Source organism: Pan troglodytes, chromosome 14, assembly GCF_028858775.2.
Source record: "Pan troglodytes isolate AG18354 chromosome 14, NHGRI_mPanTro3-v2.0_pri, whole genome shotgun sequence".
Classification (NCBI taxonomy): domain Eukaryota; kingdom Metazoa; phylum Chordata; class Mammalia; order Primates; family Hominidae; genus Pan; species Pan troglodytes.
In genome coordinates this window covers 113848102-113920190 of record NC_072412.2, presented here as the reverse complement: position 1 = coordinate 113920190, position 72089 = coordinate 113848102, and the positions used below count along the sequence as shown (strand labels likewise).

Here is a 72089-nt window from a genome sequence, read left to right as displayed (position 1 = left end):
TAATATTCTGTATTACTGTAATGGTGGATGCAGAACTTTATGCACTTGTCAAATCTCATAGAACTGTACAACACAAAGTGATTCTTAATGCAAACTATGGACTTGAGTTAACAAATCAACGTTTTTCAATAAACATAAAAATGTTCATTAATTGTAGCAGATGTACCAAACTAATGCAAGATTTCATCAATAGGGGAAACGGTGGGGTTAGGAAACAGGGAGTATGTGGAAACCCTGTGCTTTCTGCTCAATTTTTCTATAAATCACAAACTTCTCTAAAAAACTAAAGTTGACTAGTTTTAAGAAATTAATTTTTAAAAATTAAATTAGATAATAGATGAAATTGCGTTAGAGCAGTGACTGACACATAAATAGCCTAAAAACATTAACAGAAGGAGACAAGTATGTGCTATGTGTAGGTGTCAGGATACATCAATAAAAACAATAGTCAAAGGGCAGGTGTATCTCATTGTACATCAGTCAAGGATGTGCATATTTTGAGCTGAAGATAAAAAAGTGTTCATAATCTAGAAAAGGATTAGGAAGTCAAGACATTGAAGAACCAGAAAAAATTATGTCAGACCGAGGAAAAATCCCAGTAACCGTTTCCTGGGAAATCCAGGCTAATTTGAGGAGGAGCTGTTTAAAGTCAAAAATGGAAAGAAATTCTTAGAAAGACTGAACCAATTTAGGGTAGACCTTGTCCTCTAACCTCCCTCTCTACAGCCGCTATCTGCCATCATCCCTTCTCTTTGCCCCCAAGGTCTGGAGATTGTAAGCGTGTCAAAGTCCTCAGGTACACAACTGATTTGGAACTGAACTGGAACCATGGGTTCCAACAAATAGGAAAAAGTAGAAGCTGCCATGTCGTAAACTTTCATTAGGCACGGCATATGGTTTGAAGAAACACTTAAAGTATCTGTTTGGTCTCTTAATATTCTTTCAGTTCATGGTTTTATAAATTTTGGTGTTTGTCTATCATCAATTTAATTGCGTTTAAGAATAACCCAGACTGTACACTTTAGTTGTTCAAGTGCTTCCCTCTAGTGGTGATACGCATGTACATCACTGTAAAGGAAGGAATAGGCTACATTGTCTAACCTGAATATTTTGTGGGTTTGTTTCCAAATTAATGCGGCATGTACAGTTAAATAGTTTCATGACTAAAAAAAAAAAAATCTGAATTTCAAAGTAATCTCTTGGGAATTTGGCAAATACTATCTGGCCAGGTGATCATGTACCCTGACTTGATGAAATATGTAAGATATTATTTTCCAAAAGACATATAACCGCCTTCTAACCATAAGAAAAATATCAGATAAACCCAAACTGAGAGTCATTCTATAAAACACCCAATACTCCTTAAGGCTGTCAAGGTATGAAAAACAAGGAAAGACTAGAAACTGTCAGAGACCAGGGGATGTTAAGGAGACATGTCTGTTAATGCAATGAGGTACAGGTGACTAGACTCAGGACCAGAAAAAGAACATAAGTGGAAAGACTATTAAAATCCAAATAGAGTATGGCATTTAGTTAATAACAATGTATCATTGTTTCTTAGCTGTGACAAATATTTTGTGAGTAATGTATTAAAAATAGGAGAAACTGGGTGAGGAATTATAGGTACTATCAGTAAAATTTTGTAATTTTTGTAAATCTAAATACATTCTAAGATTGAAAAGATATTAAAATTGACATGTTCTCTCAAAGAGCACATCAAAACTTTTCTCAACCTACTTTTCTTTTCTTTTCTTTCTTTCTCCCTCTCTCCCTCTCTCCCTCTCTCCCTCTCTCCCTCTCTCCTTCTCTCTTTCTGTCTTCCTTTCTTTCTTTTGCATATTCCTTTAAGTCCTCTCTTCCCAGGATTCTAATATCAAGTTCGTAATATTTTTAACTAAATTCTGTAACTTCTTGCACAACTTTGTAAATATATTAAAATCATTTAATTTTACATTTAAAATAGGAAAATTTTACAGTATGTGTATTGTATCTCAAGAAAGTCTTAAAATTGGTACATTCTATCAATTGATTCTAATTTCATCTTCTCATGTTACTGCTCTTTAAATATTGAAACTATTCCCTTCCTTCTTTTTTCTCTTTATTTGAGAGGGGGATGTCCTTCCTTTTGTAGAGAAATTTTTAAGTCTTTACATTTCATTATTTGAACAGTTTCTGTATTTTTCACTGTCAGGTCATTATCTCATAGACACGTCCCAGAGTCTGAAAACACTTCCACATTTGTGACCCATTCTGAATGCAATATATCAATTGATTCTAAAGTGAAAGACTTATTATCAGTTTCAAATGTTATTTCTAACATAAGAGAACAACATTTTCCCTTCTTAATAATACAGTGCTAGAAATTGAAGGAGAAACATAATACAGTAGGTTGAGCATAACCTTTAGGCTCAAAGTCAAAACATTTACTTGCTATATTATTTCAGAAAAAGTAAGAGTCTTGATATGGTTTGGATCTGTGTCCTCACCAAATCTTGTGTCAAATTTGAACCTCTAATATTGGAAGTGCGGCATGGTAGGAGGTGACTGGATCAGGAGATGTTTCTCATAAATGTTTCAGCACCATCCCCTTGATGCTGTGCTCATGATAGTAAGTTTTCAGAAGAGATCTGGTTGTTTAAAAGTGTGTAGCACCACCGCCCCTTCCCAACACTTGCTTCTGCCATGGAAGATGCCTGCTCCTTATTTACCTTCTGCTTTGAATAAAAGTGCCCTGAGGCCCCCCCAGAAGCAGACGCCACGATGCTTCCTGTACAGCCTGCAGAACCATGAGCCAATTAAACCTCTTTTCTTTATAAATTACTCAGTATCATGTATTTCTTTTTTTTTTTTAATGACAGGGTCTCGCTCTGTCACCCAGGCTGGTGTGCGGTGGTGCAATCTCAGCTCACTGCAAGCCCCACTTCCCGGGTTCACACCATTCTCCTGCCTCAGCCTCCTGAGTAGCTGGGACTACAGGCCCCTGCCACCACGCCCAGCTAAGTTTTTGTATTTTTAGTAGAGATGGGGTTTCACTGTGTTAGCCAAGATGGTCTCCATCTCCTGACCTCGTGATCCACCCACCTTGGCCTCCCAAAGTGCTGGGATTACAGGCGTGAGCCACCGCGCCCGGCCTCATGTATTTCTCCATAGCAATGCAAGAATGGACTAGTACAAGTTTAGATCAAATTTACCTTTAAAAATAACTTAGAAAAAAAAAGCTGGATTCTAGGTTTTGAAATCATATTTTTTTAAATCAGGGTTTTATGTACTACTCTCTACTATTGGTCATGTCTTCTATTCATCTACCTTAAATGATTATTTACCTTTTCAGATAAATAAATGCTAAGGGAATTCATTACCACCAGACCTGCCTTACAAGTGGCCCTTGCAGGAGTGCTAACCATGGAAATAAAGACTGATAGGAGCCATCATAAAAACACACTTAAGTACATCGACACTATAAAGTAACTACACAATCAATTCTACATACCAACCAGCTGACAACACAATGACAGGATCAAATGCACACACATCAATATTCACTGTGAATGTAAACATGCTAAACACCTCATTTAAAAGGCACAGAGTGGCAATTGGATAAAGAAGCAAGACCTAACTGTATGCTGTCTTCAAGATGCCCATTCCACATGCAATGACACCCATAGGCTCAAAGTATGGGTTGGGGAAAGATCTATCAACCAAATGGAAAACAACAACAACAAAAAAGAGCAGGGGTTGCTATTCTTATTTCAAACCAAAAAGGCTTCAAACCAACAACTATCAGAAAGGACAAAGAGGGGCATTACATAATGATAAAGAGTTCAATTCAAGAAGAAGACTTAACTATCCTAAGTATATATGCATCCAACACTGGAGCACCCAGATTCACAAAACAATTCATAGAGACCTATGAAGAAACTTAGATAACCACACAATAATAGTGGGAAACTTCAACAGCCCACTGATAATATTAGGTGGATGTTCAAGGCAGAAAATTAATAAAAATATTCAGGATCTAAACATTTGAGCAAATTGTCCTAGTAGACATCTACAGAGCACTACACCAAACAAAACAGAATATACATTCTTCTTATCTGCACATGGCACATACTCTAAAATTGACCTCATGCTCTACCATAAAGCAATCCTCAACAAATTAAAAACAAAAAATCAAATCATACCGGCCACACTTTCAAACCACAGTGCAACATAAATAGATACTTCTCAAAAGAAGACATACATGCGGCCAAAAGGCATATGAAAAAAAGTTGGACATCACTGATCAAGAAATACAAATCAAATCGACAATGGGATACCATCTCACACCAGTCAGAATGGCTAACATTAAAAAGTCAAGAAATAACAGATGCCCTTAAAAGAGACAGGAATTGCTCACTCGGGGAGCTCAGTTGTTGGAGACGTGAGTTTTGCCAAAGCTCCCGGCTGAATAAAGCCCTTCCTTCTTTAACTTGGTGTCTGAGGGGTTTTGTCTGAGGCTTGTCCTGCTGCGATACCATCTCATACCAGTCAGAAAGGCTATTACTAAAAAGTCAAAAAACAATAGATGCTGGTGAGATTGAGGAGAAAAGGGATGCTTATACACTGCTAGTAAGAATGTAAATTAATTCAGCTACTGTGTAAAGCAGTTTGGAGATTTCTCAAAGAACTTAACACAGAACTACCATTCCACCCAGCAATTCCATCACTAGATATACACCCAAAGGAATATAAATCATTCTACCATAAAGACACATGCACACATATGTTCATTACAGCACTATTCGCAATAGCAAAGACATGAAATCAACCTAGATGACCATCCACAGTAGATTAAATAAAGAAAATATGGGGGCCAGGCACGGTGGCTCACGCACGTAATGCCAGCACTTTGGGAGGCTGAGATGGGTGCATCACGAGGTCAGGAGCTTGAGACCAGCCTGGCCAACATGGTGAAACCCCATCTCTACTAAAAATACAAAAAATTAGCTGGGCGTGGTGGCGGGTACCTGTAATCCCACCTACTCAATAGGCTGAGGCAGGAGAATTGCTTGAACCCGGGAGGCAGAGGTTGCAGTGAGCCAAGATCGCGCCACTGCACTCCAGCCCTGGCAACAGTGTGAGACTCCATTTCAAAAAAACAAAAAAAACTAAGAAAAGAAAAGAAAAAAAAGGAAATATGGTACATACACACCATGGAATTCTACACAGCCATAAAAAATGAAATCATGTCCTTTGCAGCAACATAGATGAAGCTGGGGGCCATTATCCTAAGCAAACTAATGCAAGAACAAAAAACTATGTATTCCATGTTCTCGCTTATTTGTGGGAGCTAAACATTGAGTACACGTGGACACAAAGAAGGGAACAGTAGACATTAGGGCTTACTTGAACGTGGATGTAGGGAAGAGGGTAAGGATTGAAAAAATACCTATTGGGTGCTATGCTCATTACCTGGGTGATGAAATAATCCATACCCCAAACCTGTGCGACATGAAATTTCCCCATGCAATAAACCTGCATATGTAGCCACTGAACCTAAAAGTTGGAAAGAAAAAAACAGATAACCATTATCTGCAATATATTCAACAGAAGTGTCATAAATATTTTAAAAGTTAATGATGTAAAAAAAACTTCCGAAAAATAGATTATTCTGCCATTCATTAAATTATTTAAATATTGCAGAATTTATCACTGATTTGATGAAAATCTATAATTTTTTTTTTAAAAAAGACGATTTAACAGATAGCCCGGGACCCTGATCTCAAACATGCAACCTGTTTTCCATCGATGTAATCAATAAACCACTCTGCTCATTGTCTTCTTATAAACTAAAATTTACTGCCTATCTATAAAGAATTATTTACAACATATTGCCTTAATTTGTAGTTATAATATGTGGACAAAATTACCATAAACTATCCATATGTAAAGTCCTTATGCCTGCATTGTTTTTCTAATTCTTTAATTTGTAAAAATAACAAGAAGAGTCTACTTTGGAAACACAAGCGGTGGCATTTGCTGAGGCATTTAGTAATGGGCATGAGATTATCTAGGATGGCTTGCAAACATGGCTTAACAAATGGGTGATGCAACTTTTTGAAGGCAAGAGCCTTCTTTTGTTTATCACTGCACCAACTGTGGTTATTGAAATAGAATGTGTTGGCAATGGAGCAGGTAATCAGCAGTGTTTGTTGGCCCCTCTTCCTGCAGAAAAGTCAACAAGTGTAATTCATCTTAAGAAATGTAGGGTCCCTTTCACCACACTTTTGCAGAGGTGAGCTATCAAGTACCATCCTGGAGTTAATACTCAAGCAATCACTACAATTCCAATTAGTCAGTGTCATAAATGAAAATGACTACAGCCTCTCAAACTCATGAGTGGTTGGAACTTACCTCTTTGTCTTGTATCCACTCAGATAATGTAGGTTAAATGGAACTTACTTGGAACTAGCTTTCCTTTCCTAGAACGTGGCGAGATGGGGCTTTGAGTGTACAAACCACATCTTAGTTATGTACATGAGACACAGATTTTAAATACGAAGATAAGTTGTCACCTCTGGCGATGTCCACTCTGAAACTGGGTGATGACATTCCAGAGGGGTAGAGGGGATTCCTCATTAGGCGGTTTGTTATTTTAGAAACATCTTATTCACTTTCGCTGTGATTTTTGGACTCTTATCTAGAAGCATTGTCAATTCTGGGGCTTATGCTTGAAAAAAAATTAAAACAATTTGTCTTAATTTCCAAGACAGTCAGATTGCCATGTATTATGCAATAGTCTTATCTGAAATGCAAATACAATCGTGGCTGTGTTTTTATTCTCACAAACTCTCTACACCATCCTTCCTTATGTGGTGCTTTCCATACAGTGTCTCCTGTTCCATGGGCAAGCGGGAGCCTCCACCATATACTCCCTCCCTTGGAAAAGCCCCTGTGAGGGTTCACCAGCTTCTTATCATTGTAAAGGGAGGCTGTGGGGTGGGGGGTGTGAGTGTCCTGAGGGGTGAAGACCAAACAACCCTATCTTCCCTACTCGTCCCCAGCTAACACCTCCAGGGTGGTCCCATATGGACACGCCCAGGCCCCAGAAATGATCTTCCTCCTGCACATTTTCTTCCTCATCCATCTCCCTTTTATTCTGTTTTCTTGCTGCTGCCACCCGATTCCTGAATCCTGGCTCCCTTTCACTCCTGCAAGGTTAAATTTAGGGCAGCCTTCTGCTCTCATGCTGAAGTCTTTGCCCCAGTTGTCTACATCTTGGAAATATGTAGCCTCTGGGGTGGGATATAGTCAGAGCTGTTTTGTTTCTCATTCGCACTGCTGGGTGTCATTCTATGGCCTGATGAATGAAGCAGAGCGGTGTTCTAAATTCCAGGGTGCTGCTCTGCCTTCTCTCTCTCTCTCTCTCTCTCATTTTTTTCCCTGTCTACCCAAGATATCTTAAAACAAAACAACAATACAAGACAACAAAACCAGATATTCCTCAGTTTCCGGCCAATTTAGCTTCCACATTGGTTTTCATTGCTAAAATGAAACCAGACAGTACACTTCTCTTTCCTTCTTTTGAATTCAAATTCAAATTCCTCCTGTTATGTCTGTGTATGTGGGTATAGGCATGTGTATCTTTTAAGCAAAAGTATTTAGCACATATAATATGCAAGGTACTATTCTGAGTGTTTTTACATGTGCATTTTTTTCACAAATTCAGTGTTACTAATGTTATAAAATTAGGAGGCAAATTAGGATTTGAATGCTAGACCTTTGGCACAAGACATGAGGCTCTTAACTTATCCTCTACTCCTTCTCTCTAACATCTTCTAATAGAACTGCTACCTAATTTTCAGGGCCCAGCACTAAATAAAAGTGTAGGTGCCCGTATTACTCTGTTTTCACACTTCTGATGAAGACATAACCGAGACTGGGCAATTTACAAAAGAAAGAAGTTTAATACACTCACAGTTCCGCATGGCTGGGGAGGCCTCACAATCATGACGGAAGGTGAAAGGCATGTCTCACATGCGGCAGATAAGAGAATAGAGCTCATGCGGGGAAACTCCCCTTTTTAAAACCACCAGATCTCATGAGATTCATTCACTATCAGGAGAACAGCCCAGGAGAGACCTGCCACCATAATTCAATCACCTCCCCCTGGGTTCCTCCCACAAAATGTGGGAATTGTGGAAGTTACATTTCAAGATGAAATTTGGGTGGGGACACAGCCAAACCATATCAGCACCCTTGCTCAAAAATGATTAAGATTTCCAAGATGGCAACAGTGGAGCATTAAGGTAAGCACAGAGGCTTTCTGAGTGTGGGTCCTTGGGCACAGGTGGCATGCCAAGAAGCCAGCTGTTTCTTCAAACATTCCTTTCTAATTGTACATTTTGTTTGTATGTGTGTGGCTACAGTGGAAGTCAGGATGAGTTTCACTGTAATTTGGCTCATTCAGGCAGCAGGGCATGGGCAGATAAAGCTGTCCCTGAGGAGGAGGGGTATAGTCTGGCCAGGAGAACACAGTGCCCAAGGGCACTAAGAACAAAGCTCAGATCAGCAGTATCTGATATGGAAGATAATGTCAAGGTTGTCAAAGAAGAGCATGGCAATGGGCTATCTAAGGGGAAATTAATACACGGGCTCTATGCCCTGGCTGCGTTTGTTTTATGGGACTCATAGGAGGTTGAATGAGTATGGCACGATAAAATTAATTCTGGAAAGTATCAGTCAAGATGGGCTCAATTACACTGCAGAAACAAACATGCCTATAATGTCAGTGACTTTGGACAATAGAAATTTATTTGTTGTTCACATTGCCTTTCCATCATGACTCTCACAGAGCAAGTGGCCGGGTGAGGGAGTTCTCTGCTCAATATAGTTTCTGAGGGATCTAGGCTGACGGAACAACATACACTGTTTTGAAATTTTTTGATCATGGATCAGAGAGAAAGAAGTATTCTATAGGGCTCAATTCACAACGGGTTAGTCAGAAATAGTCACATGGCCACATTCAGTGACAAGGCTGTGCCATTCTACCATGTTCCCAGGAGTGATGAGAACTGGAATGAATTAAATATTCACACGAGGACACAAGTACAAGAATGCGTATAGGAGTATTGATTGTAAAAGGAAAAAAGAAACAATCCCAGTATCCATGGCCAAATACTGTTTGCCCAACAGATGGCTAACAGGCATCTCCAAATTAAACCTGCTAGAACAATCTATGTTTTTTTCTTCTCCAATTCTTACCCTCCCCATCTCAGTGAATAATGCCTTTTCAGTTGATGAGTCCAAAAACTTGAGAGTGAATCTCACACCTCATGTTAGAAGATAGATTCTTTTACCTTCAAAATGCATACAGAACCTGACCACCTCTCACAACTGATCTCTGTGGCCCTAGTGTAAGGCAGGTCTCTAATGAGGTTGCACCCTCATCCTCAAGCGTATTAGTCTGTTCTCAAGCTGCCAATAAAGACGCACCCGAGACTGGGTAATTTATAAAGGAAAGAGGTTTAATGGATTCAGCATTCAGCATGGCTGAGAAGGCCTCAGGAAACTTATAATCATGGCGGAAGGGGAAGAAAATACGTCCTTCTTCACATGGCACCAGCAAGGAGAAGTGCCAAGCAAAAGGGGGAAAGCCCTTTAAAAACCAACAGATCTCGTGAGAACTCACTCACTATCACGAGAACAGCATGAGGATAACCAGCCCCATGATTCAAGTATCTCCCACCAAGTCTTTCCCACGACACATGAGGATTGTGGGAACTACAGTTCAGGATGAGATTTGGGTTGGGGACACAGCCAAATCATATAATCAAGTATTTGTATATAGGCCACTTTCCCATCTGGGTGTTTCCTGGCCTCATGCCAATTGCAGTCTGCTCCCCGACCGTGCCCTCCCCGCCCTCTTTCATGCAATTTAACAGCACTAACAGGCTGAGTGAAACTTCCCTTATGATTTTTTCTTTTAACTTGGCTTCAGGCCTCCTGGTTTTTACTCTTTCTTAATTGTAATTTCTTTTTAGTCTCCCTTGCTTGTTCCTCCTCATCTCATGGACTCCTGAATGTTGACATTCAGAATCCATTCTTTCACTGTCTTCTCTGCTCTTTGGACTTATACCCCTGGTGATCTCATACAGGGTTTCTAGTCCTAACTTCGTAGACAGCATGTCCGTTTCAGTCTTCACCTTTCGACTAGAATTTAATATGTTCAAAATTGAACTCCCTTCCTGCCCACTCTGAAGCTGCTTCTTCTAGTCTTCCTCATCCTGTTAGGGGATATTCATCATCATTCATGTTGCTCTGGCTAAAACTTGGGAGTTATCCTTCATGCCTCTCTTTTTATCTTCCTGCTCCCATGTTCAGAGAATAAACAAATATTGTGGGCTACACTTTTAAAGATATACAGAATATGACCTTTTTCAATATTCTCAGTGTCAACATCTGTGTTCGATTATTAGACCTGCCATAACAAAGTGTCACAAACTGGGTGGTTGAAAACAAGTACTTCTCACTGTTCTGGAAGCTAGAAGTCTGAGGTCAAGGTGTCAGGAGGTCTTTGCTTACTCAGAAAGATCTAGGTGAGAATCTTTCCTTGCCTCTTTTAGCATTTGGTGGTTGCCGGCAATCCTTGGTGTTTCTTGGCTGGTAAAAGCACCCCTCTCATCTCTGCCTTAATACTCACATGGCCTTCTCCCTGTGTGCATGTCTCTGTTTCTTCTCCTCCTGTTATGAAAACAACGGCCATTAGATTTAGGGGCCCACCCTACTCCAGTATGACTTCACTTAAGTTACATCTTAACTACATCTGCAAAGGCCTTATTTCCAAATAAGGTCACCTTTACAGGTACCAGGAGTTGGGACTTGAGCAAATATTTGGGGAAAATGTAGAAGTGGTAATAATCACCCAGTGATAATTATCTTTTCCTGGTTGCAAATTTTATTAGATTTAAAAAATTTCTTTACTCCCGCTTTGTTGAAAGTGTTTACCATAAGTAAATATTAAATTGTACTTTTTGCCTCCTGGATCTACTGAAGTGATCATGTGATATTATCCTTGAATATTTCATTCAACACAGAACACACAATTCGGCCACTCTAGTCAAAGCTACCATGATTCCTTGCCTGGATTATGGCTACAGACCCCTGTTAGTCTCCTGCTTTCACCCATTCTCCCGTGCAGACTAAACAGTACAGAATCCAAAGTGGTTCTTTTACAAGTAAGTCAGATCACATCACTTCTCTGCTCAGAAATTTCTAGGGTTTCTTTTCTCACTCAGACTAAAAGCAATTCCCTCCCAATGCACAGCAAGTTCTTGCAGGCTCAGTGCCCTCCCCTCCTTACCTCTATAGCTTCATCTTCTACTTTCTCCATGGATCACTGTTGTCCAGGCATCCTGGGACCACTGTCCTCGACAAACACACTGAAGGGATTTTGCTTTCCATTTCCTCCCTCTCAAATACTCTTCCCCATAAATCTTACTGTATTAGTCCATTTTCACACTGCTGATAAAGACATACCCAAGACTGGGCAATTTACAAAAGAAAGGGGTTTAATTAGACTTACAGTTCCACATGGCTGAGGAAGCCTCACAATCATGGCAGAAGGCAAAGAGGAGCAAGTTACGTCTTACATGGATGGCAGCAGGCAAAGAGAGAGAGAGAGTGTGCAGAGGAACTCCTCTTTTTAAAATAATCAGGTCTCGAGAGACTAATTCACTATCACAAGAACAGCATGGGAAAGACCCACCCCCCCCCCATTGATTCAATTATCTCTCATTCAATTATCTACCACAACACATGGGAATTCAAGATGAGATTTGGGTGGGGACACAGCAAAACCATATCACTTACATTACCCTCTCCATGCCCTTCTTCAGTGAGGCCTTCCCTGACTGAAGGCTGTATGGCATAGTGCTGAGGTTGAAGGACTTACAAATAAAGGACCTGAGTTCACATCTTGCCTTGCCATTTACAGCAAACAGGCAATTTATGTAGACTCTTTTTCTTGTTCTCTAAAATAATTTACATAATATAGAAGTAGTCTACCCCTTGAATATTTGAGAAAATTTTCCCATCTTGGCCTGACCATTTTTTTGTGTGTAAATTGTAAACTACTTCAACATCTCTAACGGATTCATTTTTGTCTCTTTTATACTGATCAGTTTTGTCAATTTATATTTATCTAGGAATTTGTCTCTCATCTAATTTGCTGAAGTTTATTGACAAAACGTTTTTTTTTCATTTTTCTCTTTGGCACCTATACTTTTCTCCCCATATTCAATTCTAATATTGTTTATGCTGGCTTGCTGTATTTTTGTTTGAAAATATTGATAATGAAATATTTCACAAGGAACTTTGAGGTTTAAATATGATAAAATAAAAATACTTTATTTTTATGATAAAAGTATCATTACATTTGTTTATCTCTATATTTATATTTATTTACCTCTATATAAATTTTTTGGTCTTATTGACCTTTTTAATTACCTGCCTTTTCCAGTTTCTGAATTTCTGCTCTTATCCTTAATTGCTTTCTTCTATTCCTTTGGCTTAGGTTTTTTTGTTTATTTTGTTTTTACCTTGCTTTTGTTTTGTCTTGCTTTTGTTTTTTTCTTGCTGTTGGTGCTTAGTTCATAACTTTCAGTCATTTTTCTTATATAATATAAGCATTTAAGTTTATAAACTCTATGTATGCACTGATTTTCCTACGCCCCAGGGTTTCTTGTGAAGTATTTTGTCATCTAGTTGTAAACATTTTCTAATTTCCATGTGCTTTCTGTTTAAGCCATAAATTATTTAGAAGTAATTTCTCTCCACTTTAATTTCCATGTGCATATTTTCCTTACTTTTTAATCACCAATTTCTTTTACTAATGATGCTGTAGAGGAACTGTAATTGTTATAAAGCCAACTATTTAAAATGTGCTGAATCTTGCTTTATAACTTAGCATGTGGTCAGTCTTCAAAGGGTCTGTGCATTAGTTGCTGTATTAATGTTAGTGTCTTGACTTTTACCCTTGTGCTGTAAGATGTTAACACTAGGAATATAAGTGAAGAATATAAGGGGTTTCATTGCACTTTTCTTTCCCATATTTTTAAAAGTCTGAAATTACTTCAAAACAAAAAGTCAAAAAGTTTTAAAAACATGTAAAGTGATTAACTCAATGGTAAAAAATTTCCTCCCTTCTCTTATATCTATAATCCCACCTGCTGTCTTCATCACCATCATCAAACCTCAAATGGTGAGGATTATGAATTCTCCACTGCACCTTTGATGTGGTTTGGCTGTGTCCCCACCCAAATCCCATCTTGAATTGTAGCTCCCAGAATTCCCATGTGTTGTGGGAGGGACCTGGTGGGAGATAATTGAATCATGGGGACCATTTCCCCCATATTGTCCTGTGGTAGTGATAAGTCTCATGAGATCTGATGGTTTTATAAGGGGTTTCCTCCACCACTTGGCTCTCATTCACTCTTTGCCTGCCACCATGTAAGATGTGCCTTTTGCCTTCTACTGTGATTGTGAGGCCTCCCCAGCTATGTGGATCTGTGAGTCCATTAAACCTTTTTTCTTTATAAATTACCCAATCTTGAGTAAGCCTTTATCAGCAGTGTGAAAACAGACTAATACAACCTTCTAATTACAGCAGAGTGGGGGTCGGGCCCAAGATGTAATGAGGTTGCTGCCAAAAAGATTGCCCTCAATGATGCCTTTCGTGATCCCTACAAGATGCTTGTCCTGGTGGAATTTCACCACCTCATAGTCAGCTCCTTAGGAGAAGAATGCTTGGCCTGCTGTTAGCTTTTCTCAGTTATACATCTACTTAATATTATAAGTAATATATAAATACTTGATATTATACCAATAATATATACTTAATATTGTACTAAAAATCTCACAAAATATACTGTACTGTTGGATAAATTCAACTCTAAAGGTAATAACATAACTGATGTCGGCTTCTAAATAGTTTAAAATTAGGTAGTTAGATACAGATGTGAACAGATTCTTTTTCAGATATGGAAAATACTCACATTTCCAAACTATCATATCCTAACACAAATTAATTTATTATGTTTCACCTGATTTTAAAAATAACATTTAATTATACAGCGAGAATTCAAAAGGTGGGTGTTGCTAAACAAACTCAGTCAGACAATGAGGCAAAAGGCAATGAATGTTTTTATTTGTTAATCCACATTAGCAGCAACACCAGAAAAATCATTAACCACCCCACCTGGCATTGAAACTGACTCCACTTATCGCTTCTTCTTTTTAAATTATAATGTAAAAATGAATTGCAAAATATATTTTATTTGAACTTACTGAAGTCGAAATCATAGGAACCAGATATTTAAATAAAGTTTAAATCTAAAGTTTATATTTTAAACATAAAATTTAAATCGTTTGTTTTGAAAAGTATATCCTTGAAAAGTATTTTGATATAGATGGGAAGATTTTCATAGACTGATATCTATTTTTCCACCTACTGTTTAATGAAGTAAACTGTTGAATGATGTAAACTGTTAAATGAAGTAAACAGTTAAAACTAATGACATAAAAGACAAGCAAAGCGAAGGAAACATGTTATAAAAGATAAGTGTTACAGCATTCTTAAGTATGGTACTTTATAAATGAAAACCGGGATGCTGTCTTCTGAGATATCAACATATTTATAAGGAGCACATGCTATGTGACATACTTCAGGATGCCAAGAATTTTAATTAAAACTCAACCTCTATAAAGTGAATATAAAGCTAATAAGAGGAATATTTTTAAAGGTTGGGATATGTAAACTACAATAGCAGCAGTTTGAAACAGAAGAGCAAGAAATAAAGGGAAATTACATTACATTAGTACGAATGTATTCAGTAACTTCTGTTGGAGATTATGTGTTATATATGCACAATTCTAGTTATTTTTCAATCAATGCTTTATATGCATAAATTGAAATTACCTGATATTAAAAGTTTCTGAAATTCACTATAGAAAATACACAAGAGCATAAACAAATGAGGATATTCTCTCTCTCCCGTGAAAAAAATGTGTGGGTAATATATTACATTATAGATAGAAATTGCATACTTGAAATAACCATAAAAGACTTAAATAGTACATGGATACTATTTGCAGCCAAATTGTTTCATATTTAAATTTAAACTTTTCGTTATTTTTTCATGTATCTAATGCAAGATTTCTAAAATTTTCATTTTTTACTTTTTATAATGTTAACTGAAAAGGAGGGAGTGCATTTAACATAAAAACAGAAGATGAATCCTGAGATTTCTCATAAATGTCTTAATGTCCTAGAGATGTGGGCACTTGTTCCATAGTAAATTATGGATGCCACATTTTACAAAATCCTTACTGCCCCTTTGAATTGCGTCCTTCCTCCAAGATAAGAAGCTATGACTCAATTGTTCAACATGGAATTATAATGAAAAGCCTTTCTAGTTCTATCTTTCCCTAAATGGGCTCTATTTCTTGTAATTCACATGACACTCTTTGGCTGTGGCTGTCTGTTAAATTTCCTGTTTTGGACTAGTTTCAGCAAACCAAAACAAATAGCTCACAGAAAAGGCAATGGTAACTACTTTTTTTTTTTTTTTTTTTGGTATTTTCAGTTAGATTCTTTCTTCTTAGTGGTACAGAGAAAGGGAGGAAAATAGCTACAGACATGGTGTAAGTAGGTCACAGCAGTTTCAATGCACCAAAAAATGTGACATCTCCATCCAGTGATATTTGTGCATTTTCTCTTGGTATTGCAAGTTGGAGTTCATCTCCTTCTTCCAGTTTTGCAATGCCTGGGAAAAATGATTTACAAGAACTATAAGTGATTATACAACAGAAAAGAAAAGAATCTTAAATAAAACGATTTTGTTCTGTAAAAAAAAAAAAATGTTAACATAGGCATTCACACTTCAAAATACACCAACGGACTTCTAAACCATTGCAATTATCTTAGCCTAAAAAAAAATTTAGAAGAAATAAGCAAAAGGAGTTACAACAGATATGTATGCATTTATCACCTACTCATTAAAAAATGGACTTCCCCAAAAGAAGCCCAATATATAACTTTTTAAACAATTAGGTGAATCATGGAACATCCCTTGATAGAATATTAAATTATTAGTGATGAGTTTTGTTTAATTTTGTTGACAAGGAAAGTTTTTATAATAATGTTAAATAAAAATGTGAAAAATTACACACACATATATACACTAGATATTCCTAATTATAGTTTTAAACATACAAATGAAAAGCATAAATATTAAAAACTGAAGAAAACACCATTTCTTAACATACCACGTTCATTAATATAGTTTTTCTTGAGAGTCCAGACTATGGATTTAAGCATTATCTGGATTACTTTTCACAACCTCTTATATTTTGTTTTCTTAGACAACCATGTTTGTCTTTATAATCAAAAACAATAATGTAATTAACTCTTCAAAAATGACCAATAAATCTGTGTGCAACTAATTTACAAGGACAAATGCATCTGTGAATTAGTAATACAAAATACATTCAGGGACTACACTCAATGTATCAGGTAATTCTTTACCCCACTTCAGAACAAAAATATGAAGAAGAAAGAGGAGGAAATGGGGGAAGAGAAGAAATAAAGAAACTAACAAACAATAAAACTGTCATCTGAATTGTCAATACTTGTGGCTATTTTTAGAATAGTTTCATTGTTTCATTAGCATAGTGAAAATGTACCTACATAAACACATGTATGTTCATGTCTATTCTAACCTAAAGCCCAAAGCATGCAAATTTGCTCAGGCAGCAGCCAGGGGGAGTTTATTTATTGAACATTTACTATGTACCAGCCACCCTTCTAGACAAACACACAGTAGTGATCAAGGATGACAGAATTTCCATCCCCACTGGGTATGCTTTTTTGTAATGGGCAAAGACAGAATACAAGCAAAAGAAAGTTTTTCAGGACTTATTAAAGGTTATGTGTACACTTTCTAGAATTGACAAAGCATTTGAGGACTACCTTAAGTAGTAAGAATAAAAAGATTGAGATTTATTTGTTGAACAGACTAGTCATTTTCATAGAGATTGGAAATGACCTAACATTTTGACAAAGACCATAGCTCACAAAGCATTAAGTAATATTAACTCTAAGGATTAGGTGGGTGTGAACAACTATAGAGTCCATTTAACATTTTAACACTACGTTATCGGCTACTTCAATTCTTCCAGGTTACAGCAATCAGGTATAATTTTTCTAATAAACATTTTATTAATACAATAAAAAATAAGATTCAGCTTTAGGTACATAAGTGGTTCTTTGGTATTATGTTGGGTTTCTTAAGTTGGCCATTTACATCTTTTCAGGTTGCTATGGAAACATTTTATGTACTTATATATACTCTAATGTGTGGTTTTAAATGGCTTTAAATAAATTTGCCCTAAAACAGATTAAAATTGCAAACCTGAAACTTACTAGAGGATGGTACTCATATACAACAGTAAGCTACTAGTAATGAAAAATATTTTTAAAGTCCGGTGAATTATTCTTAAAAAGTAAGACACCTTAAGAAATCTAGCAGAGTCCTCTAATAGCAAGTAAGTGTTAGAGGAGCAGATGGTTAGAAAAACGTTTTAAAGAATTACTTGTAAAATTTTTAGTACTAATAAATATAAATAAATAACAGATTGGAGTAGTCTCACCATTTTTAAATATTTTGCAACTCCAAACTACTAGTCAGCACTGGGTGAAGGGAAACATCTCTTTATGAAAATTAGGGAATTCTAATTTTATAAACTTCCTCATCTCCCCACCAATGGTATCTGTGGCTGCAGATCCAGAATGACATCATTTCCATTATTAGAAACTATTTTCCTTAGTTTCTAACTGACTTATTGGGCATTTGTTTGTAAATGCCTTCGAAATACAGTTTTTCAAAATGCATAGCCAGCCTCCGTTCCTGTGTGTCACACGGTCATTCACGGTAACCATCTGGAACTGAAGCCATTCCTCAGGGTTCTGGATTTTTACAAAATCAACAGAGAAAATAAATGTGTTTAAGGTAAATATTTTTCTTCAAAACCAGCCTGGATTAATTTTAAATCACCCTTGAAAAATAAAATGAAGGAAATGTTGGCAATTACAGCTGAAACAGACCTAAGGTTTACAAGACCTGCCGTGCTCTCTGCCTCTCACTGCTCCTGGGTGCAAAGGTAGGTTTGCGCCTACACTTTCACATTCCTAAGTCACCTGTCTGGTGTCCACTGACACAAGATGTCACCTGTATTTAGAAAGAAGCCATTGTACAACTTTCCCTTACCCTCAAGCCTGGCCAGGGGCATTTCTTCCACAGCATGCAAGAAGAGTTTTGGTTGCTCCCGGTGCGGAGCCAGACTGGCTGGTTTAAACCAAGTCTAAAAATTAGCTGTGTAACCTGGGACAAGTTATGTTACTTCTCTGTGCCTAGATCCTAACTCCCTTAAATGCGAAGATTAAATAAGCAAGCCTATATAACATGCAGAAAAGAGTGCCTGGCAAGTGGTAATCACTCTATCCTTGTCAGATATTATTATTGTTGTTATTAAGTGTTGAAGAAAATACATTAGAATTTTTTCTCAATGTAGAAGTTACTATGTAGAAGTACTATGTACCATGTACTATGTACAAGGTAGAAGTTGCTATGAAATTACTACCCTTTCTAAATGTATATAAAAATGGTAAAACTATTAGTAATAATTCCATCTTTCTCCATTAAAACAGACTAACTTATTATTCAAGATTTAAAAAACACAATATATTGAGGAATGCCTTCCTGTCTATTTGTATTTTAGGGCACCATCCTTTCATTTTTGCATTTTGCAGCTCAGATTTTTCGTCAAAGTCTCTTCATTTCACAATTAGCAGGGTGGGAGAACTATTATTTACCAGCTGAATAGCAGGAATTATTGGGTAGTGTTTCAGGCATATTTTGAATACATCGAAACAAAGTCACCAGACTCAATTCATCCCCAAAGACATGGACCTTCTTCCTCTGAATTAGATGTCCCATGGCGTAGGTCTTATCAGTATATAAAACCTGAGAAACAAACCAAAAAACTGTGTCAGAAATGAACACAAAATGGGAGGCTTTGAACAGTAAAACCATGACTAGGGTTTCAACCTACCTGACCATATATAAAAAAGTAACCAGTTTCTTTGACCAATATTTTATTCTCTTTTTCTTCTAGGGCACTTCCCCTTTTAAAGCTGAGAAGCCATGGAACAAATGTGTAAGATCCTGCAATGAAGAGAATCATTTATAAGGAAAGAAACCAAGAAAAGCAGTTTTCACCTCCATTTAGTTGTTAAGCTACCTCTGAAACTTAGAAGATAATTCCATCCTAAAAAAAAAAAAGAAAGAAAGAAAGAAAAAAAAAGGAAAAAGGAATACAAGTCACATTACTGCACTGGATTCTTTGCCATCACTTATATGTTAACCTGGGTTAATATATCACATACAAGAACCTGAGAGCTAACCCTTTATATGAATGTCTGGGTTTTCCCTTTATTGGTCTATATTTCGGCTATTTCATAATAAAGGCTGATCTGGATAAGAGAGTTTGAAGCAAAGAGTGGACAAAATTTCTCTGAATAACACACTAGTAGAGATTTTCCTTTGATTCCCAGAGAGGAAAGAGTATCTGAAGAGTTTGGCAAAAGGTTTCCAGAGGAAGAAATCTCTCCATTCCTTGGCCCAAATGTGGCAACAGAAGGGAGCCTACGGAAGAAAGAAGAAAGTGACTAAGACACAACCTTTACTGAGAACGGTCAAGGAACTTTGTAACAACCATCTATGATATTTGAGTTTCAATGGCTTCTGTTCAGTTCAGTGATCATTCTCCTCCATTACCCATCAAAAGTCACTTGGGGAGTGACAAGGAGACCACTGTGCTCAAGGGTGAGATGAAAGGGACAGAGAGAAGACAGTAGCCATCAGTGAGTAGGCACATGGGGGACAACATTGCTGAGCCAGAATCTGTAGGTGCGTTCAGACATCAAAACCCATTAAGAGAGCACAGACATTCCTTTCCTGTGAATTCATACTTTACATTCCCTGGATTTCTCATGGGTGTGTCGAATAAAGGGTGAGCCCTAAGGCTGGAGATTGGGAAATTTGGGGAGTATAAATTAAATGATGTAAAATGAATAAAAAGGAGATTGAGGGACTGTAATATAAGGATAAAATAGTAAGATAGAGCTATAGAAGTTAGTCTAAAATCATACTTTAAATGTCCCTATATAATTGGTAATGGTGAACCATACCTGTGTCCAAATTTCATCCTGATCATAGCAAAAATGAAAACAAAATTGATAATAAAATTCAGAGTCCACAACAGACAATAGGCTAGAAGCCCAAGAAGATAACAATATTTCTAGAATTGAGATTAAAGAATATTTTTTCCCGTGGGTTTTCATGAGGGGCACAGGATGATGTGGTAGCTAACAGTGTGTTCACATTCTGTAAATACAACTGCCAAGTGCACATGCCTTCTTCACATAGTGTTTCCAAGGCAAACCAAACATATTTAAACTTTTTCCAAATAAAATGCTTTTTTGATCTTATGTTTTAATTGACAGATAAAATTGTACATATTTGTCATGTACAACATGATGTCTTGAAATATATAGGCATTGTGCAATGACTGAGTCAAGTAAATTAAAATATATGTTACCTCGTACAGTTGTCATTTTTGTGGTGAGAACACAATATCTACTCATTTAGCATTTTTCAAAAATACATTTTCATTAACTGTAGTCACCATGTTGTACACGAGATCTCTTGAACGTATTCCTCCAGTCTAACTGAAATTTCGTAATCTTTGACCAACGTCTTTTTACCCCCACCCCCACCACCCCAGCCACTGGTCAACACCATTCTACTCTCTACTTCTTTGAATTTGACTTTTTTTAGATCCCACATATATGTCAGATCATGTAGTATTTGTCTTTCTGTGCTTATTTCACTTGTTATAATGTCCTCCAAGTTCATCCATGTTACTGCAAACAACAGGGTTTCCTTATTTTTATGCTGAATAGTATTCCACTGTGTATATATTGCACATTTTCCTCATCCATTCATCTGCAGATGGACACTTAGGTTGATTTAATATCTTGGCTATTGTGAATAATTCTGCAATAAACATTGAAGTACAGTTATCTCTTCTATGGTCACACCACTCCGAATGCACCCTATCTTGTCTGACCTCAGGAGCTAAGCAGAGTTGGGCATGGTTAGTACTTGGATGAGAGATATCTCTTTGACACACTGATTTCATTTTCTTTGGATATATACTTGGTAGTGGGATTGCTGGATCATATGGTATTTTATTTTTAATTTTTAAAGAAACTTTTATACTATTTTTCATAATGGCTACACTAATTTATATTCCCATTCCAAATAAGATTATTGAGGGAAGAATATAAAATAAGAACCACATATTTCTCATTGTTTCTAAGGAGTAAGAATCCTAGGTGATAACAAGGCAAATTACATTGTAAATTCAAGTTGAAATAAATAACATTTCCTTAGTCAGATCTTTGAGTTCCTATTACCATAGACAGAGGGAGGAAAGATGTCAGGGAGAGTGGGGAGGAAGGATGGAGGATCTATGGGTGGATCAAGAAACTTCCCAGGTCTTCTTCAGCACATGTTCTTGTCGGCCTGTGCTTCTTGCTCACTCCCAGGAGCCACCTCTGTCACTGTCTCTCACCAAGGGTGAATGTGCCTTGATGTGGGCAGGTCTAATAGGCTTTTCCCAAAGAACGGAATATTTTCCTTAAAAGAAAAGCCCTCTTGTATAGTAATAGTTAACACAAGATCACCTCAATGACAAATTACAAATGCAAAATCATCATCGCCTCTTTTACGATATAATTTCAGTGAAAAGATTATAATAAAATAGTTTTTAATTTTGTTTAAATGACAAAATGTATGCAAAGCACTTTTTGGAGTGCTGAAAAATAAGGAAGAGTTAATACAGTTACTGTCATTATTGTAAAACACAAACTGATGACTTCACCAAGGCAGTTGCTTTCATAGTTTAATGATATTCATTTGATGCTTGGAGTGAAGAGAGCTTTTAAAAAAATAATATACTTGAGAGATACTAAATTTTCTGAGCTAAAGGGCCATTTATGTTTGGTTCCCTGTCATTTTCCCAGGGCTTAACATCATGACTGACCCACAGTAGACATGCAGCAAATATTTATTAAATTAATGAATTCAAATTTTAACATAATATAATTCAAAATAGCAACGTACTGTAAAAATTAATCACAGGTATTCAATTGTTTTTTTGAAAGCATTTTACTACCAAGTTACTGAAATTCCTGGTAATGAAATACCCTCCATCATAGAGGTAGTATATTCTCTTAAATTTAAGTAAAATACAAATTTCTAAAACCACTTGTTTACATTCTGGCTAGAGATATTTGTTTACTAAAATTTTATAATAATTTAGATTGATTTGTTAGATTTTTTTACATTAAATTTATATGTGTAAAATTAAAGACCCACTTCTTAGTAAATGTCACTGGTGCATTGTCAGCCTAGAAAATAAAACAAATATGTAGTAGGTCTCTATTCTTACTGTCTCTTAACATTTTATTTAGGCATTTTATCATCTCTTTCTGGCAATAATCTTATTAAAGTGATAGAGAACATGTTTACTTATTTTTATATTGTCTTTATTCCTCCAACATCCACACACACACATATGCACATCCACATACCTACCTGGGCTGTCTACAAACGGGAGGTAAAGACTAAGTTTAACTGCAGACAGCCTAGTGAAAGGTTGAAGAAATACCCCAGTTCAGAGGCTGTTTGTAAATACCAGGAGAGATTTTTATTTTTATTTTTTGACTTCTAATGTTTAACGAAATCTCTGTCAGGATGAGGATTAGCGATAAAATCATCTCTATCAGGCCAACAAAAGAGATAATAGAAGAAGGACTCCTGTGTCCACACAGGACAAGGAATAGAGTCTAGGCAAACAAAAAAAAAAAGTATTTTGGAAAAATTACTAAACAAGTGAACAACTGCAGTCCACATCCATTAACAGAAAACCCTGAGGATGGGAGTAATTTTGATTTCCAGATTTGCTACATTGTAACATCCTAACTGCCTAACTGTTCACTTTTCAAGAAGAAACTTCAAGGCATACAAAGAAAGAGAAAATTATGAACTACTCAGCGGACCAAAAGAATAAAGTCATTATTACAAGATTAATACTCAATAGCGAATCACTTTTCTACCAGTGATCTAACACTTTTCTGCCAGTAATAAACAAGTGGAATTTGAAATTAAAAACATAATGGCATTGAGATGATTACCTCAAAAAATGAAATACTGAGGAATAATCCAACAAAATATGTAAAAGATTTAAAGAACTAAATAAATGGAGAGCTATTCCATGTGTATGAATAGGAAGACTCAATATTGTCAAGATGTCAGTTCTTCCTGTAGATTCAATGCAATGTTTTGTTTGTTTTTTGTTTGTTTGTTTGTTTGTTTGTTTTTCCCAAGTCTTGCTCTGTCGCCCAGGCTGGAGACAGGGGCACCATCTTGGCTTACTGCAACCTCCGCCTCCGGGGTTCGAGTGATTCTCCTGCCTCAGCCTCCCAAGTAGCTGGGACTACAGGCACGTGCCACTACGCCAGGCTAAGTTTTGTATTTTTAGTAGAGAGGGGTTTCACCATATTGGCCAGGCTGGTCTCAAACTCCCGACCTTGTGATCCTGCCTTGGCCTCCCAAAGTGCTGGGATTACAGGCATGAGCCACCGTGCCCAGGTGACTCAATGCAATCTTAATCAAAATCAAAGCAAGTTGAATATCAACAAACTGAGTCTAAAGAATATATAGAGAAGCAAAAGACACAGAAATGCCAACATAATATTAAAGGATAAGAACAAAGTGGGAGAACTAACACTACTCTACTTCAAGACTTACTATAATTGATTTTAATAAGATTTGGAATCTTTTTGTCTTTACCCTCCTTGAAGTTTACTGAACTTTTTAGATATGTAAATTTATGACTTTCTTCAACATTGGAAAGAGTTTGGCCATTATTTCTCCAAATATTCTTTATTCAGATTTTAACTCTCTTCTCCTTCTGTGACTGTCATAATGCATATGTTCATCAGTTTAATGTATCCTGGGGGTCTCTTATAATCTGTCCACTTTTTGTTATTCTTTTTTAACTTCATTTTTAGAGCCATTTTAGATTCACAGAAAAACTGAGAGGAAGGTACAGTGATATCTCATAGACCTCATACTCCCTACAGATCCTCTCCCATTATCAAAATCCCCCACCAGAGTGATACATTTATTACAATTGATAAACCTACACTGATATATCATGGAGGAAACTTAAATTGCTATTACTGAAAAAAATAAGTGAAAATAAAAATGTTACATACTGTGCAATTCCAACTACATGGCACTCTGGAACAAAGTTAAAACTATAGAGACATTTAAAAAATGCCATTTCCAGGGGATAGGCAGTGGAAAGGGAAAGGTAGTTGGAGTGAAGCACAGAGAATTTTTAGGACAGTGAAAATACTCTAATACTACAATGGTGGATACATGCCATTATGCATTTGTGCTAACCTATAGAAAGTAAAACATTAAGGTGAACCCTAATGTAAACTGTGGACTCTGGATGATAATGATATATTAGTGTAGGTTTATCAGTTGTAACAAATGTATCACTCTGGTGGGGGATTTTGATAATGGGGGAGGATATGCATCAGTAGGGAATATGAGGTCTATGAGATATCTCTGTACCTTCCTTTCAATTTTTCTGTGAATCTAAAATGGCTCTAAAAATAAAGTTAAAAGAAAAAAGAAAAAAGAAAAGTGAACAGATTATAAGAGACCCCCAGGATACATTAAGCAGATGAACATATGCATTATGAGAGTTACAGAAGGAGAAGAGAGAGAAAATTTGAAAAAAGAATATTTGGAGAAATAATGGCCAAAGTCTTTCCAACGTTGAAGAAAGTCATGAATGTACACATCTAAGAAAATTCAGTAAACTCCAAGAAGGGTAAACACAAAAGATTCCTATCAAGACTTCTTAAAATCAAGCTATTAAAAGATAATGACAAGGAGGAGATCTTGAAAGCAGAAAGAGAGGCAATTCATCAAATATAAAATATGCTGAATAAGATTAATAGCTGATTTGTCATCAAAAACCATGGAGGCCAGAAGGCAGGGGAATTACATATTTAAAGTACTGAATGAAAAACACTGTCTACCATGTATTCTATATGTGGGAAAATATCCTTAAAATGTGAAGAAAAATTAAGATGTTCTCAAATAAAGAAAAACTGAGAGAGTTCATTGGTAGCAGACTTACCCTGTGAGAAATGCTAAAGGAGATAGAAATAAAAAAAAAAAAGCACTAAGTGAGAACTGAAAGACATATGAAGAAATAAAGAATACAAGTAAAGGTACATACATAGGCAAATATAAAAGCCATTGTAAGTGTATTTTTAGTTTTTAACTTCTCCTTTTGTTTCCTATACTATTTAAAAGGCAAATACATAAAATAATAATTATTAATTTATGTTAAGGGCTTACAATGCATAAGTGTATATTTTGTGACAATAACAACATAAGAGAGAAGCTAAGTTGTTATCAATTCAAACCACATTGTTATAAATTTAGGATGTTTATTGTAATCACCAGAATAACAACTATGATAATGACTTTTAAAAATGCACAAAAAGAAATTAAGAGAAAAACAAAATGGTGCACTTATAAAAGTCTATTAAAAACAAAATAAAGAGGTAATAAAGGAATTGAGGAACAAAACTTATAAAAGAACAAACAGCAACATAAGTAATTCTTTCCTTATCAGTAATCACTTTAAATATAAATGAGCTAAATTTAAATTCGGCAATTAAAATACAGAGATTGGTAAAATAAATTTTTTAAAAGCCTAAACTCATGATCTAATTATATTCTGCCTACCAGAGACTCACTTCAGATTCAAAAACACAAACAGGTTTTTGTGTTTCAAGGTTTCAAGATTAAAGGATGACAAATATGCTTCCTTGCAAATAGCAGCCAAAGATAACAGGGATGGCTAATACTGATATCAGAATAAATACATGTTAAGCCAAAAATTTTTATGAAACAAAGAGAGTATTAAATATTGATAATAGAGTCAATTTATCAAGAATACCTAAAAATTATAAACATCACGCAACAGAACCTCAAGATATAAGCAGATATTGGCTGAACCGAAAGGAGAAATAGACATTTCTATGGTAACAGCTGAAGATTTCAGTATCTCACCTGAAATAATAGCTAGACCATCTAGGTAAGAGATCAATAAGGCAATAGTGAACTTGAACAACACTGTACACTAACTGAACCTAACAGACATATAGAAAACACTCCACCTAAAATCAGCAGAATACATATTTTCAAATGCACATGAACAGTGACCAAGATAGACCATGTTATGCAACAAAATAATTCTCATTAAATTTTAAAATATTTGAATTCCACAAATATCTTGTATTTTAAAAAGATATGTTTTTCATCCTTTGACCTTGAAACCTGTTTATGTTTTTCAATCTGAAATGGCTCTCTATTAAGCATTCATTTTAGCTACCTTCAATAACATAAGGAAAATTGGAACTCACAAATAAGTGAAAATTGAACAAATTCTTAAATAACAAATTGATCTATGAATAAATCCTAGAAGAAAATAGAAAATACTTCGAGATGATTGAAAATAAAAACACAGCATAGCAATATTCACAGGAAGCAGTGAAAGTAGCACTCAGAAAGAAATGTACAACTGTAAACGCCTATGTTAAAAAAGATCTCAACATAATATCCTAAGTTCAGCTTAAGGAAATAGAAATAGAAGAAGAAACTAAGCCCAAAATTGACAGAAGGAAGAAAATAATAAAGATCAGATAATATAATAAAGAAGGTAATAATAAAGAAGGTAGATGGAATAAAGAGTACAAAAAGGGCTGGGTGTGGTGGCTCACACCTGCAATCCCAGCACTTTGAGAGGCCAAGGCGGGTGAATCATTTGAGGTAAGGAGTTGGAGACAGGTCTGACCAACATGGTGAAATCCAGTCTCTACTAAAAATAAAATAAATAAATAAATAAATAAATAAAAATAGCTAGGCTTGGTGGCACATGCCTGTAGTCCCAGCTACTTGGGAGGCTGAGGCAGGAGAATCGCCTGAACCTGGGAGGCAAAGGTTGCAGTGAGCCGAGATCGCACCATTGCACTCCAGGCTGGGTGACAGAGACTCCATCTCAAAAAAAAAAAAAAAAAAAAAGAACAGAAAAAGACGAAACAATAACACTGAAAACTGGTTTTTTGAAAAATATGAACAAAAATGACAATCATTGAGCTACATTGACCAATAAAAGAGAAAATACTTCAATTAATAAAATCATTAAAGAAAATGGAGGTATTATTAATGGCCTATTGGAAATAAAATGTTTATACCTTTTTATTATTTATAATAATTGTACTCCAACATATTAGATAATGTAGACAAATGGGACAAATTCCTAGAAACACACAAACTACCAAAACTGACTCAAAAATAAATAAAAAACCTAAACAGACCTATGACCAGTATAGAGTTTGAAGTAATCCAAGTCTTCCCTCAAAATTCATAACTAGATGGTTTTACTGGTGAATTTTACCAGATATTTAAAGAAAAATTAACATCAATCTTCTCAAACTCTTCCAAAAAACAGTAAAAGAGAAGGGAACCATTCCTAACTTGTTCTGTATGTCTAGAGTTACACTGATACCAATGCCACACAAAGACACCACAAAAAACTACAGGCCAGAATCAACCATGAATATAAACGTAATAATCCTCAAGATTATCCTAACATCAGAAACAAGACTATGCCTGCATTTACCACTGCTATTCAACATATGCTGGAAATTAAAAAAAAAAAAATCCAAATGCAAGGAGAGTAGTAAAACGATCTCTATTTGCAGATATCATAATTCTATATATAGAAAATTTCCAGCCAGGCATGGTGGCTCACGCCTGTAATACTAACACTTTGGGAGGCTAAGGCAGGAAGATCTCTTGAGGTCAGAAGTTCGAGAACAGTCTGGTCAACATGGTGAAACCCTGTTTCTACTGAAAATACAAAAATTAGCTGGGTGTGGTGGCAGGCGCCTGTAATCCCAGCTACTCGGGAGGCTGAGGTGGGAGAATCACTTGAACCCAGGAGGCAGATGTTGCTGTGAGTTAAGATCATGCCATTACACTCCAGCCTGGGCAACAGAGTGAAACTCCATCTCAAAAAAAAAAAAAAAAAAATTCCATGAATTTACAAAAAAATCTACTAAAACTAATCAATGAATTCAGTTAAGTTGCAGGGTACAAGATCAACACTCAAAAATCTGTTGTGTTTCAATATACCAGGAATGAATAATCTAAAAATGAAATTTTAAAAAAGAATTCCATTTACAGTAGCATCCGTTATGGATTGAATATTTCTGTCACCCAAAATTGATATGTTGAAATTCTAACTTCCAATGTGATGGTATTAGGGGGTGGTGCCTTTGGGAAATAACTAGGCTGTGGTAGCACAGCCTTCATGATGGGTTAATGTCCTTATAAGAAAAGACACAAGAACTTGCTTTTGTCTCTGTTCTCAGCCATGTGAAAACACAAGGAAAAGACCACCATTCAGAAACCAAATCTGTTGGCACCTTAATCTTGAATTTTCCAGCCTCCAGAAGTGTGAGAAATACATTTTTATTGTTTAAGCCACTCAGTCTAGTGTAATATGTTATAGCAAACTGAACTGACTAAACAGCATTCAAAAGAACATAACACCTAGAAGTAAATTTACCCAAGGACATAAAACACTTTAACACTGAACACTACAAAATATTGCTATAAGAAATGATAGGACATATAAATAAAAGAGAAGATATCTTGTGTTCATGGATTGATAGATTTAGTTTAAGCAGCAATACTCAGTATTACGTACAGATTCAGTCTAATCCATATACAAATTTCAGTGACCTTTTGTTCTCCAAAATGAAAAAGCCAGCCTTACAATTCATTTGTTATTGCAAAAGAGTATCAAATAGCCAAAACAATCTTAAAAATAAATAACAAGATTGAAGGATTCACTATCCTAAATTTCAAAATTTACTATAACATAACAGTAATCCAAATAGTATAGTGGTCCAGCATAAGGCGAGGTGTATAAAGAAACAAAATAAATTTGAGAGTACAGAAATAAACCCATACATCTATGTACAACTGATTTTTAACAAGTGTGCCAAGACCGTTCAATGTGGAAGAAATCATCTTCTTCAACAAATGATGTTGGGACAACTAGATATCCTCATGCTAAAAGATGATTTTGGACCTCTGCTTCACACCATATACAAAAATGAATTAAAATAGATTAATTACCTAAATATAAGACATAAAACTACAAGACTCTTAGAAGAAAACATATGGTTGAATCATGATGTTGAATTTGGCAATGAGTTCTTCAATGATGACACTAAAATCACAAGAAACAAAAAATAAAGATAAATTTTACTTCATTTATCTGATGTACAACACTCTTGCGCCTCAAATGACATTCTCAAGAAAGTAAAAAGATAATCCACAAAAGAGGAGAAAATACTTGCAAATCAGATATTTGATAAGGGTCTTGTATCCATAATACATAAGGAAGTTTTACAACTCAACAACAAAAAGACAAACAACCCAATTAAAAAACATGGACAAGGTACTTGAATAGACATTTTTCCAAAGAAGACACCAAAAAGGACATGAAAAGATGCTCAACATCATCAGTCATAAGGAAAATGCAAATAAATAACAGAGATATGGCTTCACACCCAGTAGGAAGGTAATAATAATAAAAACATTGAAAATAAGATGTGTCAGTGAGGATGTGGAAAAATCAGAATACTCGTACATTGCTGGGGGGAATGCAAAATGTTGCAGCACTGTAGAGGACAGGTTGATGTTTTCTCAGCAATTCTACTCATCGATTCATCGATGTATACTCCAAATAATTGAAAAGAGGCACTCAGGAAGTACTTTATGCAAATGTTCACAGGATCACTACTCACAATAGCCAAAAGGTGGAAACAAACCAAATGCCCATTAATGAAATTATGGCTTACTTATAATAGAATGATATACATTCATACAGAGGCATGAAGTATGAATACATGCTAGAATGTGGGTGAACCTCAAAACATTATGCTAAGTGAAAGAAGCCAGGCACTAAAAGTCACGTATTGTGTGACTGCCTTTATATAAACCATCTAAAATAGGTGAATCCACAGAGACATAAAGCAGATTGCTGGTACAGGGGCATGGGGAGACAGAGAAATGGTAACCGATTGCTTAATGGATACAGGATTTTCTCTGGGGCTGAAGAAAATATTTTGGAGCTAGAGACAGTTGGTGGTTGGAAAATATTGTGAATACTACATTACAATGAATTGTGCATTTAATTTTATGTTATATGAATTTAATTTCAATAAAAAGATTATAACTGAAAAGGTAGCTACCCCTAGTATTTAGCATTTAGAAGTCTACGCTAACAGAAAAAGCAAAGCAAATAGCCTACATAGTAAGCAACCTCTTTAAAACTATAAAATAGAAACTCTTTTGTTAACATGAAAAACAATACACAGTATAGCACATTATGATGAATAAAAGCCAAATACATTTCTGAAATAAGTAAATGTAAATTGATTTATATCACCCAATAAATGAAAATTATTTTAAGATGATATCAAAAAACAAAGAGCAACTCTGTTTTGCATACATGAGAAACACAGAAAAATTATTTCAGAGAAGTTAAAAGTAAAATTTTGGGCAAATTCATGCTAGGGAAATGCAATCCAAAAATAAAAGAAAACATTTCAACTTTAATATTGAAAAGATATATCATGGAATTCAAGGCTTTTATACACAAAAAGAACAACCAGCTGGAAAATATAATGAAAGAAAATGTTTCTATTTATCATAGCATTTGAAAAGATAAAACACCTTGTAATGATATTAATAAGAAATATGCAAGAACTTCTTGAAGAAAATTTCAATACATACTAAAAGAAAAAAAAGGAGACTAAACAAATATAAATATATATCATGTTCTTGGATTTGATCTGTACATCTGTTATCATGAGGGTATTTTTCTTAATTTATAAATATGAGATTCAACAAAAATAGCAGGTATTTTTCTTTTTCTTTTTAACTAAGTAAGCTGATTCTACAGTTCCTATATTTAATAGAAAAACAAAAGAAAAATTCTAGAAGTAAAAAGAAAAAATGAGTGAATTAAATTTACCAGAAAATAATACAAAGCCCTAGTAACCAAAATGCCATTTTACTGGGGTGCATAAATAGACATTAAGTCAATATGGTATAACAGAAAAGTATTTAAAAAGTGAAAAAAAAATGGACTAAACATGGGAATTTAATAAAAGTTAAAGTTAATGTCTTCAAGCAGTGTGGAAAAGATGGGCGATTAAAAAAATATTGTGATGCCCTCACGGGGGAAAATTAAGTTGGTTTCATACCTTACATCTTTTACCAGGATAAATTGCAAATAGATAAATTATTTAAAGGTAGAAAATAACTATAAAGGTTTCAGAAGGAACACGAGATCTTTCCTTAATATGTTTAAGTGTAAAAGGTCTTTCTAATCACAACCCAAATCCAGAATCCTTTAAAAAAATTGACAAATTTGACAGAAAAAAAAGTATGCAAAATTAAGACAAATGACAGTATGGGAGGAAATGCTTGCAATTAGTAATATAAAGAATTAATCTGCTTGAGATATAAGGTGCTCACAGAAATCAGTTTAAAAATGACCAAATCCAATGAAAAAAATGGAAAAAAATATGAACAGATGGCTCACAGAAAAAAATAAAAATAGACATGAAAAATTGGAAGAATGTAAAGACAGAAATACAAATGGTTCTTAAAACATACAAAAGAATGGCTTGAAAGAAAGCAAATTAAGAGATGCTATTTTTCACCTGATGTTCTTTTGCTGCAAGTGATAGCATAACACTTTACAACCCCTATAGGACCACTTAGCAATAACTGTCAAAATTCAAAATCTGTCCCACACATAGGCTGACATATGAGAAGTTACAGATGCACACAATTATTTTTTGAAACACCTGCATTGCAAAAGATGGACACCAAGAAGTCTATTGGTAGGAGACTGGTTAAATACATTCAATTCATACAATGGAATACTATGCTGCTTTTTTTTAATATGAGGATCTCTGTACACAGGCATCAAAATGTCTGCAATACACATTGTTCAGTAAAGAATGCAGGTTATAATCTCATTTTCAAATCATATGTATTGAAAATATGGTTTTTAAGTGTTTACTATAAGAAAGGAGGGAAGCAGAGCTACATTTGCATTTGTTTGTGTTAACATAGAGGGAGTCTGAAGTCTATGTAGGAAACTGAAAGTGAGGTGAGTGTGGGCAGGAACAGATGGGAAAAGGAGCAATCCACACTCTTCGTGCTTTTTTATTTTTTGCAACGTGTGAATGCATTACCTATTCAAAATCTAGATTAAAATTCAAAAAAACAAATGAACAGAAAAGACATGAGACTACACTCTGATAAACCCCTCTCGTCTTTTTCTCTTTTGTGAAGTTTACCTCTGCCCTCACTGTCTGGACAAAAGTATGGGGCAGAGCAAGCTTAGGAACTCAAAATATCAGATGGACGTAGCCCCGCTCCTTTGAATCTCCATGTCTCTGAAATACATAACATGATTTCATCTTAAGACCTGATGTTATGTATAATACAATAAGATAATATATACAATATTTCTACTTTGAAAGAGCTTACCTCTTGATGAGGAGAAAACAAACGAAAGCCCCAACAACCCACAAATGAACAAGTAAATCTTTCCCCAGAAGATAATAATATATTATTATATATAATTATTATAATACATTATATGTTATATAATATATAATTACATATAATATGCTAATAATATTAATAATATATTATTATCTTTTCCCAGAAGTCTTCTTATGGACCTGTGCAAATAAAATGCTTTATTGAGTACAATCTTTTTTAACAAAATGCAACCTACCTCTATCTGCCTGCTAAATGCCCATGCACACTCACATTTATATACTGGTCAAGGGTTTGCTGACATCACAAGGGTAACCTGTTCATCCTAAAGGTTGGAGCACTGCAAGCAAGCATCCCAGGTAATCATCCCAGTTCAGCACCCCTGGATCTGTGGCAAGTAGTCACCACTCCAGGAAGATCACAGCATACTCTCCAGTTCACACGCACATTGAAGTATAGCAGCTGCATAATTTGGTGCAATTTATAGCATTTTGGGGGGTGGGGGAGAGATGTGTAAAGTAAACCTTTTCAAAGGAGTTTTTAAAAACTGTAACTTTGGCCCTTAAGATCTTCTTCTGGCTTTCTTTTACTTCTTAGGAAACAGTGTGCTGCTTCTTAAAAGTTGCAAACATGATTTAGGAAAATGTTGAGCAATAAATAATAGATTTACAAGTAGGTTAGTACTTGTGTTGCATTTAGGACAATTAAAGTCACGCAGAAAAAAACACAGATGAAAAGAGCATGCCAGGGAATCATTACCAGTGCCAACTCACATTCATCATCTGTGCTAGTGTTGTTTTGCCCGTTCCTCATCTCCTAGCTTAACCTCCAGATACTCCTGAACTCGTAGTTCGTTCACAACACAAAACTTCCTCCTGCCCCCACCTGCTTTGCTGCCCTCCACAGCATTTCGTCTCATCTACATTTTACTTGTTCATTTGTGGGTTGTTGGGCCTTTCGTTTGTTTTCTCCTCATCAGGAGGTAAGCTCTTTCAAAGTGGAAAACCATGCATATGGACTTGCGATAGTTTGGCTTAGAATCTTCAACTTTACAAAGGTGTGAAAGCCACATACATTCAGGAGAAATCATACTTCATTCCAGTATTCAAAACACAACATGAGCTACTCAATACTTCACTATAAAATGGGCTTCATGTTAGATGATTTTGCCCAATTGTAGACTAATGTAAGTGTTCTGAGCACATTTATGGTAGGCTAGACTAAGCTATGATATTTGGTAAGTTAGATGTCCTAACTGCTTTCTTCAATGTACATTATTTTCAGCTTAGGATGGGTTTATCAGGACATAACTACATTGTAAGCCAAGGAGCATTTGTGCATATTTTAGTCACTGATACACCCAGTAAACATACAGTAATTAAAATATTGTATATTCTTAATTAATAAATGTAAACTAAATGAATCAACGAATGTGTGAGTGAACGAATGGTTCTTTTTTAGTACATTTTTGTTCACTAGTTATCTCATATAAACAAATGCTATTATAGAGCAGCAATTCCCATTTGCTTTCAGAGAGAGGTCGATACATGATAAAGCAGCATAGTCACAAAAATTTGTGAAAAACTGGATGAAACAAAGTTAAACAAATATTTCTTAAAGTAGGACGACTCAGATTCAATAACTTGCTAATGTGCCTTGTGACTCAAAGAAAAATATGTAAGATGCTGTGTTTCCAAACTTATACAACACTGAAACTCCTATTTCAAGGACCATTTCTCTGGATTAATATTCTAGGTGACACATATTGGGAAATGATATTAAAAGTTGTTTCTTTGTGAACCTGGTTTCAGGCCATTATTATGGAAAACACTTACTTGTCTAAAATTAAAACTAAAAAAAGCTTCAAATAACTGAAAAATGTAAAACATTCTACCTCTGTGAGAAAATGGTAAATTATGAAGCAATAATTTGACATTGGAAATTTATTTTTAAAATACAGTTTTTTAATAATCTGTTCAGTTTTATTTTCCTCTTTCTATGATTTTTACAATTGAATATAACAGGAGAATTCATATTTGTGAAGATGGTCTTGAGTCATTCTTAAAGATAAAATGCTGTCTAAATAATAAAAATGGAATTTGATTTATTATTGGTTTTTATTTTATTGTAGTTTAATTATTTAACATTTCTAAGTATTAGTGCCTCTAAGGTCATTCTCCTTATTAGATTATTACTTTGGTCTTAATTATTATTTATTCCCAAGTCATTTTGAATAAATATAGGTTTATTATTTTTTACCTGATTATAAGAAGTTTGGAGATGGCTGATTGATTTTAGATGCAATTCACATACAGACTTTAGACTTGAAACTTACAAATATTTGGAGTGGACTGAATTCTAAGTGGAAAAAGCACTGGGGATATTTTATTTGTTTTTATTATACTTTAAGTTTTAGGGTACATGTGCAAAACATGCAGGTTAGTTACATATGTATACATGTACATGTTGGTGTGCTGCACCCATTAACTCGTCATTTAACAGTAGGTATATCTCCTAATGCTATCCCTCCCCCCTCCCCCCACCCCACAACAGGCCCCGGTGTGTGATGTTCCCCTTCCTGTATCCATGTGTTCTCATTGTTCAGTTCCCACCTATGGGTGAGAACATGCGATAGTTTGCTGAGAATGATGGTTTCCAGCTTCATCCATGTCCCTACAAAGGACATGAACTCATCATTTTTTATGGCTGCATAGTATTCCATAGTGTATATGTGCCACATTTTCTTAATCCAGTCTATCATTGATGGACATTTGGCTTGGTTCCAAGTCTTTGCTATATTTTATTACCTTTTTGTATAGTTGGTGTTTCACTGTCTGCAATCAGTTGCAAGCAGTCTTGAGTGACTAAAAAGCAAAAATTTATCATTTTAGTTACTTGAGTAGAAATAATAAAGAAACTAACTGAGAACACAAAGCTAGAAACCCACTCTTCCAGAAACACTAAATCAATTATACTTTTTACATTGATTGCATGACATTATTCTTAAAGTTACTTTATATTTGCCCATTGATTTATATATATGAAATATATATATGAAATTCATGACATTTCAGAAAAGCTCTATGTGCTGTTAAAATATAATATCACCCGTACAGTTTAACCTAATTTGCTCTGAGAAACGGCTGAAGAGAAAGCAAGTTTAATCATTTGTTTTGCAAGTCTACCAAATACATGAAACAGTTAACCTTATAAGATCATTCTAAACAATCTTTGGTTTTAAAAAATCTAACATTAAATAATGACTTACTACTACAGAAAAATACTATTTCTGACACTTCTGAAAGTAAAAAAAAAAAATGCTAATACGTATTGAACAGATTTAAGTGCAGACAGTGTACCAAGACAGTATATATCACTTCCTTTTACCCTCACAAGAATCCTAAAAATCAGATATTGGAAACTAAGGCTTGGAAAGTGCAAACAGCTTGTTCAGGAATCAGAGACAGAAAGTGATGGGACCAGAATTTCAACCCCACCTGTTTCACTCTGGATCCAAAGTCAAGCTTTTGGTGAAATATATTGGACCAAAGAGAGAAAGAGAGATAGAACATCTTTTACAAGTAAAATGGAAGACTTCCATGCGAGTGCATATAGTCAGTAAAGCTTCTTGAAAACATCAATTCACATCACATATTACATGTAGAATATTCCAGTCAATATTTAAGAAACTAAATAACATTGTGTTAAATAAGGAGAAATGCCTTTAGGCAAAAGCAAATTAAGTACACCTGCTGGATCTGTAGCGACGATACAATAAAGCAGTAAATGTCTGTGAAAAATATGAAACATAAATCTAAGCTTGCATGTTTTAGATTAAGAAAATATTAGTGTAGTTTTTTATCTACCAAATATTTTACTCAGAGTTAAAGTAATACTTTATAAAGATGCTTCTCAATGTATACATTTTATGAACTTGACACAGTAGGGAACTTCTACTGTGATTAGTTGGTGATTGTATGGAGATTAGCTGAAAAATTTCTAATACAGTCATACACTGCATAATATTTAGGTCAGTGAGAAACTGCATATCTGATGGTGGTTCCATAGGATTATTTATAATACCAAGTTTTTACTGTACCTTTTCTATGTTTAGATACACAAATACTTACCATTGCATTATTATACAATTGCCTACAATATTCAATACAGTAACATACTGTACAAGTTGGTAGCCTAGGAGCAATGGTCTGTACTGTAGAGCCTAGTTGTGTAGAAGGCCACACCACCTAGGTTTGGGTAAGTATGCTCTGATGTTTGCACAATGATGAAATTGCCCAGGGATGCAGAATGTATCCCTGAGACTGTATCCCTGTTATTAAGCACCACATGAATGTATTTAAAACTTGAAATAACATAGCAGTAGCTAAATAAGTTTGAGTTTGTATAAATACATACTATTAAAGGGTGTGGTCACATAAGAAAATCTGTTAAGAAATTCTCCGCGGTATTTAAAGATGAAAATATATTGTTAAAAACTATAATTCCTTTATAACTATAAAGCTTTTCTAACACATTTTTATGTCAATTTTCAGATATTTTGATAGGAGCAGAGCATTTTGGTCCACTCTGAGGATTCTTTTATTAATCTTATACAAGAAAGGTAGCCATGCCTGTGCCCCAGGAAAAACATGATTCGTTAGTCACTATGGCAGACTCTGTTCTGCTGGAAGTATGGAAATGCATCCTAACAGGAAGAATGGTAGTGAATGAGGACAGCATGAAAGAAAGGAATAACAAAGCCTCCGGGGCAGCTAAAGCCCCAAGCGTACAGTCTCTATAGTAGTACAGTAGTAGCCACATTCAACCTATTTTAAAAGAGTTTTTATTTTTCCAACAAATCCTTCTTAAGTAATTATTATTCACAAGGCACCCTGACAGGTTTCTGAGTGGCACTAGGGTCAATCAGCGCATACAAAGCTCTCATCTTTCCTCCACATCAAAAACAAGGGAGGATGTTGATGAACGTCAAAGTCAGATTTTTAAACTTTGCATCTTTCCTTTGTTATACGTATGTTGTAAAGAGTAAATGACACAATGCATGGGAAGCACTTTGCGCTATGCTCAGTGCATAACACCTGCAAAATAAATAAATCTTGACTATTTGTATCAGTAGTGGTGTTAGCATTATTGTTCTTAATAATATCAAGGCAAGTAACTTAGAAAACATCATGGAAGGACACCGTGGAAACATGCCGCCCAACTGCAGCTGATAAAGGCTAAAGAAATACAGAATGTATGACTTCCTATTTCTTTTGTCTTTTTTTATTTTTTATTTATTTATTTATTTTATTTTATTTTATTTATTTTTTTTTTTTTGAGGTGGAGTCTTGCTCTGTCGCCCAGGCTGGAGTGCAGTGGCGCGATCTCGGCTCACTGCAAGCTCCGCCTCCCGGGTTCACGCCATTCTCCTGCCTCAGCCTCCCGAGTAGCTGGGACTACAGGTGCCCACCACCATGCCTGGCTAATTCTTTGTATTTTTAGTAGAGACGGGCTTTCATCGTGTTAGCCAGGATGGTCTCGATCTCCTGACCTCGTGATCCGCCCGCCTCGCCTCCCAAAGGGCTGGGATTACAGACGCGAGCCACCGCGCCCGGCCATGACTTCCTATTTCAAGTCACCCTTTCTCTGTTTCCCAAAAACTTCAGTAGGAGACGGCTATGGTCTGAATGTCTGTGTTGCCCCCAAATTCCTATGTTGAAACCTAACTGCTGAGGTGATGCTATTAGGAAGGCTTTGGGGAGGTGATTATGCCATGAGGGCAGAGCACTCCTGAATGGAATTAGTATCCTTATAAAAGAGATCCCAGAGGGCTAGCTTGCCCTATTTTCCCCACGTGAGAACCCAGTGAGGAGGCATCATCTACAAGCCAGGAAGCAAGTCCTCATCAGATACCGAAATCTTTAGGCATCTTGGTCTTGGACTTCCGGCCCCCTGAACTGGGAGAAATAAGTCTCTGTTGTTTACAAGCCACTCAGTCTATGGTATTTTGTTATAACAGCCTTGAATGAACTAAGGCAGATTTAGATGTTCTATGTAGTCAGAGAGAAGTTTACCTAATAAGTAATGACTTGACACCATGAATATGTCTCCATTTTAGTCTCCACAGCCCAATTAAAACTTAGTCACAACCTACACATTGAAAAACAGTGGTCTATTCTCTCATGTAGTAGCAGAAATCTAACATTTAGCAGAAAATATGCTTTAAAGAGAAAAGTTTCTTTCAAGAACTGTTCTTCAGAAGAGAAAATAAGATATAAAATTGACGTTTCAATAATGAGGTTTAAATTACAGCCACTGAAGTTGTGTAAGTATGCTCTGATGTTTGCACAATGATGAAATTGCCTAGGGATGCAGAATGTATGCAGAATGAACAATTGTCCTTGTTCCAGACAAAGTTACTCGGCTTTTCCAAGGCAATTCGCTTTAGGAAATTTGATAGCTATTATCGAATTTCAACTATTTCAGCTATTTCAACTTATCTCCTAGTCAGCCTTTTAAGACTTTCTTTCTCATTCAACATAGATCTGGTCTTAGGCTGGAGATTAGTGCTCAGCTAAAGATTTGCCTCACAAAGAGAGGAGCAAAAATGGCAATATTATTTTTAATATCTTCCAGTAACACAGATATCTAACCACAAGAGTTTTGCAAATGCGTAGTTTAATATAAGAAACACAATTTGATAGTAATTATCATATTAATTGATTATTGTTTGGTTCTCAAATGCCTTTCACACATCTCTCCCTCTACTACAATTGAAAGGAATTACACAAGAGGTTAAGAATGGTTTTTTTATGTTTGTTATTGTTTTTTCTTTTAACTAAGCAAGGCAATAATATACATTAAAACCTTTCTGAGCCTATGGAGACACATTTCTGAATATACATTTCTGGGGATTATGATGTAATAATGTGTAAAATACATAATCTTATAAAATGCCGTTTTACAGCATAAGAGAATTTACTCATCATAATAAACTTCACATAAAACATTTCTAAAAACAAAATATTACAATGATCACAAAATGATTACAAAATAAAATTACCAAAATAAGAATTTAAGGACAAAAATAATTTGCTATTGATCAATACTTAACACAATAAAATTCAATACTTCACAATTAGAGTGTAATTTAAATACTAACCATATGGGAAACATTTTTACAGTTTGAAAGGCCACCTTTTGAAGTATAATGTCTAAATACCATTTAATCAGAAAAAGTGATTTGAAAGTTTAGAGAATTGGTAATATCTGTTATACTATTTTCTGTACTGGAACTGAATCCATTAAAACTTGAAACTGGTTTATTATTCATTATTTCAACAAAGCTAAATGTAATATGAACTACCATAAATAATGCAATTACTGCAGATTATATGTGTCTCCCATGAAAAACATTACACACAGAGCATTCCCATTACGATTATCCCATCCATATCACCTGCACCCACAGATTCTTCATAGTGCTTCTCACTCATCTCATTCAAGAAGCCTCCTCCAGATGAGATGTACGTCCTGCATCTTCCCTTATCTCTTTGTGTGTTTTTTTTCCTGTCATCTTATTTATTGCACCATATGTTTTTAAAGAAGGAGGATCTTGGACGGCAATGCCTCACTTTCATTTCTGCAAAACTTATCATTTGGTAAACGTAAGTTGTGACAAATGTAGCTGTTTAATTTTTCTTGAACTAGCTTTGAATAAATAATCAGTGGCAGAAAAATGTTAACCAGAAAAAAAAAACACTTAAAGATCTCAATATTGACCTAATATTTGACAAAGACTTATGAAGAAAATGGGGAAAGCATGGTATTGAATTAACATTTTCACTGAAATTAAAATACGTCAATTTAGAGGAGGGAAGCTAGTTTATAAGGTGTTATTTGACCAACAATAAGCAGTTTGCTTTGGTTGCTTACTTTAAAAAGTAATAAAAGTTGAGAACTTTGAATTTTGAGAAAACTAGATTGAGAAGTACATATTGGCCTACTAGAAATTCTTATAAGTAGAGTTCTCAATCTTGGGAGGGGTCTGCCTGACAGACCTTGTACTTGAGGAAAATCATGTTCCTGTCTGTGTGTGAAGCGAGCTCCTGTAAAGGGAGTGTGGCAGCAAAGGTCTCAGTGATCTACTGGGAGAAGACATAGGGTGAGGATGGTTTGGTCTCAAATGCAGTTATGTAAATGCAGCATCTAAGACACATTGTGAAGAAAAATTGAAGTGACCAATAGTTTTTAATTTTGGAGAATTCAGAAAGATAATAGCACTATAGTGTTCCTGAGAAAGTAAGAAAGGGGTGCTGGGTGCTTTTTGGAAGCGGGTGTTGGAAACGAGTTGATAGAATAGAAAAAACCACAGCTGATGGAATGATGACAAATACTTCAAATGATAATTTTCTTTTCTTTCTTTTTCTTTTTTTTTTGAGACAGACTTCTACTCTTGTTGCCCAGGCTGGAGTGCAATGGCACAATCTTGGCTCATTGCAAACTCTGCCTCCCAGGTTCACATGATTCTCCCAGCCTTCTGAGTAACTGGGATTACAGGCATGCGCCACCACACCTGGCTAATTTTGTATTTTTAGTAGAGACAGGGTTTCTCTGTGTTGGTCAGGCTGGTCTCAAACTCCTGACCTCAGGTGATCCACCTACCTCAGCCTCCTGAAGTGCTGGCATTAGAGGTGTGAGCTACCTCTAATTACCTCTAATACCTCTAATACCTCTAAATACCTCGGCATTAGAGGCCGAGGTACCACGCCCGGCCTCAAATGATAATTTTCTGTAACTTGCGTGTGTGTGTGTTTGTATAGACAGAATCTTAAGCACTAATTGATCATTGTCACATATCCACTCATATTTTAACTATGTTTTTGCTTAAAGCAATATAGGAGATGTAAAATTGCAAGCCTTTTCTATCGCCTCATAGGCACTAAGAGTAAAAAAAAAAAAAAAGCATTATCATCACTTAATGTTGCTTCAGTTTACTATTCATCTAATATTTTAATTTTAAATTGATGATTTTATACTTGAATCATCATCTGTGTTTCTCCATGACTTCACTGAATTATGTTAGAATATTTCAATTTATTAATAATATATTCTCGGAACGCACTGAATATCAGGAGCTTGCCAGTGAAGAACAGTAGCTTCACGATATCACATGTAAACCAACCTGATGTCAAGGAAGATAAAGCCAAAAATAGAAAAACAGTTGAATGTATGAAGTTACTAATGAATTCCCCAATCAGCAATTAAATCTTCACTTTCCCCTTGGACCTTTCCATTTGGATGCCTTAGTGATACTCCAGATTCAACATGTCTCAAATATAATGCTTTATCTTTCTCATGCATACTTATTTTCTCTCTGAGTGGATATATAACTATCCTCTGAGTTGCCCAAGCTACAAACTTTATAAACATTCCTGATTTCTTCCTTCTCAATCTTGGAGTTCAACTAATAATCAAGTTCGAATGGTTTAAATTTTTAACTTTTTTTCAATTTAGATTCCATCTCTCATCCATTTCATTTTAACAAATTTACTAAGGACTTAATTTATGTCAGGTGATGTGCTAAGAACAGCAAAAAAAAAAAAAAAAAAGCAGACGCCATCCCTGCCCCCAGGGAGTTTACAATCCAGTGGAAGAAATGGGTATTACTCAACATCACACGGACAGAATTAAAGTTTCAACTTTAATTCTTGGTGCCCGGGCCGGGCATTTGATCCAATCAGGAAGGCTTCTCTGGGAGGTGACACTTCAACTAAAATCAGAAAAAAAGAGGAGCAATAGGAGCATCACAGACAAAATTAACAGCTCATGAATCTATGCAGAGGGTGATGTTGGGAGGGACAGAGAGAGAGGAAGGAAGATGAGGAGCATAGCAGCCTAAATTCGGCTCCCTACCTCACCATTCTTGACAATTCCATTAGCCTACCAAGTTGTGTCTCTTTTTCACAATTCCTAGCCCATCATTTGCATTTCCTCCTGAATTATCTTTCTAAGTGCAAATTTGTTCTTCTCATTCTAATGCTTACAATTCACTCACTGCATCTCCCTGGAATACAAAACAGTTCCTCCATGCCCCGGCCCAGCCAACATTCACAGTCTCATGCGTGTCACCCACCCAAACCCAGTTGTACTTAAACACACCTCAGAATGAGAGGTCATCTTCCATGCTTCCATGACTGTATGTCTGCTGTTCCCTCCTACTAAATATACTTTACCTTCTATCCAGTGGAACTCCATTCATCCTTCAGTACTGAAATCAAATACAAACTTTTTCTACAATCCTTCTAGCAAAATATTTGATCCCACTATACTTTGCATATCATCTATTGAAATACATGTTACTATACACGCAATTGTTTCTGTAACTCTTTTTCTCCCTAGATTGTGAATCACTTGATATTAAGGACAACCATTCACAAATTTTCAGTGTCTGATTTACAGCAGACTTAAAAAAAATCCGTGGAATAATATATGAAACAATTTACATAAAAAATAGCACTCAACTTTTCCAAACAATTCTTAAAAACCAGTCACTAAATCCAGCTTTATGAAATGTGTTAAATCAAGTCATTGCTTGAGGGAAAAGGGGTTCCATAAAACAAAACAATTTCCATGAATTGTGGACTCTCTCATAATAGGCTTTGAACCCTCAGTTATATAGGAAACATTTTCCTCAAGAGAAAACCTTAATAATACATTTTTGAATCTCTATCCACAGAAGTGTAGCACTCTATAATATTTTTAAAGTAAGTAGTTGTGCACCGTTTTCCTAAAATGTCTTATTTTGTAATTTCCAGAGGCTCCAGTGGGGCAGATAGAAGAGAAAAAGGCCTGAAAGTGAGACTTCAGAGCTGCTGTCAGGAGCTGTCACAGCACAGTTATTCCCTTTTCTCTTACCCTTCCCTGTCTCAAATAACCTGATCAGGAGGAGGAGGAGGAGGAAGAGAAGGGGAGGAGGAGGAAGAGGAGGAGGAAAGGAGGAGAGGAGGAGAGGAGGAGGAGAAAGAGAAGTGGAGGAGGAGGAAAGGGAGGAGGAGGAAGAGAAGGGGAGGAGGAGAGGAGGGGAGGAGGAGAGGAGGGGAGGAGGAGGAGGAAGAGAAGGGGAGGAGGAGGAAGCAGAGGAGGAGAGGAGGGGAGGAGGAGGAGAAAGAGAAGCAGAGGAGGAGGGAGGGGAGGAGGAGGAAGAGAAGGGGAGGAGGAGGAAGAGAAAGGGAGGAGGAAGGGGAGGAGGAATAAGAGGAGAAGCAGAGGAGGGGAGGAGTAGGAAGAGAAGGGGAAGAGGAGAAGAGAAGGGGAGGAGGAGGAAGAGAAGGGGAGGAGGAGGAAGAGAAGGGGAGGAGGAGGAAGGGGAGGAGGAGAGGAGGAAGAGAAGGAGGAGGAAGAGGAGCAGGAGAAGGAAGAGGAGGAGGAGAAGGAAGAGGAGGAGGAGAGGAGGGGAGGAGGAGGAGAAAGAGAAGTGGAGGAGGAGAAAGGGGAGGAGGAGGAAGGCGAGGAGGAGGAAGGGGAGGAGGAGGAAGGGGAGGAGGAGGAAGGGGAGGAGGAGGAAGGGGAGGAGGAGGAAGGGGAGGAGGAGGAAGAGAAGGGGAGGAGGAGGAAGAGAAGGGGAGGAGGAGGAAGGGGAGGAGGAGAGGAGGAAGGCGAGGAGGAGAGGAGGAGGAGGAGGAGGAAGAGAAGGAGGAGAAAGAAGAGGAGGAGGAGGCAGATAAGGGGAGGAGGAGGAAGAGAAGGGGAGGAGGAGGAAGAGGAGGAGAAGGAAGAGAAGGAGGAGAAGGAAGAGGAGGAGGAGGAAGAGAAGGGGAGGAGGAGGGAGAGGAGGGGAGGAGGAGGGAGAGGAGAAGGAGGAGGGAGAGAAGTGGAGGAGGAGGAAGAAGAGAAGGGGAGGAGGAGGAAGAGGAGGAGGAAAGGAGGGGAGAGGAGGAAGAGGAGGAGGAAGAGGAGGAGCAGAGCAGAGGAGGAGGAGAGGAGGGGAGGAGGAGGAAGAGGAGGAAGAGGAAAAGGGGAGGAGGAGGAAGAAGAAGAGGACAGGAGCAGAGGAGGAGGAGAGGAGGGGGTAGGAAGAAAGCTTGCATTTGCAAAAACACTTCAACGGATCAGCACTTGCAAAAATTTACAAATTTAGAAGAGGAAAGGGATAATATAAAGAGGTTTGTATGGGATAAGCCTCTATGCCTACTAAAACAAGGCCTTTTCTTGAATTATTTCTGTTTCCTATTTCTACCTTGTCCTCATAACCTCAGTTATTCTGTCCTCTTACCCAAGTCTGCTCCATCTTCAAACCCACTTCAGCTTTCTTGGCCACTGTCTAGATAATCTCGCAGTCTGTGATCTCTACCACTAACAACATTCTCTGATTCCTTAACTTGATGTCTCTCTCACTGGCAATAATCGTAATACCCTGGGCCTTGTCAGACCCAATATTTTTTCTCAAATCTGGTGGCACACTTGAAAATTCAGCATGTACAGCTATTATCATTGAAAAAAATCAGAATTTATAATCAATAGATAATGAATTCAAACCTTACCTCTCCTATCAATTAATTGTCAAACCATGAGTTTGACACTTAATTCTGAAGCATTTTAAATCTGTATAATGATGTCAGAGGCAGGTGAACCAGAGAAACTCTATCTTGGATAGGAGCTGGGTAAAATAACTGAGACCTACTGGGCTGTATTCCCAGATGGTTAAGGCATTCTAAGTCACAGGATGGGATAGGAGATCAGCACAAAATACAGGTCACAAAGGCGTTGCTGACAAAACAGACTGCAGTAAAGAAGCCAGCCAAAACCCACCAAAACCAAGATGGCGAGGAGTGACCTCTGGTGGTTCTCACTGCTACACTCCCGCCAGCGTCATGATGCCATGGCAATGTCAGGAAGTTACACTATATGGTCTAAAAAGGGGAGGCATGAATGATCCACCCCTTGTTTAGCATATCATCAAGAAATAGCCATAAAAATGGGCAACTAGCAGCCCTGAGGGCTGCTCTGTCTATGGTTTCCGCATTCTTTTACTCCTTTACTTCCCTAATAAACTTGCGTTCACTTTACCCTGTGGATTCGCCCCGAATTTTTTCTGGCGTCAGATCCAAGAACCCTCTCCGGGGGTCTGGATCGGGACTCCTTTCCTGTAACATTTCTCTGGCGACCACAGAAGGGAATATAGTACAGAAACCCCCGACCCAAAGGTTAACTTTAGGTAAGTGTTGGGTCCTGTAACAATGGGAATAGCAATATCCATTTCATACTGCTGCGAAAATAGATTGAAGTCATCATTTAGATGTGTTTTATGAATTGTAAATAACTTATCTGTTTTATTGTTCTTTTAAATTTTGCATCAATTTGGCTTAAGTTCTCCAACTACTAAATAATTAGCTTGCTGAGAGAGGCAATTGATTCTCTGGGTTTCAGCTTTCTCATCTAAAATGAAAACAATAATGCCCAACTAACAGAGTTGCTGAGAAAGTAAATGATATACATTCCCAGAGCCCAACACAGTGTTTGCACATGAAACACGCCTAATAATTGTTAGCTTCGCTCTCCTCTTCTCTGTATATTATGGAGTGCGTACCTCAGATATTTGCAGAAACAGTGGGTGATAAATCTATTTGAAGAGAAACCTTCTGTTTCTCTAACTCTTCAGAAATGGGAATGTCTTTAAAAAAAAAAATATCACCACAACAAAAATGCAGCTGCTCAATGCAGTTCTTTTAAGTAGGAATTGATCTATAAAAAGAATAAGCATTAAAACTAACATTTTCCATTCACATGGAATTACTAATAAAAACAACACAGGTATAAACATTTTGAATTTATTTTAAAAATCACCTACCCATGCCTGCAATGTTAAAAAAAAAAGTCAGAAGTATAAAGAATTATTGAGCTTTCAAGAAAAGATAAAAGGGCTTAATGAACCTGGCCTCTCCATTCAAAATGAAAACGCATTTCTTTCCCTTCCTCACCCTTCACATTCCTGATACTCATTCGCCTGCCCTAACCTTTTCACTTTTTCAACATATTTACCATTTTTTTGTATTTTAATTTGCTAATTAACTATATATACTATCATTTCTCTGTTTCTCTTCAACTCACGATAATGTAAGATTGTGTAAAAGAGACACAATATCACATTTGGCTGTGTTGACTGATTTGTTTCCTAGCTCTTCCGTTTCCCAAAATCTCAAGCTTAACAAGAACAGGTCAAAGATTTGATTGGAAGGTCAACGTTTTCAATTTTAAATGCTTTTCCAGAAGTTGAACAGAAGCCAGTTCTTGCAACACTGAAGAAAAGTCTCACTATTGAAGCAGGGGGAAAGAAAAAATAACTCTCAGGGAAAGCTCTGGTCAAAGATCGCCTAAGCAGCAGCCAGCTGGTTCTGTTCCACGAAGGAACACACCCTTGCTGGGTAAGAGGCTCAAGTCAGCCTAATTTTGATAAGGGCTGGATGGTCAAGTTCTACATTGCACGCTTCCAACACTCATGTTACAGCCTGGAACTCACAGCTAAGCCAGAAATGCCAACCGGGCAAAGACTGGACGTTACAGACTTGTCAAACATCTCATCTTTCCTTGAAAAGGAGTTGGACTTTGGATTTCAAAAAAGAAGACTCAAAAATAGTATTGATATCTTTACTTTTAGCAATTAGAAAGGTTTATCCGATAGAAAATTTAAGGTATAATATTTGGTGTTTATATATGCTACATTCAAAATTTTAATTTAAAAAATGTTAAATACAATGTGATATCCTGATGGATCCTAGAACATAAAATCATTAGTAGAAAAACTCGTGAAATTCAAATTAAGTCTAGAATTTAGCTAATAGTTAAGTCTTAATGTTGGTTTCCTTTTTGTAATGAAATACCATGGTCATATAAGATGTTAGGATTAGGGAGGCTGGATAGGGGTACATGCCAACACACTGTATTCTTTGCAAGCTGTGTGTAATTCTTAAACAATCCCAAGCTCACTTAAAAATGAAGAAAAATATACCTTAAAGTAGATTGACCAAAAATCTCATGATAATTATTTGGAAGGTGAAATACGGACAATTTTTTCTATTCTTGCTTTACATTACTTTGAATTGTCCATATTTTTACCATTATGTTATTATTATAATTGAGACAATTATAATAAACATTATCAATAAAAATAATTTTGTCTTTCTGTAACCTAAAACACATAAATTTCTAATAGTTATTAATTAACAGGAAAGAAAATACAACGGTTACCTAATTTTAACAATGAACCTTTTTAGGTCAGTGATAACCCATTTGAAAGAATTCACTTTCTTGATAGACTCTAAAGACATTTATCTTTAGGTTCTTAAAATTAATAAAATTATAGTTAAGTGATGTTCAAAATGTGGATCTTCATGATTCCATTTGTAAATAAATTTTATTATGTAATATTTTCAAAGCCATATTGTTTTAGTTAATTTTTAAATTGGGAATATCTCCAAACACAGTTACGGGCTTAAAAGTGAATTTTTGGCTAATATGAGCTATTTGGCAATTTTTTAATCCTGGATTTCCCCACATTTCTGTTTATTATACTACAATCAAAAATGATATTATGAAATACATTAAGCTTAATGAGATTTTGGTTTGAAACACAAAGTAATTAAGAAAAACAAAACTAAAGCCAAAGTACTAAATTCTAAAATTAAAACATTAAGTAAAACCACTGTTTACCCATGGGATGCCTGGAAGAGAGTATCATTGGGACATGTTGGCTGATGGTAATTCCCCTCCCTTCTTCTACAGTTTGTGTGAAGTTCCAATAAAAATACTTGGTTCTAAAACATGTAGACAATTAATAAATATGAACATAAATAAACACTTTAAAAGTAAAAAGGACAACTTAAGGTTTTGAGTCCTACTGAAAATAAATCAGAACTTGAATGAAAACAAAAATCAAAGAAAGCTGCATAGAATTTTCTCAATGCCAAAAAATTCCTACTAAAAAACGTCCTTGAGTTACAGACAAATTTTTTGGGAATATAAACATTAATTTTGGAGTATGCTAAATAAAATAAACTTTCCCTCCACCAAAGAATAGTATCTAGAACAACATTCAAATGAATTTCCTACTTTTATTAACAAGGAATAATAGACATGATGTCATTAAGATTCTTATCTTCAAATCTTCCACCTTGGATTTACAAAAGTTATGAGTGTGTATACTATGTCCTATTTGAATATATACACATAACACATATGCACACTATATATGTATATATATATTTGTATGTGTATATATTTGTACATATATTTGTATAAATATATGTATTTGTTCATATATGTATATGAACAAATACAGTTGATCCTTGAACAACACAGGAATTAGGGTCACTGATCCCATGCAGTCAAAAATTTGTGCTTAACTTTTGACTCCCAAATCTTAATTACTAACAGCCCACTGTTGACCAGAAGCCTTTCTGATAACAAAAACTCAATCAATACGCATTTCATAAATTATATGTATTTTGTAGTATATTCTTACAATAAAATAAGCTAGAGAAAAGAAAATGTTATTTTAAAAAATCATAAGGAAGAGAAAATGCATTTACTATTCATTAAGTGGAAGTGGATCATTATAGAGTTCTTCATTCTTCACATTGAGTAAGCTAAGGGGGAGGAGGGAAAGGAGGCGTTGGTCTTGCTATCTCAAGGGTGGAAAGTGGAAGAAAATCCACATACAAGGGGACCCTCGCGGTTCAAACCTGTGTTGTTCAAGGGTCAACTATAATGTCATGACTTTTCTTTGCTTCCTGGGAGCATTTCCAGCATCACTATCGCATTTTCTATAGGTCTCATGGTGTTATTCAAGGTTTATGATATTGCATTACACAAGAAGAAAAATACACACAAATCATGAGAAATCATTTTTACTGCAATATCCAACTGATTGGAGATACAACTGGCTCATGCAGAGATGATTAGCATCACATGGTGTTTTAAGCAGATACTCACAGCACTTGAGCTCACTGCAGTAGCAACAGGAGGTGGCTATGAAATTATTACAGTAGTACAGTATGTACCACAGTTAATTTTATGCAGTGATGACTTAATACTGCATGTTTATGTTTGTTTCCATTTCTCTAGACTACAAAGGGTGCTATGTGCAGTCTGTTTGTATGCATATGTTTTGAGAATTTTTAACTTTTGTGTATATTTTATGATAGTAATAAGAAAATAGACCAGTATCTACATATATTTTATACATTCATGACATGGCTAATTAATCTTAATATTTTCAACATTTCAAGGATACACAGTTCTTCCATGAGTTTTTTCAAATTATCACAAATCTACAGATAATTTTCCAATAGGTTTATTGAAAAAAAAAATCCACCTGTAAGTGTATCCATGCTGTTAAAACTTGTGTTGTTCAAGGCTCAACTGTGTGCAATATATACCTATATGCACACTGTATTAAGGTTTATTAAAAAGTCTAGGGCAAACCATGAAATAATAATAGTAGCTACTTCTGGGCTGTGGAAATCTGGGCAAATTTTTTTTCACTTTGTTAGAATCTACAAATTGCAAATTATTTGGTGAAAGATTCTCATCAGTATACTATTCCTGGATGCCATTAAAACACAAATACATAAAAGTATTAATAGGAGAATTTTGGGAAAATGTGACCCAAGAAGTTATTTCTTTCCTACTCTCTTATTCTTTTCTTCTTAAATCTGCTGAAATGAGTCTACATCTTTTTTTTTAATTGTAAAGTTAAAGTTTATTTTTAAAACTAATATTTAGAAACAGGGGGATATTAGCAGTGAAGGTTAAGGAGATTGAAGGATCCTGACCCTACTAGTTATTGAAGCCTCTTATAATACAAATTACCTTAAAAATATTCTTTAAAGCATATAAATAGAACAATCAGTTAAAAAAAGAGTCTCAAATAGATTCAACTCTTATGAGGAACTTAATAAAACACAGTAAGCTTTTCAACACCAAGGAGTTAAAAAGAACTATTTAATACATTTGGTTGAGATACCAGTTAGAAAGGAAAAAAGAGAGAGGGGGAAGTTAAAGCCAATTTGAGATGATTCATCAAAATAAACAACAGAAGGACTAATGAGTTAAAACAAAACACTCAACTATGAAAAAGTCAAAGTGGCAGGGAGTCAACTACTTAAGAAAACATGAACAAATGTATTTTTAGCTTTAATATTAGGGAAATTTTTTTAAAGATTATCACTTTACTATAGAGAAATGCAAAATGTTCAAGTAAAAAAAGAAGCAAAACTGTTAAAATATTTACATCAAAATTTTGATCAATAATCAATATGTCTAATTAGGAAGAGCTTATCCAAAATTATAAAAACATGGGACAGACAAGTGGAGACAGTTATAAATAAAAATTAGCAAAAGATAAAATTATAAATACTCAAAATATGCAGAAAGTTTATTCATATTAGCAAACAAGCAACACATCAAAATAAACGTGAGATATTGTTTTACAACTACTAAACTAGTCAAAATACACTTTAAAAATAACATGCAAGCAAGAATGTGGAGAACCGGTACACCACATTTTTGATTGCAAGTATAACTCATTTTGAAAACAATATGGCAGTCGGAAGCAAGGGTGATGAAGATGTTTCTTCTCCCTAGCTCAGATATCCCACTATATGAATTTTATATTGAATATATAATTTCACAGAAATAAAAGAGTTCTGTGCAAAACTTTTGCATGTTGTATTATAGCAAAGAGAATGGAAATAACCATTTAAAACAATTGTTAGATAAATTAATACAGATATGTGAAAAATACTTAGAAATAGGAAAAATCCTTATTGTATAAGTCAAAACAAAAAATATGTCATAGTATATATTCCGTATTATTTTCAATTATGTAGGAAATATAGACTATAAAATGCAGACGATAAAAATAATTGATGTGTTAAAATAATAAAAATGTGCATGTTTCCTAATTTAAAAATGTTTAAGCCCAGTTATTCCTGATAACTAGTATAAAGATACAATAACCAGATACCAAAAATTATGGTTTTATAAAATAAGAAACAATTTTTTATGAATAAAGCATATAGTCAAAAAATAAGTTTATAGTCAGGGTACCTCATGCGTGTGTGTGTGTGTGTGTGTGTGTGTGTGTGTGTGTGATAGAAGGGTCCCTGGTCTATCTCTCACTACGTTTCTTATGCAATTCTCTTCAGAAGTGAAAATATACATAAATTATTGCATGTATTCTGTGGACTTCATAGAGTCACGGTGAAGGTTAAACGAAACAGTATGTTTGAAAATGCCTGTTCTGGTCTACAGCTGTACGATACGTTCCAGGTGCTCAAAAAATATTCTTTCAATATATTTAATAAAAGGACAATAATATTAAGAATTTGTTATATTATAACTTTAATAAATGTATACAAAGATTCTTTTTTTCACCTTCAAATGAAAGAACTAGAATCGATCATTTTGGTAGGCCCCACCAACTCTGTAAAGTTCCGTGGAATGAGCAGAACATGAAGAAAGTCAGAAATCAGTAAAGGACGATTATAAGAAGATGATAAATGCATGGATCCCCTGGAAAAGCGTACCTTAAAGAAAAGCTTTAAAATCTCTGTGTGTGTGTGTGTGTGTGTGTGTGTAAAATAACCTTTTTAACAAATAAAATTAAAGTACAACATACAGGGCCTTTCATTACAACCTTCACCTGGTTTCACAACATGAAATGCACATTCAGAAAATAGATGTCTTTAACTTTCTATGACCCAGGTAGTAAGCAAAGTCTAATTCTAACATGTAATGCTTTTTTTTATTTTTCTGGAGTGATGAATAATGCTTCTCACATGGGAGGGCATTATCTACCTGAGGAAACACATATGGCCCTTTTATCTTCTCTATGCTTAATGCACAGATAAATACTTACACATGCACAGAGAAATGCTTCCAGTCACACGATCTGCTCATTGGAGGAAAAAGCACACCCATGCAGCCTGTTACATTTGCCAGCGCTGGGGCTTTGCTCTAAAGCAATGTCTGCTTTGGATGGCAAATTTCATAGTCTCTATTTAATAGGTTCATAGAGGGGATACTCACCTCCAGCTGCCCCAGACTGGATGTTATTCTCTAATCCCTGACTCCTAAAAGTGTCTGTGCCCAAAACATACCTGTTTCTTCTGGACCCTGAACGGCACGCTTATTTCTGCTGCTCTGACTGGAGTTGCCTTCTCCTGGAGCTGGTGGTTCAAAGATCTATGAACAGAAAAACTTCAAGTTATTAGAAAGACAGCTGAGGCGAGGGAGAGGCAGCAGTGTAGGCAGGATCTTGCCTGCGTCTTGCAGCTGCTGCAAACTCACTTTCAGTCCCGCGGTGACAGCTGGAGCTTCCTCCAGGCCGGCCTTGGGGGCTCCTGCTCCTGCTGGCAGCTTCTCCGCGTGGTGGCCCTGCAGCTCTGCCCGGAGGCTGGCCAGGTCCCCTTGCAGGGCGGCCACCTGGTAGAAAGACACCACCGTGAGGCAGCAAGACAGCAGTGCCAGCAGCAAGGTTGCAGCCAGCAGCTTTCCGTCTTTGGAGGATCGGACAGAGGGGCTTTCCTTCCGTGGGAGGATGGAAACACACTCCTTCAGTTTCATTTCTTCTCTTTTCTTAAGGCAAGAAGTAAGGCGTGACTGCTCCCTTTCTGTGGAGTCATCCATATCACTACTTGAGCTTTGAAGGTTGGGGCCTTTAGAATAAGTGACCACAGGGAATGGATCATTTCCTGTTATCTGTGTTTGTTGATGTCCTGCGTGCACTACATGGCAGGGCTTGGCTCACCCCTCAGGAGAGTTATCCTGAATTTTCTCCTTTCTGCCTTTCTGCATCTCTACCCCTACTGTACAGTAGGTTTGCTGGCATTTACCCTCCGATTGGATTGCTCAATCTGTCTTCCTCATTTCACTTTCAGTTTTTGTAAGAATTTCAAAGTCTTCTCATAACACTCATGCTCAAGTAGATTTAAAGCCCCTTAAATCTGCTGAGGAAACTTGGAGTTTGGATTGGCACAGTCAAGGGAAAGCTTTTAAGATATGCTCAGGTCTGAGAAGCCCACCTTTAAGTGTAGCAAGGGAACTGTGTCTGCCTGGGACCACATGGCTTCATAAGGAAGGGGGAAAAGCAGCTGAAAATTCCTGCTGCTGTCATAAAAATAATTAATGTGAAGGTCAGATAAGCTAAGTGTTTTAGCATTGAATTGTTCTTAGCTAGAGAGTGATTTATTAACAGTCTTCAATTATGAAATAAAATGGAGAATCCTTGAAGGAAGTGTGGAAGTAAGTCCACTGGGAATTATTCATATTATTATACTAATAATGTCATAAAAAGAATGAGAGTAAATGTTACAGACGTATTTAGGTTAGATATCTGAAGGATTCTCTAAATATAAGTGAATATATTTTTAAGGAAAACATGCATAAACTTTTTCCTTCTGGGACTCATCACTGAAACTCAATCATGCATATGAACAGCCTGTCCCAAGGAGCCTGGTCTCAGCTTTTCTGCTCACACTTCTGAAGCTTTAAGTCCCCGCTCAATATGATACTAGTTGAGGAGAATCAGCCTTGCCTCCAGCTCCAAATGCCTGACTGCTACCATTAACCACTCTCAAGTAGCTTGTCTACAACTCCCATGTTGACTGTGCCACAGCCTAACAGGTCGGTGTACAAGAGGTCCTTGATCACACAAGAGCCACCTGAGCTTTGGGTTTTTCTGTTATTGACTTGGTGGACCTGTGAGGCCTGTTGCATTCATTCTAGTCCTGCCTTATCCTGATGGCTGGTTCCTGGACATTCCCCAGTTTTTCACTGCTTTGCCCCAGCATTGAAATATTGATTCATCTTTCAACAAACGTTACTGAGCACTTACCAAGCCCTGGGTAGTCACTACTCCCCTATGGACTAAGAGTAGTGAGCTTTAGTTCTGTCTCACTCTACATTTCCATACAGTCTTAAGCAAGAAGTTTACAGAAATGATATAGTGCAAAGTGGAGAACTCCAGACCCAGGCTTCTAGACTGCAAATCCTGCCTCACCCTCGCTCTCCTTATGCAAAGTACATAAACTCTCTGTGATTCCATTTCCTCACCTGTGAATTCGTATGACGATATTAACTGTCCCTGGGATACGTAATGAGGCTTACAAGAATGTGGAAACAAATCACATTTTGGATGCTTCCATTTAAAAATAAATTATTTCCACAGGTTTTTGGGGAATAGGTGGTATTTGATTACATGGTTAAGTTATTTAGTGGTGATTTGTGAGATTTTGGTGCACCCATCACCCGAGCAGTGTACACATTGAACCCATTTTTTAGTCTTTTATTCCTCACCCCCCTCCCACCCTTTCCCCTGAGTCCCTAAAGTCCATTATATCATTCCTATGTCTTTGCATCTTTGTAATTTAGCTCCCACTGTGAGTTAGAACATACAATGTTTGGTTTTCCATTCCTGAGTTACTTCACTTAGAATAATAGTCTCCAATCCCATCCAGGCTGATGCGAACATCATTAATTCATTCCTTTTTATGGGTGAGTAGTATTCCATCATATATATGTATCATAGTTTCTTTATCCACTCATTGATTGACGGGCATTTGGGCTGGTTCTATATTTTTGCAGTTGTGAATTGTGCTGCCATAAACATGTGTGTGCAAGTATGTTTTTCGTATAACAACTTCTTTTCCTCTGGGTAGATACCCAGTAGTGGGATTGCTGGATCAAATGGTAGCTCTACTTTTAGTTCTTTAAGGAATCTCCACACTGTTTTCCATGGTGGTTGTACTAAATGATCAGGGAAATGTAAATCAAAAGCACGGTGCAATGCTTCCATTTTTTCATTCACTTTTATTCTTTACATTCAAAGTATGAATGAAACATTTTTCAGTTACAAACAGTGCTCTAATAGATATTTTCTACAACTGTGCTTGTAACATCTGCAAGGGTTTCCCAGCAAATGCCTGCTGAGGGAGAAGCACATCTTCACTTTTACAGGCACCACCCAGTTACCCTCTGACGAGTTCCCATTTCCTCATTGTCTTACTACAAAATGACGCAGTCAGACTTACTTGTTTTTACCATTAGGATTGTTTTTTGTTTTTTTTTTTTTGTTTTTCCCTTTGCATCTGCAAGTTTCCAAGACCTTTTAAAAATAACTTGTTATTATCCTGGCCCCCAAAATAAGCTGCTTTCTAATTTTTCTTACCTATGACTCCCACAATAAGGTGACCGTGCCCCAGTCTAACAGGTACGTAGACAAGAGGTCCTCCATCAACCTTCTCAGGTGGAAGTCTTCTTTTAGAAGGATGTTTGTAAACCCTTTTGCATCAGGAATGACACAGTCCAATTCTTTTCTGTCAGTTCTTGTTCCAGATCAATTAGGGTGAGTCATACGGAGTAACCTTGCCATAAAAAATGGAATTCGTATGGGGATTGTATGAAGGCCTTCTTACTGAAAGTCACTGAGATCCTTTAGATGATGTGTTTGTGTATTCTTATGATTTAAATACATGCAGAAATGAAAGGATGCAACGCAGTGCTAGAAAGCAATTTCTCTCTGCGTTTCACTCAGGGTTTCCTGTAGCCACTGCTTCTCTCCATCCATGGACATTCTCCCACTTCTGGTGAGTCGTTCCCCTCTATATCCCTCAGAGAAAATTCTGAAGACAGGGAATGATTTGACTGCTTTAGGGAATTCCCTCTGCCTTCGTCACTGTGTTGGGCAGAGACTTTCATGCCTGAACATCTCAAAAGAGAGTCACTGGCCAGCCTGCACGCAGCCATTTTTAAACCAGTGCCGATGTTTGTTGCGGCAGTGAGCCGTGCCATGCATAAAATGGGCAAGTTCTTCTTCCACAAAGGGCAGCCATCATGTCCCTCTGGCTAGAGGGACAGCAAGCAGGGATGGCAATATGCACGTCCTCCACAGGGATCTGACAGCTGCATTTTCTCTAAAGACAGGTAGAAAACGAAGTGACATTCATGACTCTTGAATCTCTTATTAGATGAACAAAAGGAAGTCATTACTCCATAAATCAAGAATCTGTTTCCGGAAGAGGAAATGGTTTGGCAATAATTTAACAGAAATTCTGTTAAACAAGAAGCATGTTCACGTTCATTGAATAATACACCACATCACAAGTTTATTCAGGGACAAAAGGCCACTGTATCTGAGCCACAGATTGTGCAGCGATCTTATTATACATTCAGTGTTTACTGACAGTATTTAGCTGCTTTTTACACACATCTTTTTCTCAATGTAAGTGTAAAGCATTCTTCTGTCATTCAATAAACAAACTGAGATACTAGGACTTTGTGATTGACGAAACTGTTCTATCCACTCAGAAATAGGCAGATAGGATTCAAAAGAATATAACTTGTGAGTTTGTCCGGGAGTCAGAAACAGCAGAAAATAAACATTCACTCTCTGACTATGTTCTTACATTGACAACCTCAAAAATATTTTTAAAAATGAATTATAAATTTCTGGCTAAATAGTGCTATAAAGAATTACAGGTTTGAGGAATCTCTCCTTTGCCCCTCTTCTTTGAGGAAAAGCGTGTTTTCCTCAAAATCCTTTGAGGAAAGGATTTAGACCAGTCAAGCATGGCGACAACAGCTCTTCTAGATCCGTGAATGTACTCGATCTGTAAATGTACCTAAAATTACATCTAGATAAAATTGGTATCCTAAAGAACTCAGAATATGGAAGATTTATGATATAGGTTAAGTATTGCATTTCAGGAAAATATGCTGTTTTCCAGTAGAAATATTATATATATATAAAATATTTATATATTATATATTTATATATATTATATATATATTATATATAATGGAGAGAGAGAGAGTATGTGTGGTAAGTTATTATATAGTTAAATTTGATTTGAAAGGCTAAATGTTAATCACTGTATATAATTTTTAATTAAAAAATTTTTAATTGACACATATATATTTATGAGATACAGTGTCATGTTTTGATATATGTATACAATGTGTAATGATCAAATTAGGAAAATTAGCATATCCATCACCTTAGACATTTATCATTTCTATCTGGTGAGAACATTGAAAATCCTGTCTTCTAGCTCTATTGAAATATATAATATATTATTGTTAACTATAGCCGCCCTACTGTACAATGGAACACTGGAAATCATTCTTCCTATCTAACTCTGACTTTGTACCAGGTGACAAACCTCCACCCCAATACCTCCGGTAACCACTCTTCTACTCTCTACTTCTATAAAATCAACTTTTTAAGATTGCACATATAAGTGAGATTACACAGTATTTGTCTCTCTGTGCCTAGCTTATTTCACTTAATATAATGTCGTCCAGGCTCATCCAGGTGGCTACAAATGACAGGATTTTATTTTTTATGGCTGAATAGTAGGCCACGGTATTATACCACATTTTTAAAATTCATTCATCTGTTGATGGGCACTTAGGTTGAGTCCATATTTTGACTATTGTGAATAGTGCTGAATCAACATGATTCATTAATTGGATGAATGAATCCTTTTCTTGGATCCATTTCTTGGATACATTGGTTGCTTTCTTTTGGATATAGACCTAGTGATAGAATTGCTCAAGTATGGTAGTTCTATTTTCAGTTTTTTGAGGAACCTCCATACTGTTTTCCATGGTGGCTGTACTCATTGACATTCTCACTAACAGTGCACCAGCGTTCCCTTTCTCCACATTCTCACCAGCTAGAGGTCATTATGCTAAATGAAATAAGCCAAGCATAAAAAGACAAATATCACATGTTCTCATTCATATGTGGGAGCTAAAAAGGTAGGTCTTATGAATATAGAGAGTAGATAGGTGGTTACCAGAGGCCAGGAAGAGTAGGAAGAAGGGTGGAGGGATGGAGAGGTTGATTAATGTTAGAAAAAATAAAACCTAATGCTTGATAGATTAGTAGGGCAACTGTAGTTAGCATTAATCTGTTGTACATTTCAAAATAGCTAGAAGAGAATCATTTTAATGTTCCCACAAAACAAAAGGATAAATATTGAAGGTGATTAACTTCCCAGTTACTCTGAATTGTTCTTTTCATATTATATGATGTATCAAATTATCACATATACTCTGAAAATATGTGCATCTGTTTTGTATCAATAAAACAAATAAATTAAAATTAAATGGACTGCAAATATTTTAATGATTTATTTGAAATTTCACTTACTGAATGTTGAGAAGAGGATGCGGTTAGGAGTGTAGGCTCTGAAGCCAGAAGCATCTGTATGCCCAATTCTGCTTCACCATCTTAACAGAATCTTTCTTGCCCCAAATCTAGAAGCTGACTTTGTTTAGATATCTATCTCTGTGGGATGCCGACATAATCTCACACTTTAGGGAAGTCCTAATCATGAAATCTACTCACGATGACTCCATCTACATCACCACTGATTGCTAAGGAGGGACAAATGAGAGAGGCTTTTTACAGTTGGTTGTGAGGTGGTCTCCTGGGGGCACTGCTAAGAAAGAGTTCCTCATTCTTAAAGAGATTGACAAGAAAGAGATGCTCTTCTTCCACTAGACATTACAAGCCTGTCTGTGATCACCAAGAACTGCCATCCTGCAACTGCCATCAGGCCCAGACTGAAACAGTGATGGCAAGAACAGGATTCTGGAGGGAACCTGGCTCTGTAAGGACATAATTGTCCTGCTGGATTACTCAACTCTTCATGCTTGTTATTTGGATCATACTATTTCCTAACTGTTTACGCCAATGTGAGACAAGATTAGGTGTTAATTCATCCAAAGACATCCTAAATCTGCTAGTTAGATTAGCAGTTGATTAGGATCCAAAGACATACTAATTCTGCTAGTTGTAAGAATTGTATTCTTACAACCAAAGAACTTTGTATAAGAGAGTTTTAAATGTTCTTTCAGAAATTTTCCAAATGTCCACTTTTTGAAACTACGGTGTAAAGAGAAAAGGTCAACACCCACAAGCTAGAAAAACTAATTCATTTGTTAAGAAGAGTCTTGGCCGGGCGCGGTGGCTCATGCCTGTAATCCCAGCACTTTGGGAGGCCGAGGCGGGTGGATCACGAGGTCAGGAGATCGAGACCACGGTGAACCCTGTCTCTACTAAAAATACAAAAAATTAGCCAGGCGCGGTGGCGGGCGCCTGTAGTCCCAGCTACTCGGGAGGCTGAGGCAGGAGAATGGCGTGAACCCAGGAGGCGGAGCTTGCAGTGAGCCGAGATTGTGCCACTGCACTGCAGCCTGGGCGACAGAGAGAGACTCCATCTCAAAAAAAAAAAAAAAAAAAGAGTCTTACATCCAGTTTTAATATAGTTATTTTTTAATAATTTAAGCTCTTTAATATGTTGGGAATCTTAAGAAAAATTATTATTATGTGAAGATGTGTTTAATGAATCTGTCTTTTCTATGTGGAACCAAAAAAACGTAGTCAACTCTTTCAGAAAAAAAATGCAAAATTAGAATTTGTGCATCTCCGTGTAAGAAGGGAATAATTTCAAACTAAGAAAAAGTCAGAGAGATATAGTGTATTCTGAGAAAACTGCAACATGAATGCATCTTTCTTCTCCTTTACTAACAACTGTAAATTATCTTTCTTCTCTGAGCCAAATTGCAGTAGAACTTGGAGGTAATTGGGTGTTAGCGAGGGGCTTTTTGCTCTAATTGGTCCTAGATAGAGAAAAATAACGTTTGAGATTTATTTCTTGAGAGTATTTGCAGTACTATATGTGAGACCCAAGTCTCAATGGGTCTTAGATAGAATGGTTGAGCAGAAATCTGTGGGCCCCAGGCAGTGGCTAACATCAGCCTCACAGGAATATGCCAAGTTTCCCGGGCCTCTGAGTACCCACAAAAGGAGTAAGTGCTTAGGGTTAGTCCTCCCTGTCCCTAAAGCTGAGAGACTATCAGGGGATCACATGAAACAAAAGCCTCCCCCAAATGCCTCAGAGTAGACTACAAGTTTCCCTGTTAGTCCAATCCTGGCTCATAGGGTTAGACAGGACTTGATTTCCCACCTCCTGAGGCTAGACTGCCCCAGCTGAGCCATCAAATCAAACATAGGAGGTGTTTAAGAGAGAAAGCTTGAAATTGGGATATCGGGAGAGATGCAAGAAGTGGCTGGACGTATAAATAGTGGCTAGACTGCAGTGTTTTTGCATGCACAGCTGTGGTTGTGTGAAATGTGAAAATGAAGCCATTTATATATATATTTTAAAAAGATTATGGCAGAGGGTAGGGTGGAAGTAGGGAAGATATGTACAGAAAGAAATGATAAACTAAGAGCGTTCAGCTCCATGAGTGCAGAAATGTGCGGTTTCTAGCCTATTGTATCTCTAGTGCCTGGAACACTTGTCCTTCATGGATTCTGCTATTCTCTGTTAAATGCTGACTAAATAAACGTCTTCCAGTGAAAATTAAAAAAAAAAAAAGAGAGAGAGAGAGATAAACCATCAAAGAAGGAGAGCACAGAACATCCCAGCATACACACAGCACAAAGGGATGGAGACAACTTGAATTTTAAAAACTAATAGAGGACTTAAGATTCAACTGAAGAAATGTTTTAGGAACTAAAAAATATCTCTATAGTTTTCAATTAAACAATTTAATACATGCATTGAAGAAAAGGATGGTCACTTTTGAGCACTGAGTTACTGGCCTGCAGGCTCAAATAGAAGTAAAATCTCAAAACTCAAGAGTGTTTTGCAACTCATATGCAAGAAAAATGGGAACATAAGAGGAGGGAGGGGATATAGACTAAATAGAGGCAATGACATAAAAACTTACAGGAGAAAAGAATAATGCTTCTTAATCTATGAAAGACCTGAAACTACAGTTTGAATTAGCTTATCAAGTCCTAGGTTAAAATGCTGAGAAAATCTGTATGGGTAGCTTTTTGGAAAAGAAAAATAAGCAAGTAGGTCGGGCGCGGTGGCTCACGCCTGTAATCCCGGCACTTTGGGAGGCCGAGTTGGGCAGATCACGAGGTCAGGAGATCGAGACCATCCTGGCTAACATGGTGAAACCCCGTCTCTATTTAAAAAAATACAAAAAATTAGCCGGGCGTGGTGGCGGGCGCCTGTAGTCCCAGCTACTCAGGAGGCTGAGGCAGGAGAATGGCGTGAACCCGGGAGGTGGAGCTCGCAGTGAACCGAGATCGCGCCGCTGCACTCCAGCCTGGGCTACAGAGCGAGACTCCGAGAAAGAAAAGAAAGAAAGGAACGGAGGAAGGGAGGAAGGAAGGAAAGGATGCTGAGAAAAATCGACCCAGGTAAGGTCTGATGATATTACTGAATATAGAAAGAGTTGTTGGGATATGATGAAAATAAAGTATATAAAATCTTGTAAAATGCATTTAAAGCTATTTTTATGAGAAAAATCATATCTTTGATGGCATGTTTTAAAAAGAAGAATGGAAAGAAATAATCTGAGCATACAGGTCACAAAGCCCTAACAAGTTAAAAGGTGAAAACAAATTAAGCTTAAAGATAGGAGTAAAAATATAAAAGAGATTAATGAAATAAATAATAACTATACAATAAAGAGAATTAAAAATTGGTTATTTGAAATAACAAATAAAATTAATAATTTGTAGTAAGACACAGTACAAAGGAGAAAGTATGAAATTTCAATAACAGAAATTTTAAAAGCGGGACATTTTAGAGCTATTACAGATCCTAAACAGGTAAGAGGATATTATGAATAAATTTGTGTGTAAAATTAAGGGGAAATTGGAGTATACATGCATTTCTCTTGAATACAAAAAAAATGAAATAACAAAGTAGCTAAACCAATTGCAAAGGAAGGATATTCACCATCCACTCTTTCAGTATCGTTCTAGGTACTAGGCATACAAAAATTAAAACAGAGAGAAAAAAAAGTCAGAAAGAAAAAAGAAAACTCCTGTGTCATGGAGTTAAATTCTGTTGTATAAGATCATTTTAAACGATTTCAATTTTTGCTTGATAAATTTATACAAAATAGTTTCTCATCTGATTTTCCATTTCTTTTCTATCTGTGGTTAAGCATTTTTTTTAAAAATTGTCTGCATACAATTTCTCCTTTTATTCTTGAAAGAATAGCTAAAACTTGTCTGTTTTGTTAGTGTCAAATAAGTAATCAGCAGATAGTTCTATTTATTATCATTATGAATTGTCTCATTCTACTTGTTTGTTTTGTTGTTTTCTTTAGTCTGACTTCTTCAGTTGAGTGTTCAAACATTCATTTTTTTTCTTATTTGTTGATAGGCTATTAAATTTCCTAAGAGCATTGCTTAGTAAAATTCAATGATATCAGGTATGTATTGTGTTTTATTATTATTGTGTTTTCTATATATTGTGCTTATTATTTTCTAGAAACGATTAATAATATAAATTAATCTAAAAATTTTGTTTGGATTTCCAATTTGACTTAAAAGTTATTTAAGAGATATTTGTTGCTTTGTTTTAATTTCCAGAATTTTTTTCATTTTTCTCACTAACTTCTATTTTATCGTATTGCATTCAGATAATTTTCTCTCACAATTTCTACTTATAAAGCTTAATCAGAGTTTCTTTAGGGATTAATAGTATTGTCATTTGTGTGAATGTAACATAGCTACTTGAAAAGAAGGGATATCCTTAATAATTTTATTATTTTAGTCTACAATATCTGCATTTTTGTTTATATGATGTCATAGAATACTAGAGATGAGTAAAATTTCCCATGTCTAATGTTTTTTCCTGTGTATTTCCAGGTGTTTTTCTTGTGGTTTCAGCTTTATGGTTATTGATGCTATATTATTTAACATTATAACATTTAGTGCAAAGATATTCAAAAATGAGAGGGAGATAATAAATTATGTCTATCAAAAAGATAACTTTTTCCCCAAATGCACAAGTGATACTTAAAATTTTAATCAAAATGGATAACTTTAAAAAGTAGTCTTTTACAGGCTACCATGACGGATAGTTTGCAAAGACTGGAAGAACTACTCTCTGGTGGCATGCCTATTTGCAATGTGACTGATAATAAGGTTGGTCTGTCTCCTTATCCCCTAAATCTGAACTGACCTTGTGAATTGCTTGCTTTGACCAGTAGAACACACAGGACTGCCTCCCTGAGACCTGCATGCAAGAAAGTCAGTCTAGCTTACTGGAGGATGAGAAGATACATTGAAAACCACTAAAGTGCCTGAACCACCTGCCAGCACTTACTGCCAAATGTGTGGGTGAGGCTTTCTTGAACCCCCAGCCAGCCTGGCTGTCAGAGGCATGCGGCCACACACATGAACTCAGGTGGAGCTGGCACAAGAGCCACCTGAGAAACTCACAGAATTACAAAAATAATAAAGGGGAGCTGCTACAGGGCACTAAAGTAGGGTGGTTTATTACTTAGTAATCCCTAAGTGATATATCCCATTCATTGATTATAATCTCATAAAAATAGAAATCATTACAAAAAGGGATCAAAGAGTTGCTTACTTGAAAATGTAAAAATACATTCATAGGTCAAGTTTGTGTCAAAGAAGTATGTGAAACTGAGGTTAGAAATTACCTAGAAAATCACAAAAGGGAAAACAACTTATACCAAACATATGAGCCAAAGCAGTACTCACTAAAAAATTATAGCATTGAAAACAAAGCTATAATATAAACACGATCATGTCCAAAAGAATTAATTCTCATCCAAAAGAATTTAAAAAGGAATAAGCCAAAATAATCCAGGTAATGAAATTAAATAAAGATAGCTAACACTGATGATTAATTATATATTGTTAGTTAAAACGTGAGCAAAAGTCATTCTTTATATATACATATGTATATATATGTATATGTATATGTATATATATACATATGTATATGTATATGTATATGTATATATATACATATGTATATGTATATGTATATATATACATATGTATATGTATATATATACATATGTATATGTATATATATACATATGTATATGTATATATATACATATGTATATGTATATATATACATATGTATATGTATATATATACATATGTATATGTATATATATACATATGTATATGTATATATAAAGAATGACTTTTGCTCACGTTTTAACTAACAATATATAATTAATCATCAGTGTTAGCTATCTTTATTTAATTTCATTACCTGGATTATTATATATGTATATGTATATACATATACATACATATACATACATATACATATGTATATACATATACATATGTATATACATATACATATGTATATACATATACATATGTATATACATATACATATGTATATACATATACATATGTATATACATATACATATGTATATGTATATATAAAGAATGACTTTTGCTCACGTTTTAACTAACAATATATAATTAACCATCAGTGTTAGCTATCTTTCTTTAATTTCATTACCTGGATTATTTTGGCTTATTCCTTTTTAAATTCTTTTGGATGAGAATTAATTCTTTTGGACATCATCGTGTTTATACTATAGCTTTGTTTTCAATGCTATAATTTTTTAGTGGTTTCAGCTTTATGGTATGTGTATATATACACATATATATGTACACATATATATGTGTATATATACACATATATATGTATATATATACATGTGTGTGTGTGTGTGTATATATATATATATATATATATATACACTTTAAGTTCTGGTTTACATGTGCAGACTGTGCAGTTTTGTTACATAGGTATACACGTGCCATGGTGGTTTGTTTGAAAATGTAAAATAATAAGGTTGTTTTGGAAGCCAATCTAATGATACTAGAAATATTAAAAACATATCTACACTTCAACTCAACAGTCTCACTACTGAGAATTTATCCACGGTATCCATGGTGAAAAAAAAACAATAGAAAAAGTGTGTGTGTGTGTGTGTGTGTGTGTGTACACATGATGTTAAGTAAAATTAAATTCTATTTTGTTTAATACTCTATCAGGGATCAAAGATTTCCCTTGTGTTTTTCTGCTACTCAAATATAAAGACTCTTGTCCTCAAATTGTTTTATTACCATGACTGATTGCTAAAACAGAAATATAATTTTATATGAAAACTCACAAAATCTGTTTTAGATACTTTCAGACAGTCATAAAACATGTCTAGTAGTGGAGACAGTATGAGTTCATAATTGTACTTGTCGTTGGTTACTTCTAAATTTACTAAATTTAAAATGCACTTGCTAATTTTTTGTCTATTTTAAATATAAGCCTCTGGTTATTAAAAAGTAAACAAAAACTGGTGGGTGATTCCCAGAATTTTAACCAAAAGCATAATCTGTTATCTCATGGCAACAGCTGTTTACATACTTTAAATTGAATAATGAGCTTTCAACAATTTCAAAATTTAAACACAATCCAGACCAATGTTGATATTTCCACACCCAGGACAAGTGGCGCAGTGTAAAATTCATGTGAAAATCTTATCACTATCAACCACCAACACTAGCAACAATTAACCAAGGATAACAAGTCAAATCAAATAAGTATAAACTGTACTCTACTAGTGACTATTGAAAATTCAGCATTTCAGAATACTAATCTTCAATCCTTTATCAAAAGCATTTTTTTGACTTTAAAAACTGTGGTAAAATACACATATATTATACAATTTACCATCTTCATTATTTTTAAAGTCACTCTGCAATTTCTCTTTAACATCAATGACTTGTGAATTTATAATTCTCACTGTGTCCCAAACAAGGGAACCTATTACATTTTGTAAACTTCTGCAGGTCATGAATTTTGCACCTCAAAGAGGATCTGTGTGTTGTTGAAGGCTTAAGAGGACAGCAGTGTGTGACACAGAATCCCGGACTAGCACTCAGAAAAAAATGTGTTCTGGTTCAGTTGTTCAACTACATTTAGTCATTTGACTCTTTAGTTTTATCTCTGTATTCTTTGTGAAAAGATGTAATCTTTTCTTTTTTTTTAACTTTATTATTATTATACTTTAAGTTTTAGGGTACATGTGCACAATGTGCAGCTTTGTTACATATGTATACATGTGCCATGTTGGTGTGCTGCACCCATTAACTCGTCATTTAGCATTATGTATATCTCCTAATGCTATCCCTCCCCCCTCCCCCAACCCCACAACAGTCCCTGGAGCGTGATGTTGCCCTTCCTGTGTCCATGTGTTCTCATTGTTCAACTCCCACCTATGAGTGAGAACATGTGGTGTTTGGTTTTTTTGTCCTTGCGATAGTTTGCTGAGAATGATGGTTTCCAGCTTCATCCATGTCCCTACAAAGGACATGAACTCATCATTTTTTATGGCTGCATAGTATTCCATGGTGTATATGTGCCACATTTTCTTAATTCAGTCTATCATTGTTGGACATTTGGGTTGGTTCCAAGTCTTTGCTATTGTGAGTAGTGCCGCAATAAACATATGTGTGCCTGTGTCTTTATAGCAGCATGGTTTATAATCCTTTGGGTATATACCCAGTAATGGGATGGCTGGGTCAAATGGTATTTCTAGTTCTAGATCCCTGAGGAATCGCCACACTGACTTCCACAATCGTTGAACTAGTTTACAGTCCCACCAACAGTGTGAAAGTGTTCCTATTTCTCCACATCGTCTCCAGCACCTGTTGTTTCCTGACTTTTTAATGATCACCATTCTAACTGGTGTGAGATGGTATCTCATTGTGGTTTTGATTTGCATTTCTCTGATGGCCAGTGATGATGAGCATTTTTTCATGTGTTTTTAATTTCCTTAAGCAGATAAGCAACTTCAGCAAAGTCTCAGGATACAAAATCAATGTACAAAAATCACAAGCATTCTTATACACCAATAACAGACAAACAGAGAGCCAAATCATGAGTGAACTACCATTCACAATTGCTTCAAAGAGAATAAAATACCTAGGAATCCAACTTAAAAGGGATGTGAAGGACCTCTTCAAGGAGAACTACAAACCACTGCTCAAGGAAATAAAAGAGGATACAAAGAAATGGAAGAACATTCCATGCTCATGGGTAGGAAGAATCAATATCGTGAAAATGGCCATACTGCCCAAGATAATTTATAGATTCAATGCCATCCCCATCAAGCTACCAATGACTTTCTTCACAGAATTGGAAAAAACTACTTTAAAGTTCATACGGAACCAAAAAAGAGCTCACATCGCCAAGTCAATCCTAAGCCAAAACAACAAAGCCGGAGGCATCACGCTACCTGACTTCAAACTATACTACAAGGCTACAGTAACCAAAACAGCATGGTACTGGTACCAAAACAGAGATATACATCAATGGAACAGAACAGAGTCCTCAGAAATAACGCCGCATATCTACAACCATCTGATCTTTGACAAACCTGACAAAAACAAGCAATGGGGAAAGGATTCCCTATTTAATAAATGGTGCTGGGAAAACTGGCTAGCCATATGTAGAAAGTTGAAACTTTCTACACCTTATACAAAAATTAATTCAAGATGGATTAAAGACTTACATTTTAGATCTAAAACCATAAAAACCCTAGAAGAAAACCTAGGCATTACCATTCAGGACACAGGCATGGGCAAGGACTTCATGTCTAAAACACAAAAGCAATGGCAACAAAAGCCAAAATGGACAAATGGGATCTAATTAAACTAAAGAGCTTCTGCACAGCAAAAGAAACTACCATCAGAGTGAACAGGCAACCTACAAAATGGGAGAAAATTTTCACAACCTACTCATCTGACAAAGGGCTAACATCAAGAATCTACAATGAACTCAAACAAATTTACAAGAAAAAAACAAACAACCCCATCAAAAAGTGGGCAAAGGATATGAACAGACACTTCCCAAAAGAAGACATTTATGCAGCCAAAAAACACATGAAAAAATGCTCATCATCACTGGCCATCAGAGAAATGCAAATCAAAACCACAATGAGATACCATCTCACACCAGTTAGAATGGTGATCATTAAAAAGTCAGGAAACAACAGGTGCTGGAAAGGATGTGGAGAAATAGGAACACTTTTACACTGTTGGTGGGACTGTAAACTAGTTCAACCATTGTGGAAGTCAGTGTGGAGATTCCTCAGGGATCTAGAACTAGAAATACCATTTGACCCAGCCATCCCAGTACTGGGTATATACCCAAAGGACTATAAATCATGCTGCTATAAGGACACATGCACACATATGTTTATTGCGGCACTATTCACAATAGCAAAGACTTGGAACCAACCCAAATGTCCAACAATGATAGACTGGATTAAGAAAATGTGGCACATATACACCATGGAATACTATGCAGCCATAAAAAATGATGAGTTCATGTCCTTTGTAGGGACATGGATGAAGCTGGAAACCATCATTCTCAGCAAACTATCGCAAGGACAAAAAAACCAAACACCACATGTTCTCACTCACGGGTGGGAGTTGAACAATGAGAACACATGGAAGCAGGAAGGGCAACATCACGTTCCAGGGACTGTTGTGGGGTTGGGGGATGGGGGAGGGATAGCATTAGGAGATATATGTAATGCTAAATGACGAGTTAATGGGTGCAGCACACCAACATGGCACATGTATACATATGTAACAAAGCTGCACATTGTGCACATGTACCCTAAAACTTAAAGTATAATAAAATAAAAAAATAAAAAAAAACAAAATCAGAGCTGAAGGAAATTAAGATGTGAAAAAAAATACAAAAGACCAATTAATCCAGGAATTTGTTCTTTGAAAGAATTAATGAGAAAGACCATTAGCTAGACTAATAAAGAAAAAAGAGAGAAAAACCAAATAAACACAGTCAGAAATGACAAAGCACATGTTACCACTGACCACAAAGAAATACAAAAACCCCTCGGGGTGTACTATGAACACCTCTATGCACACAAACTAGAAAACCTAGAAGAAATCAGTAAACTTCTGGAAATATACTACCTCCCATGATTGAACCAGGATAAATGAAACGCTGAGCGTACCAATAACAAGTTCTGAAATTGAATCAGTAATAAGTCTGCCAATCGGGAAAGCCCTGGACTAGGCAGATTTAGAGCCAAATACTATCAGATGTATAAAGAAGAGCTGGAACCATACCTACTGAAAGTATTCCAAAAATTTGAGGTGGGGAGACTCCTCTCTAACTCATTCTGTGAGGCCAGAATCATACTGTCACCAAATCTGGCAGAGATATGATGGAAAACAGAAAACTTCAGGCAATAGAAATTAAACAGAAAAGAGAAAACTTGATGACATAAATGCAAAAATCTTCAAGAAAATACTAGCAATCCATGTCCAGCAGCACATCAAAAAGCTAATTCATCACAATCAAGTAGGCTTTATTCCCTGGGATGCAATGTTGGTTCAGCCTATGCAAATCAGTAAATATGATTAATGACATAAAAAGAACTAAAAACAAAAACCATATAATTATCTCAATAGGTGCAGAAAAGGTTTTTGATAAAATTCAACATCCTTTCATGTTAAAAATTCTCAATAAACTAGGTACTGAAGGACTATACCTCAAATAATAAGGGCCATCTACGACGACCCCACAGCCAACATTATGCTGAACGAACAAAACCTAGAAGCATTCTCCTTAAAAATCGGAACAAGACAAAGATACTTTCTGTCACCACTCCTATTTGATACAGTGCTGAAAGTCCTGGCCAGAACAATCAGGCAAGAAAAAAAAAAAAAAAAGGCATCCAATAAGAAGAGAGGAAATCAAACTATCCCTGTTTTCAGACAATATGATTCTATACCTAGAAAAACCCACAGTCTCTGTGCAAAAGCTCTGAGATGGCATAAACCGCTTCCATGAAGTTTCAGGATACAAAATCAATGTAAAAAAATCAATTGCATTCCTATACACCAACAACATCTAAGCTGAGAGCTAAATCAAGAATGTAATCTGATTCACTTTACCCATAAAAAGAAATGCCTAGGAATACAGCTAACCAGGGAGGAAAAAAAATCTCTACAATGAGAAATACAAAACACTGCACAAAAAATCAAAGATGACACAAACAAATAAAAAAAAAATCCATGCTCATGGATAGGAAGAATCAATATTTTTTAAATGGCCATAATGCCCAAAGCAATTGCAGATTCAATGACATTCTTATCAAATTACCAATGAAATTGTTCACAGAATTAGAAAAAAATTATTTTAAAATTCATATGGAACCAAAAAAAAGCCTGAATAGCCAAGGCAATCCTAAGCAAAAAGAACAAAGCAGGAGGCATCACATTACCTGACTTCAAACTACAGTACAAGGTTACAGTAAAAAAACAGCATGGTACTGGTGCAAAAACAGACACATAGACTAATGGAACACAATGGAGAGGCCAGAAATAACGCCCCACACTTAAAATCACCTGATTTTTGACAGTCAACAAAAACAATCAATGGGAAAAAGGTCTCTCTAGTCAATGAATGGTGCTGGGATAACTGACTAGACATATGCAGAATATTGAAACTGGACCGCTTCCTTACACTATAACCCAAAATTAATTCAACATGGATTAAAGGCTTAAATGAACAACCTAAAATTATAAAAACCCTGGAAGAGAAAACAGATACATAGCCAACAAGCATATGAAAAAATGTTCCACATTAGTAATCATTAGCAAAATGCAAGTCAAAACCACAATGAGATACCGTCTCATGCTAGTTAGAATGGCTATCATTAAAAAGTCAAAAAATAGCAGATGCTAGTGAAGTTGTGGGAAAAAAGGGAACACTTATGCACTGCTGGTGGGAATTCAAATTAGCTCAGCAAATGTGGAAAACAGTTTGGCAATTTCTCAAAGAACTCAAAGCAGAATTACCATTCTACCCAGCAATTCCATTACTCAGTATATACCCAAAGAAATATAAATCATCCTACCATAAAGAGACATGTACCTGCATGTTATTCACAATAGCAAAGACATGGAATCAACCTAAATGCCCATCAACTGTAGACTGGATAAAGAAAATGTGGTACATATACACCATGAAATACTATGCAGTCATAAAAAAGCATGAGATGATATCCTTTGTAGCAACATGGATAGAGCTGAAGGCCATTATCCTAAGTCAACTAGAACAGGAAGAGAAAGCCAAATACCACATGTTCTTACTTATAAATGGGAGCTAAAAACTGAGTACATGTGGACACAAAGAAGGGAACAACAGGTGCTTGGGCCTATTTGAGGGTAAGGGAG

The 72089-nt window shown here is 36.0% G+C and overlaps 1 protein-coding gene across 2 annotated transcripts; it reads right to left on the bottom strand.

The window, feature by feature from the left end:
* Positions 1-14163: 14163 nt before the first annotated feature.
* Positions 14164-53876, bottom strand: TNFSF13B (TNF superfamily member 13b). 2 transcript variants are annotated; one of them, NM_001328319.1, is made up of 6 exons: positions 53271-53609; positions 53081-53165; positions 35729-35785; positions 19150-19262; positions 18911-19061; positions 15691-15803 (listed from the first exon to the last, which is right to left on the bottom strand). In NM_001328319.1, exons 1-6 carry the CDS (start codon positions 53607-53609, stop codon positions 15691-15693), a joined length of 858 nt encoding a protein of 285 aa, NP_001315248.1. The 2 variants fall into 2 exon arrangements, with proteins under 2 accessions (XP_522721.1, NP_001315248.1); XM_522721.8 differs by lacking the exon at positions 35729-35785 and having other exon boundaries at positions 14164-15803; positions 53271-53876.
* Positions 53877-72089: the final 18213 nt, after the last annotated feature.

What these genes read in the sequence shown, in the direction of transcription:
- TNFSF13B (NM_001328319.1), bottom strand. Translation starts at nt 53,609, where the DNA reads ATGGATGACTCCACAGAAAGGGAGCAGTCACGCCTTACTTCTTGCCTT. An exon ending in ACTTTTTTATATATGGTCAG is followed by an intron (nt 19,062 to 19,149) that starts GTAGGTTGAAAC and finishes TTTGTTTCTCAG; the next exon opens with GTTTTATATACTGATAAGAC. An exon ending in TAATTCCTGCTATTCAGCTG is followed by an intron (nt 15,804 to 18,910) that starts GTAAATAATAGT and finishes CATTTTTCCCAG; the next exon opens with GCATTGCAAAACTGGAAGAA.